At 50.1% G+C, this 60948-nt stretch overlaps 2 protein-coding genes and 1 pseudogene across 8 annotated transcripts; 1 reads left to right on the top strand and 2 right to left on the bottom strand.

Moving 5' to 3' along the window:
- Positions 1 to 2616: 2616 nt before the first annotated feature.
- Positions 2617 to 8222, bottom strand: LOC113890038 (annotated as a pseudogene). The gene has a single exon (XR_003510421.1). The product of XR_003510421.1 is annotated as a protein BEX3-like (transcript).
- Positions 8223 to 8717: 495 nt separating this feature from the next.
- Positions 8718 to 36926, bottom strand: SLC2A1 (solute carrier family 2 member 1). The gene is made up of 10 exons (XM_027537574.1): positions 36715 to 36926; positions 25125 to 25220; positions 14338 to 14498; positions 13921 to 14161; positions 12773 to 12935; positions 12499 to 12686; positions 12120 to 12224; positions 11575 to 11676; positions 10188 to 10391; positions 8718 to 9806 (listed from the first exon to the last, which is right to left on the bottom strand). Exons 1-10 carry the CDS (start codon positions 36730 to 36732, stop codon positions 9606 to 9608), a joined length of 1479 nt encoding a protein of 492 aa, XP_027393375.1. The 5' UTR covers positions 36733 to 36926; the 3' UTR covers positions 8718 to 9605.
- LOC113890036 (cuticle collagen 13-like) lies at positions 35718 to 46725 on the top strand. Of its 6 annotated transcripts, none has more exons than XM_027537575.1 (2): positions 35718 to 36664; positions 45558 to 46008. In XM_027537575.1, exons 1-2 carry the CDS (start codon positions 36367 to 36369, stop codon positions 45662 to 45664), a joined length of 405 nt encoding a protein of 134 aa, XP_027393376.1. In that variant the 5' UTR covers positions 35718 to 36366; the 3' UTR covers positions 45665 to 46008. The 6 variants fall into 6 exon arrangements, 1 of the variants encoding a protein (XP_027393376.1); XR_003510417.1 differs by lacking the exon at positions 35718 to 36664 and adding an exon at positions 37029 to 37301; XR_003510416.1 differs by lacking the exon at positions 35718 to 36664 and adding an exon at positions 37029 to 37407.
- The last annotated feature ends 14223 nt before the right edge of the window (positions 46726 to 60948 follow it).

The raw sequence follows: 60948 nt of genomic DNA, 5'->3' as shown, positions 1-60948 counted from the left end.
GGACAGGGAGGCCTGGCATGGTGCGGTCCATGGGGTCACAAAGAGTCGGACACGACTAAGCGACTGAACTGAACTGAGGTATTCTTTCTGCAGTATGCAGTCACTAAGGTCATCCACCAGGGAGGGGCTTTAATCTCAGACCTGAGTGTGAAGAATGAAATGGGAAGAGCACCGACAAAGTGAATTTGGTTGAGATATTTCAGTTTACTCAGAGAACAATACACCTTTTCCCATAAATATCCTGATATAAAATATTCCTAATAGGGCCTGCCTCTGAAGATATGTCTCAGAGTTAGACATGATTTTTGAAAGTATATGATGAAAGGCTAAAGTTTGCCTAAGTTCCAGAACCTATTGGTCCAAAATAAAAGAAAAAACAAATTTATAGATTTTGACCAAGTTGCTTTGAATCTAATTGGTTTTTAAGAGAACCAGCATAGTTTGGCTGTGTGACAATATAATAATCATAAAACTAATACAACACTATAAATCAACCATACCTCCATTTACAAAAAGAATTAAAAACAAATAAACTGAAAAAGTCATTTAGTCGTGTCTGACTCTTTGCGACCCCATGGACTATACAGTCCATGGAATTCTCCAGGCCAGAATACTGGAGTGGGTAGCCTTTCCCTTCTCCAGGGGATCTTCCCAACTCAGAAATTGAAACCAGGTCTCCCACATTGCAAGCAGATTCTTTACCAGCTGAGCCACAAGGAAAGCAAAAACAGATAAACAACAAAAAATTATAGTAACCACTGAATGAGCGCTTGCTATGAGCCAGGTACCATAAGTCTTTCCTCTTTCAATACTCACAGCAACCCAATGACAAAGATTCGCTTATTATCCTCATTTCATAGATAAGGAAACCAAGTCTAAGATCGGCCTGAGTCAATACACAGCATCGCTTGGATTACATCACATCTTTACCCACTGCAGTTCATGTACCTAAGCACTTGTGCTTGGCAGGAGCATACAGCACTACCCCCAAGGATGATGACGTGACAAAAAAGAACTGCTTGACTTCTCTATGTTTGATTTTTTCAGCAATAAGTGTAAATAATAACTGCCTCTTTATCAGGCAGAGTAATGGGAGATAAGACTGGTTTTCCCTCTTGGTTTGATTGCAAAGAAGGCAGCTAGGCCATGTCAGTTCATAGCTGTGAATGGAAATTAGAGGCCACTTACAGAGTGTGGTTTATGTTGGTGGCCCAACTGAAGTTGCCTCATCTATACAATGGGTATAATAATAATAGTACCTACCTCCTAGGGTGTTGCTAAGGATCTAGTGTACTAATATATGTCATAGATTTAGGACAGTGCTTGACAAATAGCACTCACTATCTAAATATTAGCCATTGTTGGTATTAAAAATAGAAACTTGGCTACCAGGGATCCCTGTGGCCATAAATATAAGTAACCACCAAGCAGAGATAGGGGAGAAGTCCCCTCTCACCCTGGCTTTTTCTCAGTAGGCATTTAGTCAGGATGATTGGCTAGCTATAATCTTGGCCAATGGTAAGCAGAGCTCAAAGAATATGACAAGGAGAAATAAGGTTATCAGAAAATAATAATAGCTCCTAATCTTTACCATTTCTATAATCAAGCATCACATTAAGAGTATCCCAACTTGGGGAAATGGAGAAGGCAATGGCACCCCACTCCAGTACTCTTGCTTGGAAAATCCCATGGGTGGAGCAGCCTGGTAGGCTGCAGGCAATGGGGTCGCTAGGCGTTGGACACGACTGAGTGACTTCACTTTCACTTTTCACTTTCATGCATTGGAGAAGGAAATGGCAACCCACTCCAGTGTTCTTGCCTGGAGAATCCCAGGGACAGGGAAGCCTGGTGGGCTGCCGTCTATGGGGTCGCACAGAGTCGGGCACGACTGAAGCGACTTAGCAGCAGCAGCAGCAACTTGGGGTAAAAAAAAAAAGAGTATCCCAACTTGGTCTTGCCTAATCCTCACAGTTCAGTTAGGGTAGGTTTTAGTAACTTTTCCTTGTCAATTTCTACTTCTACCTCTGTGAAAAGACAATAGGAAATGATGGGAGAGGTGGGGGGTGGGGGGTGGGGTGGGGTTCCTGCAGGGTTCCTGGCTGCACTGCTTTTCTACACTCCCAGGCAGTAAGTGCCTTTTCCAAGGACATCAATGCAAGCCTGAATAAGAAAAATAATTTCTTCCTCCTAAGCCATGGCACATCAGCTGTAGAAAAATACCAGTATGGGAAGCAGTCTTCGGAAGAGCCTCAATGAGCTCATACTGTCTAGACACATTACCCCCCAACTTGCCCTTCAAGGTCTACTTCAGTTTGATAAAGCTGTAAATTCAACACTGGCACAAAAGGTCAGAGTCAAGTTTCAGGCCTATGTATGTTTGGCTACCTTCCCTGAGGAGTTACTGAGATTTCAAACATCTGAGACATTATCTGCAGGACTGAAGGGCTCTCTAAATACACAGAGATTGTGCAATAATGTGTAGACTTTTGAATGAATGATGTTGAATTCAGAGAGGTGACAGAATTTATTAAATTGGATAAAGTGAAAATTGTAGCCTGTAATGGTAAAAACACTGGCTCCAGTACTACAGAATGAATAGGGAGAAATGGCTTTTTAATGACATCCTGTTACCATTCATGGCTTTTTGAAGAAAAGCATAGAAAACATTTTAAAAAATGTATCCTAGCATTGAGGAAATGACTATACTGTGCCGTACTATCAGATAATTCCAGTAGAAAGAAGCTTATCACTCTGTACCCTCTTATATTACCTTTATTATATAGCACGAAGAAGTAGAATTTTTGTTAAAATGACAAATCAAACATTGTTGCCTTCCTAAGACCATTCTTTAATAAATTCATTTTAAAACTCAAAAAAAAAAAAAAAAGAAGTGATGAGGATTCCTGCCTGGGCAATATGACACATCATAATTACATCACAGGTTTGTGGAAATAGATTATAGGCCCCCCAATACTTTGAGTTCACTCCTTTAAAATTAGATTTTAAACCCTAGGCCACAAGAATCAATGGTACTCTGAGAAACTCTGAGTGAAGCCTGTTGACACAAGTGCATTTGAAAGTTCAAACACCAACAGATTTGTACTCTCTGTTTAGAAAGAAAGGAGGGAGGAGGAAAAATATCTACCTCCCAGTTTTTATAAAGTTTAGGTTAAATTTATACTTATTTTTTTGCTGTTGCTATTTTTTAATTGCTTTATTAACTTCACATTTTTCCACGCAAATGGTGAAACTCTACTGTTGACAGAAACTTAATCTCCAATTATAAGCTGGTAACACAGAACCCACCTGACACTTAGAAATTACATAAGGTTCACAGCCAATGTATCAGTAAAGGTGTATCAGGAAAATGCAAGGAAAAAGAGGACAATAGTGGGAATCACATTATTAATCTCATGGAACATGGCAGGAGTCAAGGCATAAGGCAAAATTCCTCATGGTGGTCAGGGTGATTAGAGAGCTTCCCCATAAGAATACGCAGACAATTCCTCAGCTGCAGCTGCCTTAGTTTTCTCATCTCTGCTATGAATATTTCCATATCATCTCTATCTCCATCATCACTGGGTATGGTCTGTTGGAAATTAGGGGCAAGATGGCAAGCCTGTCCTCCTCTATTATTTCCTGCTGGCTGGTGGCCCTAGCCCCTGCCCAAAGGAGAGTCTTCCTCTCCAGTCTGCATGGGCTGTTCCATTCCTTTGTTTTCCTGGGCCTGTCCTCATTGTCTCCTGCTCCTCTGATTCTCACCACAAGTGCGCTGCCACAGCACTTAATCCTGCAGACCTGATCCTCTGCCCCTGGCCTGATGCCAGCCCACCGTGCACAGAGCAGTAGGGAGTTGGTACCCAGGTAGGAGTCTGTGCTTATTTTTTATATTTATTTCTATCTTGGAGAGCTAAGATAAATTAATTGAAATTTCTAACACTTGTTACTGGAAATGCCAATGAATTTTCTGTAAGAGTCAGAGGTCTGTTTTCATAATTATCTTTACGGGTTGTTTTCACCTTACAACTATATTTTTGTTATAGAAAACTAAATGTGTTACAATGTAGGTCCTCTCCAAAGTTGTAAAGTCGGTCATAGGAAGATGGATTTGCCCACTAACCCTATGATAACTAACCAGCTGAGCATAACTGCATATTATAAGGCATGCAAACAAAATATCAAAACTGGGAAGTTTCTTCTTATATTAAAAAAAACCCCAAAGCGAAACCCAAAGTCCCCAAGCGACATATGAGGCCCCACAGGGTCTAGGGCCCTGCCGCGTCTTCGCCCTTATCTCCCTGTTGCCCTGGCCCAGCTGTCCTGGCCTCCCTGCCGGTGCTTTAACACATCAGACACGGTCCTGCCTTTGTACCTTTGGACTTGCTGTTCTATTGGCTTAGAAAAGCCTCTCCCCCAAATTAAGGGTCTGATTTGCTCCCTTACTTCATTCAAGTTTGTTGTCACTTCTTACTTCATTCAAATTTATTATCACTTATCACTCCTTCAGGGTGACCTTCAAATTATCTCATCTAAAATTGACCCACCCACCCCATGCTCACATCTATCATCTTCTATTCTTCGGTTTGCCTTTTCTTCCCCATAACACAAATCACCATCTGATACTTTTTTATATACCTGTGGATTGTTGACTGCTGGTTTTCCCTACCAGAATGTAAGCTCCATGAAAGCAAATCTTGGTTTTGCTTACTGCTGTATCCCCAGCACTAGAACAATGCCCGGTGCCCAGCAGGTACTCAGTAAATGAATGAAGTGAAACCAATCAAAAGATCTGGGTTCCATGACAGGAAAGAGCTTGCTCTGGGAACTCTGCACCAGGTAGTTTAGGAGCTGCAGATCATAGAGCCAGACATGACCTTGAAATCCCTGGGGATTCACAGAAACCTTGGGGTGAGTACCAGACTTTATGAAAGGAGGGGAAGGGGAAATATGGAGTAACTCTAATGGACATCTGTCTCATACATACATCGTCTTATTTCATCTTAGTATCACAACAGATGAGGAAACTGAAGATCAGAAAGGTGAGGTGACTTACCCAAAGATTTTCAGCTAAGTAGCAGGGCTGGAATCTGAAATCAGCTCTATCTGACTCTAGAAACCATGTCCTTTCCAAGACACCACACAAATGAGGAGAAAGTTTGGAAGAGTACTTGTTCAGTTAAGTAACTGTTGAAGGAATGAAAAAACGCTTCATAGAGAAAGTGATTGTTCATTTGGTCTTTTTTGAGATCAAACAAACTTATGGAGAGACCAAAAGCAGACCAAGAGAAAGAAGAAGCTTGGACAGAACGTTTTAAGATCAGGCAGTGAGGTGAGGGGCTGTCCAGGGAACACTGGGTATCTCAGCGTAGCTGGGTCTTAAAGTGTTGAAGGAGCATTTGGGAAGATCAGGTCTCCAAAGACCTGAATGTGAAAGATCTTGACAGCTTGGTTATGGAATTTGAGCTTTACCACAAGACAATAGGGAGCATTAAGCTGTAATGTGGTCAGACACTGCTCTAGGAAGTCACTCTGGGGTGCTGGGGACAGGGTTGAAAAAGCATCTTTTGTAATAGTCCCTGTGAAGGGTTATTGCCAAAGATATCAATTCTCTCAATCCATGAGAAGTTGAGGTTAAAACCAGCCCCCACCTACATATTCACACAATAGCCACTAGTTGGCAGCAATGTTCCAAGAAATCAGTGAGCCAGCCCCTGCAAATAGCAGCTTCCTCAGCCAACTCCTTGGGCTGTCCTGGGTGGAACACAGTTAAGTGGGGGATCAGTCTTTGTGGAGGGAACCCCAAAGGTACATAGGGGAAGGAGTATGTGGAGGTCAGAGGACAGAGTGATCAATGCCTGAAGGATGGTTGCGGTGGGGCGGGGGTAGGGGGTGGGGGCTGGAGGCAGTGGAGAGAGAGGAGGCGACATCTGAGAGCTAGAAACACTGCAAACGGCCTTGAGTTCCCAGGCTAAGAAAGCTGAATGTTACCCTGAGGGAAATGGGAGCCCAGGAAGGGTTTTAAGTAGAAGAGAAACATGCCGAGATTTGCCTTTTAGAAAGATCACAAAGATTGCTATGTGGAGAATGAAGGGAAAGAGACAGAAAGTAAAGAGAGCAGTGAGGAGGTGCCGCAGTGACCTCTGTAGAGAAAAGTGGTCTGAACCAGGGCCAGCAATGGCAGTGGACAGAACAGGTCAGCTTTGTAAGAGACTTACATAAAAACCATAGAATGAGAAAGAGGGCATCAAAATGTAGTTTTCACAGAAAAGAATGAATATTCTCTCCCTATTATTAAGAACACATTATGAATTGTTGGATTTTCTCCCTAAAACTGCTTTGGGAGAACTCAGATCGTGGAACGTCTAAATTCACTCAGCAATCCTGATCAGTCTGTGGTGGGAACTGGCAACAAAGGAATGATTTAGCAGTTGCCTCCCCAGTCTGGGGGAATAAGTCAACTCCTGTACAGCGTGGAGGGGGCTTTGCTAAAAGAAATACAGGACGCTGTGGGGTCCAGTGGGGGAACCTGATACAGGGATCCAGGGAGAATAGACTTTTGAGCCTGAGATATCAGATAAAGGTTCTCACAAAACTGTAAGCTAAGCACTGGAAAAGAAGGCAGTTTGGGAGGAGCCCCGTTACCTATTTACCCCTTTTCGTCACAAGGCGTCACCTCTTGTGCTATAAGGTATCCCAGGTGAGCTACATTCCTCAGGATGCCAGCGCTAACCCAGCCACGGTCGCCAGCTCTTAGAGCAAACGCACCTCCCTGAATACATAGGACCATAGAGTCCCTAACATGGTCCTGGACCACCGCCCGGAGCAGCCAGGCTGTGATTGGAGGGAGCCTGGGGCCCTACCCTCACCAGCCCAACATTGCTGTTCTGATTGGTGAAGACACTGCGTAGCCCCGCCCTCCCCGCGTAGACAATGGAGGCTAACCACGTGGGTGCGCGAGTGCCCAGCCGGCCCTGAAGCACCAGTGTTAGGGGTCTATGGGGAAGATGAAAGATCACCCTGGCACCAAATCTTCTACACTCGCGATGGATTGCGGCCTCTAGAGAACAGGCGTCAAGGGACCGGAAACTGTGCCTCCTTAAGAATTGTGGACCCAGGCTGGGGCGGGCCGGGACTCCAGGCGCCTGCGTGCACCTCGCAGTTTGGGAAATGGTGGCATCCAGCACGTTGGTGCAAGCCTTGTGAAGGGCAGGAACCCGGGAGTGGATTCATGGACCTTTTCAAACCAAGGTCTGGAGCCCTGGGCTGTGGCGGGGCTAGAGTGTTTCCGGGCTCTGCCCTATTTCGGCGCCATCTGCTTTGCATCCCTAAGTTGTGGCCGCTTGTGCCTCTTCGGCCCTAACCCCACCCCTAGTCCGTTTCCTTCCATCCAGTGGGACAGCCATTGTCACTATAGGTTTTTAAGAGCCCTGAGTGCACACCTGGCAGCAGGGGTCTCTGACTCTGCACTAACCCTCGTAGGCCCCCTGCGAACTAACTCCTTTCAACAGAAGACTTTTGAGGACATGAGTATGTGATAAGTCCTCCTTCATGGCACCTGGCCCCTGCCCTTCATCGGTTCACCACCCTGCCCCCCTGCTCAGACAAAGCACACCCCTTCTCTGAACTTCCCTCTTTGTGAGATGATGCCTAACTCTTCAGATTCTTTATACCTAATGATAATACAGATAGGCACTGCCAACTAGTATGCACTTTCTTTCCCTTCTTGCCCTCTCCTTACAACCCCTCTTCATGCCAAGCAGATTTTACAGTTTCACCTGTGTGCAGTTATGAAAGCTTCCACAGCTATAGCCGCCCCCCCCCCAACCCCACCCCCCCCCCCCACAAGATTTTGTCAGATGAACCTCTAGGGACAAATATCTTTGGTGCTTCTATTTCATCAACTGGAGACCCAGAAGAATCAAATTGACTTCTTTCTGTGAAATTGAGGCTAGTGGAAGAAATAGGAACTTGTGATAAAGATATAGTGCCACAGGAGAGAAACAAAGTGTTCTTGAAATTCAGGGATTGGGAGAGGGCATGAGAAATCATTCCAGAGTGTGCAGTAGCCTATAAGCTGTATCATACAGGGCATTCTGAATTAAATAGATGGAAAAAGGCAGCTTAACAGCTCACTTGGCCCATGCAGTGAACATAGTTCATTGAAGGGGATGGGAGTTTGAGGGGAGGACTGAGGTATAGAGTAGGGGGTGTGCAGTATAATTTTTTTTTGGCCACACCATGTGCCTAGCAGGATCTTAGTTCCCCTGACCGAGGACTGAACCTGGGCCCCAACAGTGAAAGCATCAGGGAATTCCTGCAGTATAACTTAAAAGCAGGGGTTTTAGCATATTTGCTGTGAAACTTCAGGCACGTTAACCTCTTTGAGCCTGTCAAACGTACAGAGATAGTACCTACCTCACTTTCAAGATAATGCATATCAAGGCCTGAGCATCAAGGTTAGCACATAGCTGTCATTCTTTTGAATACCAGCTATCATTTGTGAAGAAAAATGGGAATGCCGCAAATGCCACAATTGTTAGGTAATCTCTAGGTAATAGAGATCAAACAGATTTTTAAGCAGTAGAGGTGTTGACCAATGGTGCTTGGAAATAACTGGATCTTGGAGTCAGAAAGTCTGAAGCTGTTCTAAGAGTGGCTTCTCTCCCATTCCCATCCAAATCTGCCTACCCTCAATCCACACGCATTTCAAAACCACGTTTCTAAAAACCAGCCATTTATATCTGCTTAGGTAAGTTACAGAGGGAGTAAGGTGGTATATTTACAAGTTGGTTTGTCCAGATATACTATAACTTAGTGTCTGTATTTAATATTGACAACCAAAAAATATATATAAATATCTTCCAACTATACACAGCAGGGCAGGAGTGTCCAGGTCTTCTTGAATAGTGAGTTCTCGGTTTCCCATGGCCCTCCTCCTCTCATGGTGATCATCTGGCCCTCAGTGCAAAGGAGACTAGCACCTGGCAGCCCAGTATGGCCCTTCCCCTCTCCTCCCTGCACTCCAGTGCTCCCAACTGGTCTCAGGCAAGGAAAGGTTAATTTGAGTGGTTGGATAGGAAGAGACGGGAATAGGCAAAACCTAATGGAGCCTGACCCCTAGGTTTGGGAGACCCAGGCCCATAGAAGGGGTGGCCATAGCCACCTCTTGGGGTAGAAGACTCATAGTTTGCAGTTCGATTAGTGTGTCCTTAGGTCATAGGTCCGGCCCTACAGATTAGCTTGGCAAAGAAGGCAAGTGTCTAGGCAGGGCTTGGTCCCCACCCTCAGGCACTGAGCCATTTAGGGTGAAGCCAGGGATGTGGGTGAAGGAGACTCTGGCTGATAAAAAAATAATAACAAAATCAGTAATAAAAAATTATAAAACCTGTTGCTTGTCTGAATAGATCTGAGCAACAGTCTTTTGTTAAAATCCTGGAGCCGTTAGTGTCCTGAATATTCTTCTGGACATCACTGCTGGCTGAAGGAAAGAGGCCCCAGGCCCGGCTCTGCTGAGATCTATCAGTTTGAGAGTCTCATCCAGCTGCCTGTGCTCTGAGAGATCCTTGGGCCACTGGGAGCAGACCGGGCTGGTGGTGTGGGACACCTCACACTTGGGAGTCAGCTCCCAGGGGGTGGAACAGCTCCTCAGGTGTCTTGTCACTTTGACTTGCTCCTCCCTGCCGGAAGCCAGAAGCAATCTCATCGAAGGTCCGGCCTTTTGTCTCGGGAACTTTGAAGTAGGTGAAGATGAAGAACAGAACCAGGAGCACGGTGAAGATGATGAAGACGTAGGGTCCGCACAGTTGCTGAAAGACACATAGAAACACTTGGTTGGAGACCTGCCCCTACATCCTACCCTTAGGATGGACAGTCACTTTACCTTTGGGTCCTTGATCTGAGAAAGGGAACACCCACCTACAACCCAGGAGCACTACAACCCAGGACTCTGCTGCACCTGGCATGTGATAGAAGCAGATTCTGATGGCAGAACAGAATAGACAATTCAAAGCTAAGGGAAGAACCCTGGAGTGGAGGTCAGGGTTCTGAGCCCATAACCTGGCCTTCTGAGCCTGTTTCCTTCCCAGTGTGATTCCAGTAAGGACAGCAGGGACAGCATTTTGCACAGCACTATGGGGTCCTGTGTGCAGGAGAGAAACGCTGAGGCGTGGGGACTCTGGGGCTCTCACCTCCACATACTGGAAGCACATGCCCACAATGAAATTCGAAGTCCAGTTGGAGAAGCCAGCGACGGCAATGGCAGCAGGGCGAGGGCCCTGGCTGAAGAGTTCAGCCACGATGAACCATGGGATGGGGCCTGGGCCCACTTCAAAAAAGGCCACAAAGCCAAAGATGGCCACAATGCTCAGGTAGGACATCCAGGGCAGCCGCTCCTGAGGAGGATGAGAGGGGAGGAAAGTTAGGCTGGGCTGTGCTGGGTCCTCAGAGGAAACCAACTCCAGGGGCAGCCCAGGGCAGGCAGGAGGCCTCGGGCTGGCCCTGGATTTGCCGTGTGACTTAGGCACCCAGGGCCAGCTCTCAGTGTTCTCATCTGAACAAAACAGCTGAAGCCCCGCATGGTGGTTGTTGGCTTGCATCTGCCTCCAGGAACGTCACGTAGCTGCACACAGGAGGTGCTAAGAAGAGGGCCCTGTGGTCCCCTGGCTCTGGCTGTGGAGTAGTCTGCTTATGGCTGGAAGATGTGGAAGAACATTCCTGGGGGTGGCTGTCAGAGGCTTGTAAGGTACCCAGCTCAGGACCAGCATTGGGCAGGCATGAAGTTCCACAGAGAGCCATTCTCGAGGAGACCACAGTAGAAGAGTTATATGGTTTTGTTCCAGATCCCAGATCCCCTGCTTATCACCTGTGGCATGCTGGGCCTCTCAGTCATCAACGTACTCTCTAAGCCTTGGTGCAGCTGTAAAATGAGTGTCCTGGTGTTTTCCTTGCCCAAACACTGGATAAGTGAGTGGTGTGTGAAGTGCCTGGGATAAGGTTATCATAGAGGTTATAGTCACAGGCTTGGGGCCAGCAGGCCTGAGGTTGATTCCTGGCTTTATCTGCTGCATTACTGACCTCACTGGGAAAGGGGGTAGGGGGACGTTTCCTCACTGGAGAAGTGGAAATATTGACTGAACTACTCCTGTGCATTCTGAGGACTAAGTGAGATAAGGCATGTTTCCACGCCTCTGTGGTAAGGAGACCATTGCTTTCTAGGGCTGTTTACAAGAAGAATTGAGGCTGTGGAGGAAGACTTTGCAGAGCAGCTCCAGGGGCGAGGGAACTGGTGGGGCTGGAGGTGTGGTGGTGAGAAAGCATCAGGCAGGGAGGAGCTGGTTCAAGACCAGGTAAGAGTGGAAAGAGACAGCCCAAGGAAGCCGAAGGTCCGGCCCAAGCCCGGGGCTGTGGGTGGGGCAGAACGAGGGGGAGGGCAGCCCCACCTGGGGTCCGGATGCCATTGGCCAGCTTGGGGCTGAGATGAGCACCTTGGGATGCCCACGTGAGCTCCCCCTTTCCCCCTCCTCTCTCCCTCCCCCCTGCCGCCCCCACCCCCACCCCCAGAGCATGGCAACTCACCAGCAGCGCCAGCGCGATGGTCATGAGCACTGCACAGCCTGCCATGCCGGCCAGGCCTATGAGGTGCAGGGTCCGCCGGCCGGCTCGTTCCACCACAAATAGCTGTGGGCAGAGAGTGTGTCAGTGCCTGATACCCCTCTGAACACACCTCTTCCTCCAGGCGGGTCCCCCCAAGTGCTGGGAAAGCCACAGGACACTGCAGAGATGGAGTGGCAGATGGATCACCTCTTCCCTGGGGCAGGGTTTGGGGACTACATAGGATCCCAAGGGGTGAGAGCTGCCTGCGAGAGCCAGATAGCTGAGCATTCTGGCTGTGGCCTTGGGCCAGCCGTTGCACTTCTCTGAACATCAGTGTCAACTGTTTGATCCCAGTAATGAACTTGACAAGTTGAAGATGAAATGAGAGAGCACTTAGGGAGCACGTGATGCCTCCCTGGCTCGCAGTAAAGACTGCTGTTCAGTCACAAGGCCCCGAGGCCCTGAGACCGACCACAAGCTGGACCCCAGCTGCTGGCTGGCTATAGGCAACAATGTGGAAGACTCACCGACACGACAGTGAAGGCTGTGTTGACGATGCCAGAGCCGATGGTGGCATACACGGGCTGCTGCACCCCCGCCTTCTCGAAGATGCTTGTGGAGTAATAGAAAACCTATGGGACACAGAGGTAGTCGGGGCTCAGCTGGGTGCCATGGCTCTTCCCCGGCCTCTGTCCCAGTGGGTGCAGAACACACGGTCAGTAAAGCATGAAGAAGACACTGCCCCAGGGCCCTTCTGAGTTTGCGTTTTAAAGGAGAGCTACTCCTCTGGCAGAGGTCCGTCTGCTGTTTCAGGTGTGGGATCTGTCCACAGCACACCTTGGGCCCCAGGGATTGGGGGGGGGGGGGGTGGTGGGCCACAGGAGAGGGTGGGTATGGGGCACTCACAGCGTTGATGCCGGACAGCTGCTGGGACAGCTGCAGCACCACGGCAATGAGGATGGGCTGGCGGTAGGCGGCTGAGCGGAACAGCTCCAGGATGGTGACCTTCTTCTCCCGCATCATCTGCCGGCTCTCCTCCTTCATCTCCTGCAGGTCGCGGGTCACGTCCGCGGTCCCACGCAGCTTCTTCAGCACTGAGGGGGCCGGAGGGAAAGCAGGGATGGCTCAGCGCGGGGAGGAGGCGGGGGCCGGGTGCGGGGAGGGGCAGGGCCCGCCGTACCGCTCTTGGCCCGGTTCTCCTCGTTGCGGTTAATGAGCAGGAAGCGGGGGCTCTCGGGGCAGAAGGGCAGCAGGATGCACTGCAACAGGGCTGGGATGAAGATGACGCTCAGCAGCAGGGGCCACAGTTCCTGGTTGCCCATGATGGAGTCCAGGCCGAACACCTGGGGGAGGCAGGGGTGGAGCAGCGGCTGTGAGCCATTGGCTCAGGGCTCGCTCCTGCCCCGCTCAGCCCACTGGCCTTTCCCTGCTTTAGAAAGAGGGCTCTAGTTCTGAGTCTAGTTGTGCCACTAATGTGAGGCTTAATTTCTCTGAGGGGCTTCCCTCATAGCTCAGTTGGTAAAGAATCCGCCTGCAATGCAGAAGACCCCGGTTCGATTCCTGGGTTGAGAAGATCCGCTGGAGAAGGGATAGGCTACCCACTCTAGTATTCTTGGGTTTCCCCTGTGGCTCAGCTGGTAAAGAATCCACCCGCAATGCGGGAGACCTGGGTTCGATCCCTGGGTTGGGAAGATCCCCAGGAGAAGGGAAAGGCTACCCACTCCAGTATTCTGGCCTGGAGAATTCCATGGACTGTATAGTCAGTCCATGGGGTCGCAAAGAGTCGGACCCAACTGAGCAACTTTCAGTTAACATCTCTAAACCTTGGTTTCCTCATCTGTGACAAGGAAGAAGCAGGACCTGCTTAACAGCATTGGTTGGGGGTGGGGGTGCCTGGTGGGATAAGATAGCAGGATGGCAAATGTGTCTGGCAGGGGGCAGGGGGACTGCTACTCTGCCACAAGATGATTTGGGGATGGAGAAGGGAGAGCCCTGAGAGAGGGGAGTGTGTACGTATATACAGGTATTAGGGCCCGGAGGTGTGAGAGAGACGGCATGTTGAGAAACCAGTAGGCTGCCCTGTGCTTGGGTCCCCAGGGTGAGAAGAAAGGATGCAAGGCTGACTGGGCAGGGATGAGAAGGGCCAAGGCAACTGGACTTGCTCTCCCACCAGGAACGGGGAAGCGGGGAGGGTGATGAACGTGGTGTGTTCTTGGGACCTGTACCCTGGATGTGTCCACGAGGCTGTGCTCTGCAGGGCTGGAAGGCTGGGCGAGGAGTCGAATCTGGACACACACCCGGGGGACGGAGCCATGGGTGGGTGCTTACCTGGGCGATGAGGATGCCGACGACGATGCCTAGCTGGTGCAGGGTGCCCAGGGCCCCTCGAAGCTCCGTGGGGGATACCTCCCCCACGTACATGGGCACAAAACCAGTGGTCAGGCCGCAGTACACACCGATGATGAAGCGACCCAGGATCAGCATCTCAAAGGACTTTCCCAGTTTTGAGAAGCCCATGAGCACAGCGGACACGAAGGCCAGCAGGTTCATCATCAGCATTGAATTCCGCCTGGGGGGTGCAGGTGAGGAGTGGAGGAGGTCACAGGTCAGGCAAGTCCCTGGAGACCCCTGGAAACCCCAGGGGCTGGGTCACAGGTAATTCCCTAGGACAGGCAGGGAGGGCCCCCTCACCCCCTGACTCCAAGCTGGGACTCCCTGGGCAGGGCCAGAACCCCTTCTGCTCACCGGCCGAAACGGTTAACAAAAAGGCCCACGGAGAAGGAACCAATCATGCCTCCCACCGAGAAGATGGCCACAGACAGGGACCAGAGCGTGGTCAGCGTGGCGGGCGGGATGGGCTCCCCATAGCGCTGGACCCACGTCTGGTTGTAGAACTCTTCAATCACCTGCAGGAGAAGCAGCAGCCTGGTGGGCGAGGCCAGGACCCAGTCGTCCTCTTCTCTCACACTCCTCCTCAAAGAGGACCACTGTACCCCAGGATGCTGGAGGGGCCCCAGCCCCTGGTCCCTCCCCTTCTGTGGGCTTCAGTCCCCCCACCCCCACCTCCTCATGAGAAACAAGGGGCTGGACTCTGTCTGCGAGGGAGAGTGGTGCCAGCTCTCACACCTCCCCCAGGTGCAGGTTCCAGGGCCCTGTGATTTCTGGTGCTCAACAGGACTTTCTGGGGATGATGGAAGTGACCAGCACTGGGAGTTCAGGCAGTGCAGAGGGGCTCAGAGACAGTGCTTCCGCCTGCATGCCCCCTTTTCCTTCAAGGCGCCTAAGGCCACTGGCCACTCTGGCTCTCTCCCCAACCCCTCTTGCTGGGGAGGAAATACAGCTGAACAGAGGCCCTGGGAGGAAGGGAAGAGCAGGCTCACTTTGCACTCAGGGCCTAGTGTGAGCAACTTGCACCCAAATGCTCGTGACACCAAGCTGCTGCTTTCTATCCACCAAGCCCAGCCCCGCCCCCCGCCCCCCCCGCCCCTCCCGGCTGGCCTGGGAGATCCCCCTTGAAGGACCCACGGCCTCGTCCTCCCTCCCAGCTGGGAGGTTAGGGGAAAACCTACAGACAAGGAAGCAGTTCCAGGAACTGGAGACACCTGTCCTAGAGCAGGCCTGCCCGCTAGCCCTGCCCCCACCAAGGGGAGGGCCTGGCCGCCCAGGCCCAGGACTGTGGCAGGCAGGCAGCGCCGGTTCTGCCTGCGCACACTCAGTCTACTCTCAGGTGGCGCAGATATGTGCCCAGGGCCTCAGGACGGGCCAGACCCACCCAGCCACGTATGGAGCTGGGCACAGGGCCAGTGTACGCAGAAACAACTTCCTGTGTACCCATGCCATCACACACTCACACACACTCGTGCTCACATAATCTGAGTATCTCCGGCTTCAGCAAGTCACAAACCTGCACGCCCCTGCAGCCCTCACCACCTGCAGCTCAAACTCAACTCCACACCAGCCCATCCCAGGCGCACCCCTTGCCACCTCAAGTTTGGGTACACTGGGCAGTATGCAGTCTCTCACACAGTACAATTCCCGTCGACACTGCTCTTTGACTGTCCCTAACCTTCCCAAGCCCCACGGTCCCAGGAATGCCCAGTCAGTGATCTATTCGTCTGCCCAGGGAAGCTGGACTCAACCAAGTTCAGACTCAGCTCTACCCCTCATCTCCAGGGCAAGTATCTGTATCTCGAATGACGACATTAGCAATACCCACTTCATAGCGCTGTGGGGAACTAACGAAACGCACTTGCAGTGCTCACACGGTGCTTGGGACCACCGCTGAGCTGAGGAGCCTGCCACGTTTCGGTTCTGACTCAAGGGTAGCGCAGGCCACCAACAGGCTGGTGGAGCCTGCCCGTGGGTCAAAATCACGGCTCCTGGTGGTATGTCTGCCTTTGGCCTCTGCGCCATTTTCCCACCTTCCGCGGTTACTTCCCCTGAGGGCCCGCCCTGCCTTACCACTCCGAAACCTTTTGAAATCCAGCTCAGAGGGTTCCAGTAGTCTGTCTTCCCTGAGGGCAGGGACCCCAGCGGATTCTCCCCAGGGCCTGTCCCAGGGCTCACGCAGGATGAAGGAAGCCATGAAAGGGCTTAGGCTCTCCTCCCAGCAGCCCTTACTTCTACCAGGGGCACAGAAAGCAGATTTCAACCAAACAAACACAAAGTGCTTGTGTTCTTCAAGGGACAAACCCAACCCCAGAGGAGGACTGCTTGGGCACAGCAGTGCTCCATTTATCAGGCTCTGCAGAGAGCAAGCTGTCCTGGATAAGGGAACTGCCCAGATAAGTGACCCTCACCCCTCGGGGGCCCATTGTCTGGGTGGAAATCTCTCTCCCTCCTGTCCCTTACCCTCTGCTGCCCTAAGCAACTGGACGTACAAGCAGGGCTCGAGGGCACTCCTGACCTTGCGGCTCTGCAGGGCCAAGGTGAGATGTTTGCAGGTGGCATTTAATTTTTGCATTCTGTAGTTTACCCCCACCCTCTGTGGTTCAGATGCTTGTCTCACAGAGCTCTCCACACATCTGTTTTAAAATCTGCCAAGCCAGTTAATGAAGCTCGTTGGAATTGTGTGTAAAGAGTCAATATGTATAGTATTTAAGTACTGAGTGCTTACTGTCTAAATGGGTTTAAGGGCATGAGGCTGAGGTCTTTAACCTTCTCCTTGGGGTTTGGCTGGAGATGTTGAGGACCCATATGTAAGTGAGGTGTCGCCAGAGCCTCCCCAGTTACATCTCCTGAATGTGGTGACAAGTCAGAGGGACCAAACCCTGTCCTGGGCTTGCTCCTTCTTGGCTCTTGAGCCCCTTGCTGCTTTGACCACTGTATGGGGTTGAGGGAGGCTGAGCAGCCAGCCCCCTCTACCCTGGCCCCAGGTTCATCCTCTTCACCCCCAGCAGTACCTCCTGGCCGAGTGGAGGCTGCCTAGCAGGTTCTTGCCTCTGGAACTGGTGCTTGAGATTTGTGGGAAGAAGCCAAGTGAGGTTTTCCTTTCCTGCGTGTGGTGTATAGGCTCTCTGTCCTCCCCTGCTGGGGGTCCATGCCCTATGTGGGGGGTGAAGCTGACCCTTGGCTCAGGAAAGGCAGAGGATCCCTCAAGAACAGAAGAACCCTACACAGGGAGAAGTTCTAGGGTCACCTCTCCCACCCAGCCACTGCCCTCAGCATCATCCAGCAATGGCTGGGTGGCCCTCAGGGAAGAAGAGCCTCCGTAGTGTTAATCGCTCAGTTCTATCTGACTCTGTGCAACCCCATGGACTGTAGCCTACCAGGCTCCTCTGTCCATGGAATTCTCCAGGCAAGAATACTGGAGAGGGTTGCCATTTCCTTCTCCAGGGGATCTTTCCCAACCCAGGGATTGAACCTGGGTCTCCTGCATTGCAGGCAGATTCTTTCCTGTCTGAACACCTCCTTACTGCTTTCTTTAACTGGGTCCCACAGACCCAGTCTCCACATTGAGGCTCCTGGCAGCCTCCTCAGCCCTGGCTCACATGTACATCTTCTGAATGCTCCAGCCTGGTTATGAGTGGTTATGAGTCAGGGAGATACCCTTGGTCCTGCCACTGCCCTGCCTCCCACTCAGCAGGTCCCATCCCTCAAATTCACCTCCTAACCTGTCCTCCTCTCTACCCACGCAGCACCTGTCCTAGGTCTCACCTGGATTCCGCTCCTGACTCCTCCCACCCACTGAAGCCAGATTCCGATTCCCACCATTACTCCCAGACTTGGCAGTCAAGCCCTGGATGTCAAGTGGACCAGGCTCAGCCCTCCTTGTCTCTGCTCCCCGTCCCAGCTTGTTCCCAGTCCTTTCCCGCTGTGTGCTGAGAAGAAAGGGCGGGTCCTGGTCGGCCCTGGTGCCAGACTCTCTGTCCAGGCATCCCCTTATTGGAGCCAGAGGGCAGGGCTCACTCGGCGATACTGTTGGGGCCAGCTTGGAGAAGCAGGATGCCCTGGGCAACTGCCATCCCTTTCCAGTAACAAGCTTTTCCTCATTCCAGCCCTTCTCCTAGGGGTTAGGGTGGGAAGAGGTTTGTATCACGTCTGACACCCCCGTCCCTTCCATGCCTGAGTAACTGTGGGTGAAGGACCACACATCTGCCCGTCTAGAGCGGAAGTTCTGACTTCCTCTGTGTCAGGGCAGTGTCTGTAGTGAGGCTCTGGGCATGAGGCAGAACCCACTGTCTGGCACTTGCAGTAAGCTGTTTCATGCGTCACTGTTGTCTCAAGGAGAGAAGCCACCTCCTTGAGAGGAGCATTAGGGACAGAATTTTCCATTTTAAATTGCTGAAAAACAAAGCATTATCCTAAGGAACGTATAGTATGAGAAAGAACTAGGCACTTGCCTTGGGGAGTAAAGCTCTATCTTCAGACCTTGCTGTCAGCCCCAGGCCGAGGGACCCAGCAGGTCTGCAGAGCCCCAGGGCACAGACTTCATCTGGGGGTGGGCTGGGTGGGTGGTGAGGAGAGCTTTCAGATAAGATTACTCATGTTTACAGGTAGTGAGTCCCCTGTCAGCAGGGAGCATACAAGTCAAAATTTGGATCAGGGATTGGCATAAACAACTCATATAAAAGGCTAGATAGAAAATATTAGGGTCTGCTGACCACATATGGCCTCTCCTCTGTTGCTTATTTTTCTTCCCTTTCTCTTCAAACTTCTAAACATGGGAAAAATCATTCTTAGCTCACAGGCCCTACAAAAACAGGGTGCTGGCTGGATTTGGTCCCCCTGCCAACCTGTGTTCTAGAATTCCAGACTACTGCCAAGAGAAGGGGTGTATGCTTTGGAACTTCTGGCTGGTCTCAACTTCTTCCCTGGAGAGGCCTGGTCTTCTAGATGATTTGGAGAGGGAAATCAATGCTCTCTCAACCCTTTCTTCTCTCTTTTAGACGTACTGTCAGGATGAGGGGGGTTAAATAGCCACTCAGTCTTTGAGCTCCAGTTAGAAGGAAGAAAGGACCGGCTTGTCCAGTTCAGTCCCTATTTCCTATTCCTTCCCCACCTCTCCCCCACATCTGGGGCTGCCCCCACCCCTCAGCCCAGAGGGAATGTCTCCACAGCCAGCTCAGCCATGCTCCAGGGTCAGCTGGGAGTTCAGAGACAGATGCTCCAGATGGGGCTGGACAGATAGCTTCTGGGTCCCCCAGGGCCTCTCCCTGGGGCCTGGGGAAGAGGCCCAGGCAGCCAGATGGAGCTAGAAGCTGGGCTCCACCCCCAGAGCAGATGACTGGACCACCCAGGTTGCTTTTCTGGAAGAGTCCTGACCTGGCTTCTCTCCAAGTCTTCGCTCTGACCTCCTCACGGGTCCATGGCCTCTAGGGTCTCCCCTGCAAACACATCTTCATCTCCCCTGCTCACAGCTCACACCCTCAGGATGAAGTGTCTCTTCCCACCCCATGTGGCCACACCCCCACGTGGCAGTGCCATCTGAGCACCCCACACCTCTGCACCTTCACCTCGCCTCTCTTTTGCCTTCTGCCTGGTAAAGTGTTGGACACTTTCCCTCCTCTGGAGAGCCTTCACAATCACCTCCTCATTACTGCAGTGGTTCCCAAACAGGGGCAACTTGGTCCCCCTCTGCCCTGGGAGGGGGTGATGTTTGGAGGCATTTTGGGTTGTCACCCTGGTGGGGACAGAGGCCAGGGATGCTGCTAACCATCCTACGATGCATGGCACAGCCCCTGTAATGCCAAAGAACGATCTGGCCCCAAATGTCTACGGTATTGAGAAAAACCCTGGTCCAAGGGCTGATACCCTCTCCCTCCCCCTTGTCTGCTTCAACCGTCTGTCTGCATTTCCATTGCTGCCCTGGACAGCTAACTAGGACAGGTAACCGTGAGGCCCTGTGTGCTCCCTCTACACTAAATTTCGACATGGGCGCGGCCTGACTCATCTGGGTCCCAGCGCAGGGCTAGAGGTTGAAAGCACCGTCACTAATTGAAAAATAAGCCATGAATCTGAGGGACTTGAGAGATGACGGAGCTGTGACAGGCTGTCATGGTGTAAGAGGCTGTGCAGCTGTGTGTGGGAAACGGAGACGTCTGTGCGTGACTAAGCTTGACTCGGCCTGAAGTCGGAGCAGGGAGGAGCAGCTGGGTAGCAGTTGTTGGCATGTAAGAGTGTTTAGGCGTCTGTAAGTGCAACTGCCTTTTCTTCTACGGCTGGTCAAGAACACAGGCTGGAGCCAGGCTTCCTGGATTTAAATCCCAGCTTTATCGCCAGCTGTGTGTCCTTGGTTTAATTGCTTAACATCTCTGTTCCTCCGTTTCTTATAAAACAGGGATTACTGTGTCTACCTAATGGAGTTAATGTAAGTAACAATTAAATCACTATTTCTAATGCATTTGGAACAACAGCTGGCGCATGGTAAGTGAGCTGTAAGCTGTCAGAGTCTGTGTAAGTGGAGACGAGCGGAGGGGAGAGGGGCCCAGAGCTCTTTGGATCCAGGAGGAGATGCTGCCTGGGGCCTGGGCTGGAAAGCCCGTCTTGCCTCCAAGTACTTTCACTCACCAAGCTGGGCTGTCCTGGGCAGACCTCGCCTGCTCTCTAGACCAAGTTCCTCCTTTGGCAAACAAGGAACGTTGAGCCAACGGCCCGTCAGGCCCCTTCCAGCCCAAACGGTCTGGTTTCTGAGGGTGCCTCAGACTGCCTGACACTGTCCCCTGGCCAGGAACTCAAGGTTCCTCAATGGCCTTTAGTCATCCCTGTTGGCAGCTCGGCCATGTGGGGAGGTGAGGCGGTCCTCTCCACCCAGTGCGGTGGTCAGGATGCCCTTGCTCGTTTGTTTGCTCTCTGTGTGGCTGCGCTCCCCTCCGCCCCAGGAGAGACAGGAGGCCTGGAGTCCATCTGTAGCTCAGCCTCTCACTCCCTGGGTGCCTTCAACTCAGCCTCCAGGCCTCCTTTATGAGCAGGAAGATAACCTTGGCCCTACCCACCGTGTGGGTCTTCTGTGGGGAGATAATTTATGAGAAGGTGCTTTGTAAACATTTAAGATAATGTTATGATTAATTAACCACTTCCAGGAGGAAGCCCTCTGGGGCCTCTTTTATGGGGGAGACCGAGCTCCTGGTAATTAACAGCAGCACTGGCATTCTCGGCTCTGGTGGGGCAAGGTCTCCTCTGCTGAGCAGGCCACCCCAGCCAGCGCAGCAGTTTCCCAAGAGAAGCGCTTCTACGAGTGGCCAGCCTTGTGGCATGGGCTGTCGGCGGGACACCACGCCACCGCATCTCTGCACAGGCCTGCGATTCCGCCCATCTGTCCCCTGGGGCTGGTTTGCCCTCCAAGGTCTAGCACAGCTGCCAACTCCTTCGCTAAGCCCTTCTTGTCTCTCCCGTCGGCCCTACCCCCAGCATTAGTCATTCCTTTCTCTGTTCCCATAGCACCGAGGAGCCCTCCACTATTAATACTCTCGCTGTTCCCAAGGAGTCTCCCCTCCCCACCCTACCCCCGCCCTCTGGATGGTTCTGGAGGGCAGGACAGGGCTCAGCTCTGACCGTGTGTCAGGCAGCTTCCTGAGGGCTGGGAGGTCTCTGCTGTGTTCACAGCTCATCCTGCCTCAAGTCTAGAACGCTGCTGGTTCGTCCCTGTGGAATGAAGGTGTTGGCAGAAGCACTGTGCCATCCTAGAATGATGGCTTTGGCGCCTCCCGAGGCAGGACCGTTGCCTCTGAGCCCCGCTGTCATCTCTCACTCTGGTGTCATCCTCTCCCCGCTCTTCACTTGTTAAGTTTATCACATTTGCTCCTGGTTGAGAAAATCTATGGCCAGGCTTATGAGAAGTTGTTTGTAAGGCGCATGAGTAAACAGGCAGAATGCCCAAGAGCACGGCCCCTGGAAACACCACGCAGGTCTCTCGCCTGGGTCCCCAGAGGTCGGCTGCCCAAGTAACCTTTGGACAGGTGCCCGCAAATGCTCCCGTGAACATTTACAACTGGGCCTCTGTGCTTCCCATTAGGCTTCCAGATTCCCTGCCCACCTGCCACTGAAATTCTCACCTTTCACCGGTAGCTGATTAGATGGGAGGCCCCGAGAACTGGAGGACGTCACTCTGGGTTTGTCCACGCCTGTGCCCTTGAAGTGTCTTAGTCCCTTCAGGCCAAGTGCAACCCCCACAGCCTCTGCTCCACCACTGCCTGCCTCCTTAAGGACCCCCTACCCCCCGCCCCAGCTTCACCCTCTCCTCTGCCGGTTCCTGACAACCCCTTTAAAAATGAAGTTTTTGTATTAAAAAAGAAAAATCCTAGCCCCACAACCCCTCTGGCGACCACTCCTTTCCTCCTCCTCCACCAGTCCCTGGGAAGGGCTGTCTCTGCTCTTCCCACCTCCCTTCTCCCTCTTCAGCCCACCGCAGGGGGCTTCTACCCATGGGACTCCGCTCCATCAGCCTTGGCAATGCAAGGTCACCATCGGGTCTTCTACATTCAGCCACACTGGGCTGCTGTGCCTGGGTCAGCCTCTGGAGCTCGACAGCATTCCCTCAGTTGTCCACATCCGAGTGCCTGTTCTTACTGACGGGTACTGCTCTAGGGTCTGTGGACCCTCGTCCTCAGGCGCTTCCATTCTTTCTCTGGCTCAGGAGGATCTTGTCTCCCAGCTCAGAGGGGCCTGCTCTCTTCCTCCTCCTTCCCAGGACCTTCTAGCAGTGGGGGTGTGATCCAGGGCTTGACCTTCACTTCTCTTTTTCACTCACAGTCTTTCCAGGAGATCCTTCTCTACCACTAGTTGGATACCAGTGACCCAGCTGTTGGCTTTCTTCCCCTGGCTACCCTCCGAAGAAACAGACCCCTGTGTCCAAGTGTTTGTATGCTGTGTCACCAAACCTCAGTTCCTGCGTGTCCCACAGCCCTACCTTCTCTTTCTCCAGCCCCAATGTCAGTCAAAACTAGAAGCCAGTTTTAAACCCCACTCTCTCATCCTCAGGCTGAACCGATGACCAGCTCCTACTCAGTGTTTGTTTTTCTAACCCTCTTACAACAGTTGCCTTCTCACTGTTGCCTCGTCTCCAGTCTCACATTCTCAGACCCAGCCCACTGCACCAGACGCCTGAATCATTTCCCTAAAATGCAAATCTGACCCCCTCTGTCCTCTTCAATGGGACCCTATTGTTCCCACCCTGAAGGCCTTCCTCCCCAGCTCGGCCTCCGCGCTGGTGCCCGCGTGCCCATTCTCACTGTGCCCTGCCCTGCCGGGGGCTGGAGACTCTGCATATGAAACTGCCGACCACAAGGGCCCTCTGTGGTCTGCTTCTGGCTCACCTCGTCAGCCTCCCATCCTTCTGCCTCCTCCCATTCTACCCTAGTGACACACAGACTTTCTCTCCTCTGGGCACTTTCTTCCCACCTTTGTGGGCCCCTGCTTACTACAACCCTGTTCCGTTTCTGGAAAACTCCTCTATCCCGCTGCCAGAGTTCTAGTTCTGTCACTCCGTGTAACTCCCTGTGTGATCACAGTCAAGTGATCACTCCTGACATAGTGTCATCACTTAACCCAGTACTGCTCATCTCTGACTGTACACGAGAACCAGCTGGGGAGCTTTAAAACTTTGATGCCCAGACAACATCCCAGACCAGTGAGATCAGATGGTTAGTGTCAGGGGACTCCGGTGTGCAGTCAAGTGGAGAACTCAACCTCCCTCTTAAGACAGTACACACTTTGTATCTGAAAGGATTCCCAAAGGGAGCCGACTCTGGGGCACACACCTCAGCATTCTGCTCAGAGCACTTAGCAAAAGCAGGCTTGGGACTGTTCCAAGCATGGGCCCAAGGTTGCCCATGGAAAAGCCCCATCACTTCCACTGCAGCTGAGCATGACTCAGCAGGCCCAGACTTCCTGGTGACCTGCTCCCCAGCTTTGGGCATGGCTCCCACTGCCACCCTCCACCTCTTTGGAGGAGGCCCCACTCTGACTCCTGATTGCCACCCCACTCCCCCAAACAGGCCCGGATCCTCGGAAGCCAGCCACACTCACTTTCTGGCCTCACCCGTCTGGACGTGAACGTGTTCATAGGACTTGTCCACTCTCACTTTGTCCTGCCCAGGGAAGGTGTGGACTTTTAAACTGACAAGGTGGTTGGTCAGGAAGACGGCCAGAGATTGTGTAAACAAGAAAGTTTGGCTTCTGACTCCACATCCCCTAGCTATGTGACCTTGAGCCCGCTGGTCATTTCGTCTCCCCTGAGCCGTGATTTTCAGGTCTATAAAGTGGAAATCACAGCCCGATGTTATGAATGTACACAGCAGGCCTGGTATAGAGGAGGGCCTTGTCACAGTCTCCTCTCCTGCCCCCTTCCTCTCCCCTCCTTCCTAAAGCAGTGGGCTGGCTAGGCTGGAGGTGCTCACTGGGGTCCCTCCCTGTCCGGACACTCAGGTGAATAAGTGAGAACAGATCTGGGTGTGTTGTGGGGAGAAGGGAGTAAACAGATATGTACCCCACCCTGGTTTCTAGGACAAGAAGCCATTTTTGCTTTGCCTGGCCCTGGGGCCTGCAAAGAGACAGGCGGTTTCAGCCTAGAGTGGGCTCCCTTACAAGGGAGCGTGCCACGTGTGGATGAGTGAGGGCACGGGTTCAGGGACCACCTGGCGAGGAGGTCACCGAGGCAGACTGATGTTGCTTCCTGGCTCCATCTCTTACTAGCTGGTGATGCCGGGCAGGCTCTGGCCATTCCCCACACCTGCAGGGTAGGAGTGGGAGTGGCTACCTGCCTGCCTGCCTTACAGTGCGGTGTGAGCAGCAGGTGAGAGAATCACCAAGGCAGCCTCTGTAACCCAAGGGCCACGTGAATGCAGCACTACACGGAGCATGGCTGTGTTAGGTGGGAGGTTGGTCGAGATGATCTGTAAAGATCCCGCAACTCTGTGGGCCTTAAGATTCCAAGGCCAAAGCTACGAGTCTGTAACCCGTTCAGGGTCAGAATACTCGCTGGTGATGTCTCCAACATCCAAGAGGCAGGGTGAGCGTGCATGTGGGTGGGGTGTGGCGAGGGTGCACAGCAGAGCCTGCTGGTGCTGAGAAGCTAAGGGCGGGACAGCACTCACCTTCTGGGGGGCGTTGATGACTCCAGTGTTGTAGCCAAACTGCAGGGAGCCGAGCACTGCCCCTCCCACGGCCAGCATGAGGCGGCCTGTCAGCTTCTACAGAGGAAAAAAAAAAACCCACACTGTTACAGGCATGTTGGGGCCCAGGTTACTAGAGGGCAGGGCTTGGCTGGCAGGTTCCCATTCAGATATCTTGCCTGATTCCTGGCACCACACCAGCCCTTCTCCCAAGAAACTTGGCCACTTCCTGACCTCAGGTGCCCAAACCAGCCCTGCCAACTTCTAGACATGGGGCTGGCCAGACTCATTCCTGGGGAGAGGGGAATTAGGGTCTTCTCTCTCTCTGTAGTCAGGGCCTGGCATTCACCTCATTGCCCTGGTGAATCCTGGGGTTGAGGTGGCCCCAGATTCTGATTAAGAGGTCCAGGAACCACTGCAAGGGGGTGCCGAATGATGTGGGAAGAGCAGCATAGATGGGTGGGGGAAGTACCCTGGATTTGGGGATGAGGATGCAGGTTTCCAATTCCAGCCCACTGACTTCCTTGCGCTGTGAATTCCACCAGGTAGATCCCTGTCCCTACTCCTCCAGGGCCCTTTTTGCTGCAAACCCTTGCCTCTAGTCACAGGGCAGATACCAAGGTGGAGACCAGTTCCAACTCACTCAGCGGGTTGCAGAGAACCAGGCTGAAGCTCAGGACAACCATCCCGAGACCACGAGCTTCCCGGGTTGTTTGAACACAGATGACATACCAGCCAGGAATGTGTTGCTAAAGTAACACAAGGTGAGTAAGAGTGCTGGGTCAAGGTGTTTCCAATGGGCAAAGGGCTGGGGCAGAAAAAGGGTGGGGGTTTGTGTCTCGCGGAAGTCAAGGGCAGGAAGGCGGCAGGCAGGGAGGAGGCCAGCCGGCAGGAGGGCCTGGGTGAGTGAGGTGCCTTGCTAGAGAAAGGGAGAGAACTTTTTTTTACCCCTTGTAAAATGAAGAAGCCAGGTAAGGCAGGCTCTTAACTAACCGAAAGAACGGAGCCTGGGGGTGGGACGCCAAAGAAACAACGGGTATTCACCAGGTGCATCACACACCAAACTTGGCACTGGAGGGGAGGGGTGGAGGCACAGGTCTGGAGCCACGCCTACCTGTGGAGGGGACAGCCTCAGCTCGGCCACGGCCTTGCTATGGGCCTCGGCCTCCCCCGCCAGAACACAGAAGCAGCCCTGACTTCAAGATCCTCACAGATACTGCTGGGTTTAGGTGTTAATTAGACAAGTTCCTAGTATGGTCTTTTCATTCTCTAGAAACCGTCAGACCAACGATTGCAAAAGCCAAGGTTCTCACGTCAGAGGCTGAAAAAGAGGAAGGAGGTTTCGGCCAGCTGGAGTTCAGAGCCCATTTCTTGTTGAGGCGGCAGGGGAGAAGCTGGGTCCTTCCTTCCCACGGCCCCTTTCTGGCCAAACTCTGGTCACTCATCCTAGACGGTGGGGCTTTCCTCCTGGCAGGCTGCACTCCTTTTCAATCCGGCCCCTCACAGCCCACCCTAGCACTCCCAGAGCTTCCTCGCAACTGCCTAGGGAGTCTTCAGACCCCGGACTGTTGGTTCCAAGTGGGTGGTGAACACCAGACAGACCTCCTCTGGGAAGGGGCCCGGCTGAGCCCAACTCCCAGAGTGACCAATGGGACTAAGTAAGAGGAAGATATCCCAAGGACAGGAGGGCTTGACAGTGGCTATTGAACCCCACACATGGGAGCTTTCTGCCTGTGAGTCACAGGCGTCAGCTTGGGGCTGGCCTTGGGGTTGGCCATCATCTGATACTAATGGTATTCAAGATATGTATTTTCCTGGTACACACAAGAATAAACAGGAACTAGCAATGCAAACCTATGATTTGAAGAAATGTGGCATGGCTATTAAATAGGGTACCTAAAAAAGAAAGCTCTTTAGGTAGAGATTTGGGATATTCCTCTTGTTATAATTAAGTAAGAAGCAAGGCTTCAGAACGGTGTGTTGTATGGTATGCTACCTTTTGTGTGGAGGAAAAAAAGGCCGGGGTTGGGGAGAATATACATACCTCTTTACTTAAAAGAATGTACAAGAAAGGTAGCAGTGTACCTTGGGGATCTGGGTGGCAGAGGCAGGGTAGAAGGAACATTTTCATTTTCCATCCTTTTGTACATTTTGTCATTTTGTAGCACATGAATGTATCACCTATTCAAAAATATTTTTTACAAGTCTTGTGGTTTCATATTATTTAGAACACAGCAATTGAAACAAACCTAAGTGAAAAATGATACAGATGATATGCAGATCTGGTAAAAATCGAGCCCTTGCCTGAATGACACCCTAGGAGGGGCTCTGTGGGGGATCAGTACTATTACTACAGGCCCTGTCTCAGTCTGGCTCTGATGTGCCAGGGGTCTCTGGGCCTCTGAAGTCAGTCTTGGGGGCCCCACTGAGCAGCTGTGGCTCTGGGAGTGGGGGCTGCCACCTGTCAAGGTCAAACTCTGCTTTAGAAAACCTGCCCACCCAACAACGGGGTTATATGCACTCTACCCAGGCAGGCTGTTGCATCAGGACCTACTAAAAGGCTCAGTGATTCGTGCTCCCAGCCCTTTCCTGACATCAAGGAAAAGCATTAGGTCCATTGGGAAGGGGGAAACTGGTATGATCTGAGCTTCATCCAGGGCACTACGGGAGCCCTGCAGGGACAAACTTCTAGTTTCACCTGGGATGATCAATCAAAGGTGGGTTCCTGGGAGGTGACACTGGAGTTGGGCCGTGAAGGACATGCAGGGAGTCTGCCAAGGGGAGAAGCCGTGGCAAGACTGCATTCCAGGTAGACAGGACAGTATGTGCAGCGGGAAGCGGGGGGCCCGGCACAGTTGGATCCATGCTCAGTGTGGCTGGATGCTTGATGCAGGGGAGGAGCATGGCCCTGCTCCTGGGTAGGCACACAGTGCCCATCTCTGCCCCTGCTGCTCCCACCATGCCCAGCATGATCACTACTGGACTAGGAACCAGGAGACCCAGGCTGAAAGGCAGAGTGCTGTTTCCCTTCACCTTGACATTGGTCTTTGTGGTAGCTTTGACTCTGGGTCTCAGTTTCCTCACATGGGAAATGGGGTAAGAGTGCCTTCCCTAAAGGCTTGCTGTTGAGATCTGGGTCAATGCCCATCATGGAGCCGGCAGAGTTCACTTGACAGGTGTCTGCTGAATCAGGGAGGGATGGGAAGCCATCTGCCTCCACCAGCCCTGTGGCTGGAACTGAAAGGCAGAGATGCAGTCCATTCATTCAGCGTGTATTTATTTAGGTGCCAAGCTGATGGACTAGTTGATGAGAAGGGTTCCAAGTTCCACAGCTCATGGCTTGCTCATGGAAGCCTTTTATAGAGGTGGAGGAGCAACGCAGAGCCCAGAATCTGAGAGCCCTGGCCACCTATGACCACCTCTGGGGATGGGGCTACCTTCTAGAACACCCCTTGCCATTGCAGACCTTTGCCCTTGCTGTGTCCTCTATAGTCTCCAGCTTCTGCTCCAAGCAGTTGGGGAATACCCAACTGCTGTTCCCCCACGACACTGGGAACTGAATGGGACCTAGAGTGCCCAGAGTAGGATGCAGAGCTGAATGTTTGTACAAAGGTAACCGGTCACTTTTGAAATGTTTTGGGCAAAACTGGCTCTGTGAGTATTTATTCCCCCCCAGCACAGCATTCATCCTAACAGATTCCAACTTGATCATGTAGCAAACCCCTGATGAGGACTGGAACATCAGCTCTGAGGGGTGGAAAAAGCCTAATAGTAGCTCTCCAGCCTCCACCCCACCCCACCCCACAGGGAGGTAAAGGCCTCTGAGTTCAAACCCTGATTCTCTGAGGGGTGCCCCAGGCAAATGCCTGGGCTCAGGGCCCTGCACAGAGGCGGCTCTCACGCCCCCATCCCTCGCCATCCCCACCCCAATTCTGGGGGTCCTGAGGCCCACTGAGAGCTCTCCTTCTCCCAGGAAGCCACCCATGAGGTGCCTGCCAGCTTTGGGACCTCTCCTCCCACACACGGAGATGCCGGGGCGGGGGGCCTGGCCAGGTCACATAATTTGCTGAACATCATGCGTGGCCTTTTGACCTGCACCTGTGGGCCGGGCCTTTCCCTGGCACATGCTCCAGCCCTGGGCTCTCCTGGTCAGTACTGGCAGAGGGAGGGCATGTGGCCACGCCATTGAGGTAGGTCATTCCCTGTGGGAGGAGGGTCTGTGGGGAGGGTCCCGGAGCCGGGATGAGCCACGGGTGGCTCGTATCCCTTCCTCCTCCCACAGCTCCCACATCGGGTGCACTAGAGCAAGGAACAATGACTGTATGGCCCTCAGTTCTAAGGAGGGTGGGGCAGGGGCTTATTGGATCCATGACAGCTCCTTTTTAATTTATTTTGTGTACATTTCTTTTCTAAGATTTCATTTGAACAAAATTCTGGTCAATACAAAAAGAAGCCCAAGAAACTGCAGAATTGCTGTAATGCTCTCCCATGATAGATGGGGAGCCTAAGGCCAGAAGGTAGGGGCCAGGATACTCAGCAAACAGAAGCCAGTCCTGGGACTTGAGTTCTTTGGATTCCTGGACAGAAATTTTACTCTTTGAACTCTTCCAGCCTTCCAGGTCTTTTTAAGAAGAAGTGTGATAACCCTGGGAAGCATGACCTTCAGGTGACCTGAGGCATTTATTTACTCCTCTCCAAACCCTTTTCTTCAAACCTTCCAGGGATGTCAGGACTTCTGCACGGCTGAGCCACCCCTGCACACTGCGGTGGCCCTAGAGGCAAGAAGGTGCTCATCAATCTTTAAAGCAGAGAGTAGAGGAGGGAGCTGCCGCTTTTATCAGCACCGGCAGCACCAGCCAGGCCCCAGGCAGCATGCCAGGGCTGCTTCCACATCCTGATTTAACCACCACCACCAGGCTCTGGGGGAGAGATTGCTCTCGCTTCACAGAGGAGAGCACTGGAGGCTCAGAGAGGGAAAAATGGATGGCCAGAAGGCCTTTGGCTGCTGCGAAGCCTCATTTCGAGGGGTCTCTGCTGCCAAATCCTTCCTGCTCACGTCCTCCCTCTGCTTCCGGGTACTGGTGCCCGAAAGGAAACAAGGTTTCTACCTGGTGCTTCCTTCCTATGTAGGTCACATTTCATCCCAGCAACTTGCTGTGCCTTGCCCTGTCTGAGCCAGGACAGCCCAGACCCACACTCAGAAACCTCTTGGCCACTTGGGTTGATTTTGCTCTAAGCCCGGGTTAGTCAACTACGGCCCGTGGTCATGGTCAAATCCAGCCTGCCAGCTAAGAATGGGTTTTACGTTTTTAAGTGGCTGGGGGTGGGGGGCGGGGAGAGAAGACCAAAAGTTTGCAATACATGAAAATTATATTAAATTCAAATTTCAGGGGAGTTCTCTGGTGGTCCAGTGGTTAGGACTCAGCACTTTCACTGCTGTGCACCTGGGGTTCAATCCCTGGCCGGGGAACTAAGATTCTGCAAGCCACACGGTACAACCAAATAAAAAAAAAGGTTCAAATTTCAGTTACCATTAATAACATTTGATTGTAACACAGCCATACTTGTTTGTGAAGACTGTATTGTTTATGGCTCCCTTTGTGCCACAACAGCAGACCATGCGGCCCACAGAACTGACAATATTTACTTACTATTTGGCCCATTACAGAAAAAATTTGCCAATCTCTACTTTAAGTCCCAGGTGCTCTGAATGGCTGTGTGCAAACCCAACATATGATAGCTGCACAGGATTTTTCAAAGCCTTCCAGGCAAAACCAGATCACCTTTCAAAAAGATGTTAAGTGCAAACAAACAACTGACTCCTTGAGCCAGCACCTGGGCATGTAGAGAAGCCAACACCCCAGAGAGGGACCTGTTCAGTGGGGAGGTGTGCCCCTATTTGACTATGAAAAGATTAACTTGATAAGACTATGGGAATATGCAACCCCAACACTCTCAGCTGACAAGGTTAAGTCCCAGCTCCCCTACTTGTATGACCTTGAAAAAGTTCCTTCTCCTAAGATCTCCTGTTCTTCATAAAAGAGGCTTCCTAAGAATAAGAAGTTATATTACTAAGGAAAGGCAGTACTTGAGGGCAGGTCCCCTACACCGTTCTGGTCAATGGAGATTCAGCAACAAACTAAACTGAATCCCTGCTTCATGGAAATTGATATTTTAGATGGGGCAGCAGTGGGTGGAGTGGAAGGCAGAATATAAATACCTAAAATATATCAGGTAGTGAGTGGCATGAAGAAAGAAAATGATGGGGACAATCACTTAATTCTTAATTAGGCAGGACATCTTATAGTGGAATATTATGCAGCTGTTGGAAAGAATAAAACACACCTATAGGTACTTGATATGAAAAGAGTGCCAGGGAAGAAAGAAAAGTAGTAAGCAAGTATAGAACGAACACTGTGTGTAAGGAAGGAGGAGATAATCACTTTATATCACGGCAAGTGCTGAAATGTGCAGAGACAAACACCATAGGTATTGGTGGGTGAACAGGATGGAATGCACAGGGCTACACTGAACTATGTACTAGTGAACTAGTGATCAAGTACACTAAATTCCATTTATAGGCACATATATACACATGCACAAAAAGAGGTCTGGGAGGGGTAAATACCCAATGATTACAACTGGGAGAAGATGTTCACTCTTACTTTGCATGCTTCTCTATACTTGGCTCCATTACTTCTGTAACTTAAAAAAAACTTGCAACCTGACCTAGAGAGGTAGGTATTATTTCTGTTGTTGTTTAGTCGCCAAATTGTGTTCAATTCTTTGAGACCCCACGAATTGTAGCCCACCAGGCTCCTCTGTCCATGGGATTTCCCAGGCAAGAATATGGCAGTGGGTTGCCATATCCTTCTCCAGGGGATCTTCCTGACCCAGGGATTGAATGTATGAGTCCTGGATTGGCAGGCAGATTCTTTACCACTGAGCCAGTTACAGTTGGGGAAAAAAGCTCCAGCAGGAGGTATGGCTGGCTTGGGGTGAAATGGTAGAGCTGTTTCCAGTGGAGCCCTTTCCTCCTCACTCCCCAGTGAGCTCTGGGCTAGGTGATTTGGGCAGATGTCCTGTCCAGCATAGGCCTCAGTAGCCAAAGGTTCTCTAAGCTGGGGTCTGGCAAGAGCTCTCTCCCCTTCCAGGGTGCCAAGGCCCTAGGGAAGCAAAAGCCAGCAAAGTGTTCGTGCTGAAGTCTTAGAAAGGGTCAACTGTCCTCAGTCTACCAGAGTTCAAGGTGTGGGAGCCCTGCTCAGTTACTGCAAAACCCCAATGTCTACGCATTACCCACTCCCTCCCTGGCCTGGAGGTTGGACAGTAGAGCCTTAGGCTCCACTCCACTCCTCCCATGGATGAGGCGGATAACAGCTGGAGGTTTGTTGTGGTGGCCAGGCCTAGACACAGCCTCTCTGAGCACAGGAGTCCAACCAGGAGGCTTCTCAGCCTCCACTATCCTGGGGACGCTGAGTGACTTTGTTACCTCTCTGCCCAGGAGTGAGGTGGGGGAAGGGTGAGGTTGCAGGTCCCAAGCGAATGCTGCACAGTTCTCCTTTGTCCTAGGCCTCCCCAGCTCTGCCAGCTAGGGTCAGGTGGGTTGGGAGTTGGGGGAGAACTGGATGACTGTATCCCTGGAGCTGGAGCAGAGCTCTAGGCCCTGACATCCTGTGATCAGGAGGCGCTGGGTAAAGCTGAGCTCCTTGAAGTCACAAGCTGATTATGGGAGGATTTGGGGTTGACCCAGCTCCAGGCCAGTTAGGGTTGGTCCCGAAACAGCTCAGCATGGGACAAGGATCATCATAGAGATGTTTACAATGTCTGCACACCCAAACTGGACGTGCAAAGGGTCCTTCCATTTAAAATAGCCACCACCCTGGTTTAGGGCACTGGACCAGTCTCACCACAAGCACCATGGGGAGTGAACCTCCATTTTATGGGGAGGAAACCCAAGGCTGAGGAGAGTCACATCCCCAAGGTCATAGTGTTGTGAGGATGTCTTGCTTCCTTTCACAGAAGGCTTTCAGCTGTCAAATTATATCTAACCCAACTATTAGACTGCACCCAGAAAGAGCCTGGAAAGTCCTGGAGTCTGAGAAGTCCTGCTCATTTGGGGTGAACAGAGGGTGACACAGAAAAGATGGGTGTGGAAGAGGAAGTATTTAAAAAAAAAATTAGCGAAGAACATCTCAAATTTTTGGACAGCTGTATCTTGGTTAAGCTTCTTTCCTTCTCTGGCCTCCGTTCTCATCTGTCAAACAGAGGGTTGGGCCATGCACTGGAAGGTCCCTGCTGGGGACTTTCCTTTATCTTCTTGGGCCATCCTAGAAAGGCTGGCAGTGTGTTTTGTGGTGAGAGGCTAGTTTACGACCTTGGAAAAGTCATTTTCCACTGAACCATGATGTCATCATGTCTTGGTATCACCCTCACAGGGAAGGCAGGGCAGCCCCATCAGTGGACCCATCTCGGGGCTTGGCACTCTCACCCATGTTCTGCTCTGCAAACCAGCTTCCTGACAAACCCCAAGTGGAGAAGAACTGGCCAGTTGGAACTTTAAGGATTTGCCTGAACAAGTGATACAGCCCTGGTATGCTGGGGCTCTCCAAAGGCTCCAATTGCCAGAATGCCAGACTTCTGGACAGAGGCTGCAACCTAGGTAACCCCAGGTCACCTAGGGCCCAGGTAAGTGCAATGCATCATGGGAGTCCAGAGAAGCAAGGGATATTTATGGAGCATCCATGGGGACAGACAGACACATTTATTTCTGAGTTCTTGCAGACACTCTAATGATGAAAATGACATCATTCTGTGGACGCGGTAATTGAGCTAAAGCTGGAATTCAAAACCACAAATGCAGGACTTCAAAAGCCTATGCTCTTTGTACCTCTGAAGGGTTGAGGAACCCCGCAGATTTCTCATTTCTCCTTTGTATGGAGGGTGGAGTCGGCAGAGGTCCTGGCGTGTGATTAGGGTGCCAGGAAGGACTAGTTGAGGGGTCGTCACAAAGGGTTGGGCGAGACATCTGGGGGCAGCCCAGTAGGGAGTGTGAGCAAACTCCCGGCTGGAACAAGAGGGTCTTCAACTTGTCTCCTCCCTACTTTTCACTCAGGTAAACATTACAATGAGCCACAGAGAAGTACCACAAAGTGCAGGGAAGTCAGATGAGTCAGTTCCCAGTTCTAAGGAGATGAGGAGGAACATAGCAAAGCGAACTTCAGAATCAGACACCCCTGGATTTAAGACCTTGGGCGAGAGATATATATATAACCTCTCCAGGCCTCAGTTTAACCTCCTGCACAAAAGGACTGGGTGTGCTGATTGAGTCAGCAAATCCAAAGGGAAGGGCTCTTTTCTAGAATGTATACAGGATGGTCTGTAGAAGGTTTAGCAAAAAAAAAAAACATTTTTTTTTTTACTATAATTGCTATCTGTATTTGCTTTTTGAAATTTCTACTTTATGTACTCATATAATCAATTAGTATAACAGTGCACGTATATGAATTTATGTGTGCATGCTCAGTCGCCTCTGACTCTTTGTGACCCCACGGTCTATAGCCCGCCAAGATCCTCTGTCCATGGGATTTCCCAGGCAAGAATAAATGCAGATAAACCACTGGAAAGGAGGCACTCCAAAATTATTTATTGATGGAGCAGGTAATCAAGAGTTTGGAGGGTACTGCATGAAAAACACCCATCTGCTACAGCATTTAGAACTGGCTGGCACATGGGCAGCCCTGGAAGTCAGGCAAACTCTCTCCCCTCCATTAAAAATTCAAGAAAGGCTCATGGTGAAAAGGGACAGTGTAGACTGAAAGCCCTTTCTGATTAGCTGGGGTTCAAATCCAGTTCAGCCATTTACTAGCTGTTTGACTTCAGGAAAGTTACTTCTCTTCTCTGAACTCCCTCCCTGAACCATATGGAGGGTCAGTGATACTGAAAAGCATTTGAGCCCAGAGCCTAGTAAACTATTAAGCAGCTGTTGAATTTCTCCTCCACTTTTTTCTCCACTCAGAATATTCACTTATCCACTCAACAAATAAACACCCAGGTCCGGCATCATATACTGAACAGACATTTCTTTCCCTTGAAGGAGTGAAAAAGTTATCCTTCTCTTACAGACAGTGAAACTGAAGCCCAGAGAGGTTAAGTGACCTGCTAGAGCCCTGAGCTAACACAGCAAGCAAGTATTTAAACTTTGCAGTGGTAAGTTCTTACCATTAGCTAAAAGAGCTTCTCATTTTATTTGTATTTTGTTATACCCCAGCATAACGGCTCACCTATGACTGTCGGGAAATGTGTTCTGGGTCTCCCTTCAGGCCAGGGTGGGCTGGTGAAGCAAGTTGTCTGGATTCCTCAGGCACAAAGGAGCCTTTTCCCGCTGAGGGTATAGCTTGGCCACACTGTCACGCACCTCTCTGCCCAGTCAAAACCTTGCTCAGTTCCACCGGACACCTCCACCGCCCATAGGAAGGGTAGTGCGCAATTCAGTGCTAACCCATACCAGGTGAAAAAACGTACACCCTCGCGCCTTCCCTGCCGAGTTTCAAAAAAGAAAAGTGACTTGAAATATTCTATAGAAGGGGGAAGGAGGGAGGAAAGAAATAAAGCCCTACACAAAAGGTGGGGCCCAGGAAATGTTGGAAAGGAGTCATTCTGGGAAAGTCACAAAGAGAGAAAAAAAGAGATCGTATCGAGGCAGTTTGCTCCCGCGGGAAGAGTCCTCATCTATTCACTGTCCGTGTCCCCCAGCTCCCTGGCGCGAGCTCCTTGCACTCAAGCCCGGGGCCCCTTCCCGAACCCCTGTCCCCCCCCGGGATCGCGGCGGCGGCCCATGGTGTACACTCTCCACGCGGCCCTCATCAGCCCCGCCTGAACAGGGAAACGTGCCACCTCGGAGCACATCACCCCACTTGGCTACAGCTCTGGGGCCTGCCCTACGCGGAAAGAAGGGCCTCGTACGCGGGTTTTTCGCCTCAGCCCTGCAGCCAGACATCCTGGGGTTAAAGCCCGGGCCTTAACAGACTGCCTTCCACCTCGGAGCCCCAGAGGGCTGGCGCGGGGACCACGCGGGGAGGCGAAAAACGCCCAAAACCAGGCCGCGCGCCCAGTGTGGCGCCCGGGAAATGAGAGCAGCGGTTCCCAGCCCGCCGAGCGGGGGCGGGTCCCTCCTCCTCCGCGCTCAAGGGCCGGGGCCCGACCGGGGGCTCGGCCGGCTCAGCCAATGGGTGCCGCGCTCGGACCCCTCCCCCGCCCCGGGAGGAGCCGGCGCGGGGCCGCAGCCGGGGAGGATCGTGAGCGACGTGCCGCGCCCGGCCCTGGGTCCCCGGGCCCCGCCGGGCCGCGTGGACCTCGCGGCTCCCCGGAAGGAAGCCAATTACTCAGTGGGGGCGCCACCTACGCACGCGGCGCCCTGGCGCCCGCCAGATCCCGAGCCCATCCTTGTCACCGTCCCCCGGCCCGGCAGGGCGCTGCGCTGCCGGCCGGGGTAGAGGCCCAGGCCGGCGGAGCGATCAGCGGAGGTCCGCGCCTTTGTTCCCGGCAGGGAGGGCCCGCGGGCGCGCGGACTCACCTTGCTGGTGGGCTCCATGGCCGCGCTGCGCTGGAGGCTTTCGCGGCACCGGGTGCGCGGGCAGGCTGCGCTCTGTGGATCCCGCTTCGGCTTCGGTCTCGAGACTCCGTCTGCGACTCTCTTGGCCTCCCTCTGCCTAGCGAGCTAGTTGCTGAGACCGGCGGCCCACTGTCTGAATTCTCGCTTTGGTTACCTTTGAGCACTCCGACTGTCGCCTTTATAGGACCCCAGCCATTGGCTAGCGAAGCTGGGGGGCGGGGCGGAGGGGGTGGGTAGAGCCTGGGGGCGGGGACTGGGGCACGTCCGGGGCGGGGCTCCGCGAGGAGGGGGCCCGGTCGCGGTCCAGGCGAGTGAGGGGGTTGGGGAAGGAGGGCTCCCGCTGGGTACCTTGTTCTGGCTGCGGATCTCCACTTCTCCCTGAGTCCTGAGAATTCTCTGGCTGTGTGACTCTCTGCAAGTGTGCGCACCTCTCTGGGCTTCAGGGCCAGAAGCAAAATGGAGGAGCTCATACCGGCTGTGAGACCAAACTCGGAGCCGCACATGGTAGCGCGTGAGAGTGAGGACTGGAGTCCTCACTTCGCCAAGGGGTAACTTCGGGAAACTAGCTGTAATGATTGTACCACCTCATAGGTTTGTTATGAAGATTAAGTGAGTTAATATTTGAAAAGTGTTTAGAGCAGCCTCTGTTATGTGGTAAGTGGTATTTAAGCATTTGTTAGACTACGGGAGGTCTCGCTCCGTGATTTTCTCCCTTACCCTCTCCAACCCCACATTCCTGTTTGTAAACCAAGCCTGGCTTTAGCACAGGCTGGGCCCTCTGCCTGAAAATCTATGCCCACCTCTTCTTAGGACTTTAATATCACCTCCTCTGTGAAGCTTTTCTCTACTCCTGAGAGTACATGTGACTCTATGGTGACAGGTAAGTGTGAAAAATATGAATGATAAGAACATAGAAGAACTTGGATTTGAACCAACTCCGCTGTAGACCAGCCCTGGTATGATCCTAGGCAAGGTGCTAGCCTATGAGGCTCTGCTTTCTTCTGGTTAACCGGGAATGAACATGCCCACCAACTTCAGGTGCTAACATGAGAGATACAATGTCGAGATCAGCCTATGAAGTACTTAGCGCATGTTGACTTGCATGTGAGGCCTCCTTTAGTGGCAATGGTATTTTTTCACCTTATTTCATCTGATTTCACCTTATTTCTTCTTCTGGAGTCGTGTCTTACTTGAGACACAGTGAAGGGAAAGACCCCTAGTCCAAAGGTCTGGACAAGGTCTGGACAAAATCCTGAGGTTAACCTGAAGGTCCCTTTCTCTATGGAAGGGGTCAGGAGGGGCTATTTTCTGTTGGGAAGGAGGAGCCTGGGCATGACCCCTGGAGCCCTCTGTCTGGCCTGTGGGTCCATTGCTGGCCAAGGGAGGGGGCTCCCTGTCTGGGCAAGAAGCCCTGGCAGGAAAGGCAGGCCCCTTCTTGGTGCACTTCTGCCCATGGCTCCTATTTCTATGGTCTCCCAGTTGCTCAGCCTGGAAAGGTTGGGGCCACTTCTCTCTTCATCTGGTGCCCAAGCCCCTAAGTCCCGTCGATTTCACCTTTCTGTACCGCCTCGTCCTCCTTCTCTTCTGCGGCCTGCAGGGCCTCCAGCACCTCTGGCCCTCGTCATCTAGTGCTGACCCTCATTCTTCTGTTTGTATGTCCCATGTTGCCATAGAGGCAGCAAGGTCCAGCCTGGCTAGCAAGGCTTTCAGGGCATTCGTTTACAGGCTTAGCCTCACCCCTCACACTTGCACTTGCCACATCTGTACCTTTGTTCAGATTGTTTCCTCTGCCTGACTCCCTCCACTCCCACCTCATCAAGCCAAAGTGGTTCTGATGGCACAAAGCAGCTCTAGAAGGGGCCCCTTCCAGGAGGCGTGCCTGAGTCCTCCACGAGGGAGTTGTTCTCCCTTTTACCTTTTGATGTTTCTTAATGTGCTGCTGTGCTTTCTCTCTTTTTCCAAGCTGAGCACTTTGAGGATGGCTTCTATAGCTGAGACACAGAGGTGAAGGAAGAAGGCAGAAATGAATGAACACATGAGCAGTTAGTCTGCTTGTTTCTTGCCAACACAAGTGTTCCCTGAAATACCTTTTGGGTTTTGCCACTTCCCTGCTCCAAGTCTCTCCATTGCTCCCTGTTGCCGAATCATTCAGTCGACTGTGTATACCTCTTCCCAGCTGTGGCTATGCCCCACCTAGCTCACGGGGTACCCTCACTATCAAGCTCTCTTTCCTTCTCCAGGCCAGCCCTGTCTGTGCTGGCTGCTTCTCCAGGGACAGAGGCAACCAAGCCTGTTGCTAACCTTACGGATTCCCCAGACTGGAGAGAATGAAGAGGGGAGGTGCACAGCAACAATACTGAGTTGGGTGTGCATGGTTAAGAATGTGTATTGGAGCAGATCTTGTACTACAAAGGAAGGAGAGGGAGTAGAGAGAGCTTCAGGATAGGGAGAAGGCAGGCTGAGCAGGGTTTAGTAGGCTAAATATGAGTTCAGCAAGTGGGTCAGAGGGAAGGCAATTTTTGGCAAGGGGAAGATCACCTGCAAAGACAGGAGACAGACAGAGAGTAACTGCTGAAGGGAAGAAAGAGTCTCTTGACCACATGCCTGGTGGTGGAGTCCTGGATTCGGTTTCCTGAGTCCCAGTTCTGCTGTTTCCCTGCCAAACATAGCTGAACAAATCCCTTCTCTCTCTAACCTCAAGACCTACATCTGTAAAATGGGCATAACAGTCCCCTCCTGAGTTGGCCAGAGGAAAAACAGATTATGTACAAACGTTTATGCGAATAATGTATGACTTCCCTGTAGCTCAAATGATAAAGAATCTGCCTGCGAGGCAGGAGACCAGGGTTTGATCCCTGGGTTGGGAAGTTTCTCTGGAGAAGGAAATGGCAATCCACTCCAATATTCTTCCCTGGAGAATTCCATGGAGAGAGAAGCCTGGCGGGCTACAGTTCATGGGGTCGCAAAGAGTTGGACACGACTGAGTGACTAACACACACACACATAATTTGTGATGTCAGAAATTCAGTCAAACTGCCTTGCAATGGTCAGGGTGGAACTTGAAGACAGAGGAGAGTAGCTAGAAAAACAGCTTTGCCTTCACCTTACCCCATCATACTTGCCCCAATAGACCCCTATCATTTGCTTGAAATTCCATTTCTAAATATTCTCATTGTAAAAGCTTTATGATCCCTAGAAGGTACTGTGTAGAGGTAAACTCATCAGACACTATTGACACTGGCCAGATATTAGATTCGCTGGTTGACTAGTTTAGTTTTTGGATGGCTGAGTCCTCTGCGACCAAATTTAACTCCAGCCAGGGAGGGAACATCAGAGAAAGCCTAAGGAAGTGAGCCTGGAAGGTTGGGTTGCCTGGGGAGACAGAGCAAATGCCCATCACCAGGTCATGGAGGTGCAGCTTACGGCAGAGGGAGCCAGGCTAAGTAGCCCCTGTGGCGGGAGTGCAGAGGGTTGGGAGCGAGAAGGGGATGAAGTTCGAGGAATCTGAGTGGGAGAAGAAGCTGAAGAGGCGGGGTCAAATGCTAGGTATAGGAGTTAGGGCTTTATTCAGTGGGCAATGGGGAGCCATCGAGGGTTTTTGAGCAGGGAAGGACCTGAGGAGGTCTCGGCCCTTTCTCAAGGCTACCCTACTCCAAAGATTTAAAGGGGAGTGTAAGGAGGCGGTGAAGCCCTAAGGCTCCAATTGGAAGGACCAAGTAACCCCTCCCCAAGCTACTTTCACACTGGCAGCTTTGTTCGCAGGAGGCTGCATTTAGCCTTGGAAGGAACTCGAACTTTTGGATTCCAGGCAGTTCTAGTCCTAGCCAGACGGAGGAGAAAAGCTCCCCGGGACTGGCGGGGCGGCCTGGTGCGTGCCTGCGAGCACGCTAGCACGCTCCGGGTCCACAGCCGCTCTGACCGCTGTGCGGGGGCGGTCTTAGCAACTCCGGAGTCAGGAGTGAGTAAGGCTGCCCGGGGAAAGACGCTTCTTTTTTTTTTTTTTTTTGCCTTTAAAGGCAAGCGTCCTTGGCGGCCAGGAGAAAAGGCTTTGCTGAGTCAGCTGCCGCTGACGCAAGTGGGTCCGACAGGGGCTGAGACGGGAGAGCCCCCAATCCGCGGGATGTCCTGCAACCCCGATCCTCCCAGGCTGCAGGTAAACACTGTGTTGGACTCCTGGAAGGCCCGATGCGCCAGGCAGGACAGTCTGGTGTGTTTACTACTTTCATTCTGACTTGCGCACCTGTTCACACCCCCTGCTCACAGAGTACTTTTCAGCTCCTTCTTTATCCTTTCACCTGCCTCTCCCCAGCCCTCTACTCTCAACAGGGCCACCACCTGCTCGCCAATGCTGAGGGATATTGAGGGGACACTTCCCCCGTTGTTTCCCGCACCAGGCTTGTCTGTCCAGGTGCCTCCAAGACAGCCGTTTGAATACCCCGCAGGTCCCTAGCCACAGGTAACTAGCCTTCACCATGATTAAGTCTAAAATCATCACCCTCTCCCATCTCTCCTGGTCCCCACCTCAGAGACGTTTCCTCTATCCACCAAATAGCCCAAACCAGAGATCTGACATCTTCCTCGATACTTCTTTCTCCCTCCTCCTCAATACCCAGTCAACCCTGTGGACTCTACCCTTCCAAAACAGGCACTGGACTCCATCCCCTTCTTTCATCCCACTGGCCCAGCTATAGCTCTGCTTGTTCGTCCTCCCACCTGCCGCCTCTCTGGTCTCTCAAACACTCAGCCAGCACATCATCATTTCCCTTTTTAAGCATCTTTCCCTGGCATGCAAGAATGTGGCTACAGCTTACAGATGTGAAAGAAGCCAAATGCAAAGGCGTGCGATTTCATGCATGCAAAGCTCAAAAACAGGCAAAAGTTATCTATGGATTAGAAGTCTGGATAATAGTTACCCTTGAAGGGATGGTAGTGACCATGGGCGGGGCTGGGTCTATGGTGAGGCAAATGAGGCAGGATCAGATATTACAGATATTTCCCTTTGCCCTAAGCTTTCATGTGACTCATCACGGCATTGTTACTAATCCTGTCTTTACCTAACATTTTGATACTCTGTCATCATGAATTTTTTTTGCATTAGTTTTGCTTTTTAAAAAATATTGCATTAAAACGTTATTTGTCTTGATGACTGAGCTTTTTGGCACCCCCTTACATTTTACTCAGGAGGTGAGCGTCTCTCTTGCCCTGGTCCTGACCCTGCCAGTGGAGTTTTGCAATGAGTGCTGGTTCCATGTGTGTGTTCAGTTTGTGACAACTCATCAGGTTGGACAGTTCCAATTTTTATAATTTTTACATTATGCTTCAATTAAAAAAAATTTTTTTAACTTAAAAAAACCTTTCCGTGATTCCAAGGAAATGATTGTTTTCTGCTTCTTCCAGCATCCCCAGGACCCAAGATGGTACCTGACACACTCTGGGATGTGATACATAGTTGTTGAATGAATGAATACAATATTCTTCCAGTTAATTTAATCCCAACAAGAATTCAGTGAAAGGAGTCTTTTTTTCACTCCATTTTCTAAAGGAGAAAACTGAGATTTAAGGGAAGTGAAATGATTTGCTCAAGTTGACATAGGTAGTAGTGTGAGTTCTACCGCCTCGATTAAAAAAAAAGTCAACAAAAACTCCGACCTGTAGCACCTGCTCGGGCACCTGATCCAGCACTGGCGCAAGTGGTGCACCAGCCTGGCTTTTATCCCTGAGATTACAATTCTTTGAGCCGTATCTCTCTGCAGATGATCTCCTTGGGATAGGGGCTCAGGCATACCTGTCTTCTCTCTGTCCAGCTAGTACTTAGGACAGGGAAGAGGCTCTGAATATTTAATAAGTGAACAAAGCAAAGAATGAATGAGTGAGGAGACGGACAGTGATAGGCAGTGAATGGAGCACAGGTTGGGGAGGAAGATCTGCTAGCTGTGTGTCTTTGGGCTTGTTACTCAGTCTTTCTCAGCACCAGTTGCCCCAACTGTAAAAATGGGAATAATATCAGTACTTACCTCAAAAATGTAATGAAAATATGAAGTGAGGAAATGATCGTTGGGGTGACTGGTATATAACACATGGAAAATGTAATTGCAGTAGTATTCTTTCCAGTGGTTCACATTCTCAAAGTCTGGTTTACTGCAGGGTGTCAGGGATCTACCTCTTTCGATTTCCATGTATTACTTTCTTGGAGGTCTCTGGAGTTGGAAGGAGGGGGCCTGATATGGTTCCCCAGGAGCTTTCCTCCTTGAGCCCACAGAGAAGACCAGTGCTGAAATTGTCCAGAAGTCTGGTAGCCCAACTCCATCCTGCTGGTGGTGTCATCTGTGATGAGTTGCTTCTTTGTGAGCCTCACTTTCCTCTCTGTAAAATGGGACTCAGAGTAATCTTTACCTTGTGGGGCTCTGGGGAGGATTCCCCAGAGTCTCTAAGTCTAGCCCACAGTACATGTTCCTTTAAGGTTGGCACCCTGGGGAAGAGCCAGGAGACTGGAGGCTCTTAGAGACTGTGGGAACTCTAAGGACTGATGGGAAAAACAAATAAATAGCCTGGCTGGGCTCTGTTTTGGTCTTAGAACCTTATTACTCCCGGTGAAATAATACTATTTATGCTGGTGCAACTTTTTAACTGTGCTAAACACCTTCTCGCATGTCATTCCTCGGGTCCTCCTCACACCTCATGAGGAGGTCAAGACCAGATTTATTCATGTACCCATGGCACAGGTGAATAGACTGAGGCATACCAAGGTTAAAGCCATTTGCTTGAAATTACACCAAAGGAGGAATTGGGTAGCAAATGGAAGGTGTGAGACCTGGACCTCTTAACCACCACCATGCAGCAATTTGGAGTCAAAAGAAAGCAGAGAGCTCACCTCCTGAATGAGCAGCTATGGCCCGACCGACGTATGGCTGTGCCCGCTTCCCCCACCCCCAGCCCCACCTGGATGCCACCTGGCAGTCACACGTACATTCATCACCGAGGAGCTGGCTGACTCATCCTATTATACCTGAGCTGACTCACACTTTAGAAGATGGAAAGTGAGAACCTGAAAACCTGGAGAAGCTCTCCCTTCCTCATTAGGCTTTAAATTAATGTCCCAAACCCACGGCAGTTTAGCTCTTAAGAAAGAGAAAGCACTGTGGTCTGCCTGGAGGCGGACATCCCTGAACTCAGAGGGCAGTGGTTCACGCCACTCTGGGAGGTTACAGGCTTGCTGGGTGACTTCAGGCAAGTCATTGTCCTTTTCTAAGCCTCAGTCTTATTGGTTTCATAATGAAGGGGTTGCAACAGGTGACTTCCAAGGCCCTTCTAGCTCTGGGTTGACAAGCCTTATCATGAGAAGTGGTGTGTGTCAATAGTTTGCTGCATGCCAGGGGCAAAGCTGAGTGACTGATGTAAAATTGTCACTTTTAACCCTCATCACAAGTCCTAGAAATACTGCCTCTGTCCCACTTCATAAAGGAGGAAACCAAGGCACAGTTTCAGGGGAATTTGCCTCAGGTCAAGCAAGTAAGCCAATAGCAGATCTGAGAATTTAACCCCGTCTGTCCACAGAACTCGCATAAGTGGGTTTATTCTTACTCCTTTTATCCTGCTAGAGCTCGGTTTCTTCATTTAAAAAATTGTGGCGAAGTATACATAACACAAAATCTACCATTTTAACCATTTTTAAGCATACAGTAATTCAGTGGCATTAGATCCATTCACACTGTTGTGTAACCATCACCACCATCGATCTATGAAACTTTTTCATCTTTCCAAGCTCAAATTCCTTACTCATTAAGCAATAACTCTCCACTGTCCATCTCCCCAGCCCTCTAGCAAACACCATTCTACTTTCTGTCACTATGAATTTGACTACTCTAGGTACCTAATATAAGCTTTAACAACAAAACTATGACAGCAGAGGTCAAATAATCCTTCAGTTGTGGGCAATTGGTTTTGAATTGGATTTTAAGTTCCAGTTCTTCCATTCAACAGCTGTATATCCGCAGGCAGATTGCTTAACCTCTCTGCCTCTTCATTTCCACATCCCTATAAGTGGCCTATTGAGTCCAGCCCTGTAGGGCTGTTGGCAGGCTCACAGAAGACAATGGATAGGGAGAAGTTTAGAAAGTCTAATGCCACTTCTGCAGCTTGTTATATATGCCCTCTTCCTGGAGTGCTGGGATGGGTTTAGATCAGTAGATGTGACAGCTGGAGAGATTTTAGAGTTGTGCTGTTCAACCCTTTTACAGATGAGAAGACTGAAGCCTGGAGAGGTGGATATGACTTGCCTAAAGCCACCTATGGAACTTTATACATCCACGTGCATCTATGTCCCATGCGCACATGCCCTGCATATGGAAGGTGCCCAACAGATGTTAGCTGCTGAGGCTGGAAGGTGGGGGCCGTGGTCTCAAAAGGAGGCCCTGACTGCTTGGCTACGGAGCCCTCCCCTCGAGCAGTTGGCATTCCAGTCTGTATCCCCCAACTTGTAAAGTGGCTTATAGAAGGTGCTGGGGCAATAGTCTTCTATCTTGTCTATTCTTTTTATTGGTTTCCAGAGACCTGGTCTTGTGGCTGAGAGTCTCATCTTCCTTATTTCTTTAGAGTAATGATTGCTAGGAATTTTTTGGTTGCCAGAGTCAATATATTTAAGGCAACTTCAGCTAATAAAGGAGACTTTATTAAGGGATACAGAGGTGTCCCACAAACAGTGGTGGGGTGCAGTCAGATGCTGACTAAGCTTGGGACTCAGAGTACACTGCTGCCAGGACGGTCGGCATCCCTCCTTATTGCTTTATTTCTCTTTCTCTTCACAGACAGGCATGTCTTGTTCCACGTGGCAGAATATGACCACCACACAGTGCCAGGATTTACCTGGGACCATTTCAAGATCTTTCTGTGTTGTTGGGTGTTGTCCTTATAGACACACCTGAACTGGCTAAGTCTGCTCCTGCCCCTAAAAAGGGCTCTAAAAAAGCTGTGACCAAGGCCCAGAAGAAGGACGGCAAGAAGCACAAGCGCAGCTGCAGGGGGAGCTACTCCGTGTACGTGTACAAGGTGCTGAAGCAGGTCCATCCGGACACCAGCTTCTCGTCCATGGCCATGGGAATCATGAACTCCTTCCTCAACGACATTTTCCAGTGCATCGCTGGCGAGACATCGCGCCTGGCACATTACAACAAGCCCTCGACTATCACATCCAGGGAGATCCAGACCGCCATGCGCTTGCTGCTACCTGGGGAGCTGGCCAAGCATGCCGTGTCCAAGGGCACTAAGGCTGTCACCAAGTATACCAGCTCCAAGTAAAGATAATATGCCTAGCCGCTGTTAACGGAGAAGGCAATGGCACCCCACTCCAGTACTCTTGCCTGGAAAATCCCATGGACGGAAGGCCTGGTGGGCTGTAGTCCATGGGGTTGCTAAGAGTCGGACACGACTGAGCGACTTCACTTTCACTTTCACTATTTCAAGGCTGGCTCAACTCTCTCCTGGTCTTGATTCTAAGTTTCTAGACAAGGAAAGTAGACTGGGCCAGTTTGGATGAGGTGTTTGTCCCGGGTCCTGTTGGCTATGGTTAGGTGATGGTGTCATAGGGAATGTACGAGGCTGGCAGGACTCAGATCTGTGTGAGGGTGGGGCAGAGGAAGGGTGTGTGACTCCCTAATGGAGTCACACAGGCAAACACATGCATCTGTTAAAAATGCTGTGAAACAGGGATATATGTTCATTGACATGGAAAGACAGTCAAGATATTTTTGAATGGAAAAAGTGGGTTACAAAACAGTATGTGTATCACAGTTTAAAAAGTAAATATGCATATGTAATGTGACTCTCCTACAGAGATGATAAATGTTCATTGAAATTATGGGTAGTAGAATTAGGGGTAATTTTTCATTTCTTCTTTTGTAATATCTGCGTTTTTCTGATTTTTCTCTCATGAATGAGTATCAGTTGAGTAATAATAAAATGATCATTCTTACCACACTTGGCTGCAGTGTGTGTTAACTAAGACATTTATTCGCTTATTTAATAAATATTTATTAAGCACCTAGTACATGACAATGCTTGTGAAAGTTGCACAGTGACCGGCCAGCAGTAGAGGCTCAGTCGTTGGGGCCCCCAAGGCTTTCAAAGTTTCAACAATAGTCTGGGTGCTCAGACACAGGTGCTTCTGTGCTAATGATCTGTACACATTTTGAAAATCTAGGAAATGGAAGGCAGGGTGTTTCAGCTATCTGCTGCTATAGAATTAGCACTCCAAAACACAGGGGCATAAAACAGCAATGATGTGTTCTCTCTCTTGATATAGGGGGTTGGGCGCTTCTGGTCCCCGTGATCAGCCGAGGTTACTTATGCAGTTGCGTTCAGTGGGGTCCTTGGCTAGGGCCATTCTTTGCACACAGTGTTGCATCCTCCTCTGTATCCAGCAGGATAACCTGGCTTCCTTTACAGTGTGATGGCTGGAGCCAAGAGGGAGCATTTTGAAAGAGCAAGTCCAGGTGTAGAAAATTTTACCATGACTGCTCATATCAGTGCAAATCATTCTGGATATGACTTGCTTTGTCTCTAAATCTGTAATGAGCATTTTCTCTACGAGTAAATATTCTCCCCAGCGTGATTTTTAATGACTCACTGATAGCCCATCATTGATTTAACCAATCCCCAACTGATGAATATTTAGTTGCTTTCATTTTGGGAGCAGTTATAAACATCTCTGTGAAGGTCGACTTTGTACCAAAAACTAGGTACAAATCCTTGGAGGAAGGGGATTACAGGGTTAAAAGAGGGGGGGATTTTTCAAGTTTTGCCAAACTGCCCTTCAAAAACGTAGTACATGTTGCATTTCCATTGACTTTAAAGTAACCAGTCTCTTCACCATGCTCTGGTCAGTCCTGGGTGTGGTTTATCTTTCTAATCTCTGTCAGCTAGATGGGTGAGAAATGGTATCTCATCATTGTCTTCAAAGTGAAAATTAAAAGTAAGTTGCCCAGAGCCAGATCCTTAGGAAGAGTTCTTATCTTTCTCTGGGAAGCAGCACTAATAAATCCGCAGGCTCGAAGGCAGTGCCACGAGGTGTGTCTCTGCCTGCTGACTCAGGCTGTAAAAAGGAACACAGGGCTGACAGCTGAGCTTCCGACTGTGGAGGTGAGTTTGCTGCGTCCTCATGGGGCAGAGCACTTGCAACAAGCCTGCTGCTTTCCCTTCCTGTGTCTGCAGGGTTTCCGGTGCACACAGGGCACATGCCCCACCCGCTGCACCTGCCTAGCCCATCTTGACTCTGACCCTGTCCACTCTGACCCGCTCTGGAGGACCTGAAGCTGAGACCTGGGACCTGGCCAGCTATGACTAAGGAGGGTTGTAAGGAAAGGTGTATAAAGAGATCAGTCCTTGGCCTGGAGCATCCAGAGCCTTACCTCCTGGCCTCAAAAATTCATGAACGGAGGTACACCTTCCTGTGTGGAAACAGGGGTCCTGGACTCTAAGGCAGCCCTGCTTCTTACTAGCTGTGGAGCAAGTAATAGGGCTTCTGAGCCTCAGTTTCTTCATCTAGAACATGAGGGTAATAGAGCTTTAAGGATTATAATTTACTTCCTCTATGTCTGATCCTTGTAACTCTCATGGAACCCTCAAAGGTTATTATGTATATTATGTATTATGCCCACTTTGCAGTATTATGAGTATTATTAAATAAATATAAATGAGTATTCTGCCCACTTTGCAGATGTGAGTGGGGCAGAGAGGAAAGAAATAAGTTGCCCAAGATCATGCAGCAAATAAGTGGCAGAGTTGGAAATGAGCTCAAGCCAGCCTGAAAACAAAGCCCATATCAGCAACTTTTATAGATTTTGTAAACGACTGGAGGAAAAACATGCATGTGAAAGAGTTTTGCAACATGTGTCCAGAATAGCTACAATCACAACCTGCAGTGGCCCTCTAGATGGTTTGAGTCCTTCTCAGTGGGTGGGATGGCTATGCTGGAGACCTACCTGAGAGAGCCAAGTTTCCCACCAGAAAGGTGCCTGATTGTACAGCTCCCCGTCGGCTTTAGTCTGCTTTCTCCACGGAGGGAGGCAGGGCCCTTCATTTTATAACTGCTATTATTTACTTATGGAGTATTAACTCTGCAGAGTATGTTTTATGTATATGCTTTGGTTGTGACCCTGTTTGTTACGTGGGCTGCGGGGACGTTAGGTGGGCAGGTAACAGCCAGCCAGGGCGGCAGAGTTGGGTTCCAGGCAGACTGAGGATCCCATCCTCCTGACCAGGCCCTGGGAGTGAGATGCTCAGGCCTGGACCACCAGAGTTTACAATGCCTTTTACCCCGTGATCATCAGAGTCTCCTTTTAGCCCTGCCATTATCTACCCGACAGATGGAGAAACTGAGGCCCAGGGAGAGGAGGATGCTTACTCCCCACACCTGCCTCAGCCTTCCCCAGCTGGAATGTGGAGGGGGAAGTGACGGGGAAAAGCTTGCTAGCAGCACTGGACTTGTGCCTGCCAGCTGAGCTGTGGCCTTTGCAAGGGCTGGGTGTTCCTTCCAGGGAACTCGAGGTGGGGCAGGCTGGCTAGAAATGAGATCAGAGGGCAGATTGGGCCGGGAAGAGGAGAGGGCAGGTCTCAAGGGATGGAAGGTTGTGGAAAGAGGAAGGGAGCCTGGAAAACGCCAAGAATAGGGTTGATCTGGGGATGGCTTAGCAGAGTTTAAACTGGGGCCACATGGGAGTGTGGAGCTCTGGGATCAGAGGCTACTGGGTGCAAATTATGACTGTGCAGGAGGCGCTAGTGGTAAATAACCCACCTGCTAATGCAGGAGATGCTTAAGCATCACGGGTTTGATCCCTGGGTTGGGAAGATCCCCTGGAGGAAGATACGGCAACCCACTCTGGTATTCTTGCCTGGAGAATCTCATGGACAGAGCTACAGTCCGTGGGGTCGCAAAGAGTTGGACATGACTGAAGCAACTTGGTAGCACTTATGAGAATGGTGTGTTTGGGCAAATAGTTCTCTGAGCGCCAGTGTCCTCATATGTAAAAGGGTTGGAGCATTTCCTGGGTTAGATCCTGGTTCCACCAGGGCAAGTGAATTCACCTCTCTGGGCCTCTGTTCTCCGATCTGTAAGAGGGGCCTGATAATAATGGTAGCTGCTCACCCAGTTGTTGTGAAACTTCAAAGGTCTAGCAGCATATGTAGAAGGCGCCAAGCATTTCACAAAATCAGTTTCTGCTGCCATCGTCATTGTCATCATCTACCTCAAAGGATTCCTGGGAGGCTGCATCAAGGCTATAGATGCAAACTGTTTTCCAGGGGCATTGCTGGATACAACGTCCCTCAGTATCCACAGGGGATTGGTTCCAGGATCCCTGTGGATTTCAAAATCGGAGGATGCTCAAGTACCTTATATAAACTGGCATAGTATTTGCATATGACTTACACACGTCTTCCCAGAGGTAGTAAATCATCTCTACATTACTTATAATACCTAATACAATGTAAATGCTATGCAAATAGTTGCTAGCATGTGGCAAATTCAGACTTTGCTTTTTGGAACTTTCTGCCATTTTCTTTTTTTTTTTTCCCCTGAAATACATTGGTTGAGCCATGGATGTGTAACCCATGGATTGGAGGGTTGACTATAATTACGGGGCAGAGTGACAGTGCTTTGATGGTGTGGGTGGTGTTGTGAGACTCAGGAAGAAGATGAAAGTTCTGCCTGGCTGGAAAATAGGTGTGGAAGGCTTCCTGGGAGAAGTGGCATTTTCTGAACCTTGAAGGAAGGATGTGTAGAAGTTCTCAGGTGGAGGAAGGGAAATGCAGAGAGATGAACTTGAGTGAAAGCTTGGTGGTGAGAGAACCTGAGTATGCCTGGGAAGGTGAAGCCTTTCCATTAGGCTGCATGTCTGGGGTGGAGGGCAAGGCATGAGGCTGCCCTGGGGGGAGAGGAGGTGCCAGGTGCAGGATGCCTTGCCTGGAGTTTAAACTCACACCAGTAGCTGGGAAGTTCCTATACCTGTCTACCTGGCAGAATCACCTGAGATGTTTTAAAAGCACAGAATCCAGAATTCCCTGGCTGCCCAGTGGCTAGGGCTCTGTACTTTCACCGCCAAAGGGCCAGGTTCAATCTCTGTTTGGGGAACTAAGATCCTGCAAGTCTTGAGGCATGGCCTAACAAGCAAACAAACAAAAACCAAACAAACAGACTCCTGGTCCCACCAGGCAATATTCTAAATGGTAGGTTTCAGGTGGGACTCAGGAATCTATACTGTTTAAAGCTCCTCAGGAAATTCTAATGCCCACCCAGTTATGGGAATCCCAGCCAAGGGAAAGGGGTGTCTCCAAGCATGTAAAGGCACTATTGGAATGCTAGATTTGAGCAGAGAAATTGAGAGGATTGGGGTGTGTGTGTGTGCAAGCGACCCCTGACTTTGATCCCCAGCCTCCCACCCCTTTCCAAGGACATCCATGCTCTGATAGTCACATTTGCAACCAGAGATGGACCTTGGAGATACCACTGCCCCATTGCCCTCTGGCTTCAGGAAAGACAACCTTCTTTCTCTCTGTCCATTCATATATCTGTCCATCCATCCATCCGTTCAACACAGTGTTTGAGCTTCCCACCCTACAATTGCACTCATCTCACACGCTAGTAAAGTAATGCTTAAAATTCTCCAAGCCAGGCTTCAGCAATACATGAACCGTGAACTTCCAGATGTTTAAGCTGGTTTTAGAAAAGGCAGAGGAACCAGAGATCAAATTGCCAACATCCGCTGGATCATGGAAAAAGCAAGAGAGTTCCAGAGAAACATCTATTTCTGCTTTATTGACTATGCCAAAGACTTTGTGTGGATCACAACAAACTGGAAAATTCTGAAAGAGATGGGAAGACCAGACCACCTGACCTGCCTCTTGAGAAACCTATATGCAGGTCAGGAAGCAACAGTTAGAACTGGATATGGAACAACAGACTGGTTCCAAATAGGAAAAGGAGTACATCAAGGATGTATATTGTCACCCTGCTTATTTAACTTCTATGCAGAGTACATCATGAGAAATGCTGGGCTGGAAAAAGCACAAGCTAGAATCAAGATTGCCGGGAGAAATATCAATAACCTCAGATATGCAGATGACACCACCCTTATGGCAGAAAGTGAAGAGGAACTAAAGAGCCTCTTGATGAAAGTAAAAGAGGAGAGTGAAAAAGTTGGCTTAAAGCTCAACATTCAGAAAACAAAGATCATGGCATCTGGTCCCATCACTTCATGGGAAATAGATGGGGAAACAGTGGAAACAGTGTCAGACTTTATTTTTCTGGGCTCCAAAATCACTGCAGATGGTGATTGCAGCCATGAAATTAAAAGACACTTACTCCTTGGAAGGAAAGTTATGACCAACCTAGACAGCATATTAAAAAGCAGAGACATTACTTGGCCCACAAAGGTCCGTCTAGTCAAGGCTATGGTTTTTCCAGTGGTCATGTATGAATGTGAGAGTTGGACTATAAAGAAAGCTGAGTGCCAAAGAATTGATGCTTTTGAACTGTGGTGTTGGAGAAGACTCTTGAGAGTCCCTTGGACTGCAAGGAGATCCAACCAGTCCATGCTAAAGGAGATCAGTCCTGGGTGTTCATTGGAAGGACTAATGTTGAAGCTGAAACTGCAATACTTTGGCCACCTGATGTGAAGAGCTGACTCATTGAAAAAGACCCTGATCCTGGGAAAGATTGAGGGCAGGAGGAGAAGGGGATGACAGAGGAAATGGTTGGGTGGCATCACTGACTCAATGGACATGGATTTGCATGGACTCCGGGAGTTGGCAATGGACAGGGAGGCCTGGCATGCTGCGGTTCATGGGGTCGCAAAGAGTCAGACACGACCGAGAGACTGACCTGACCTGAACTGAACTGAACCCTACCATTTGCCAGGCATAATGCTGGGTCCTGGAGATATAGGGGGAATAAAGTGGACACTCTGTGTCCTCCTGGAGAACTTTCCATCTGTCCTGACTCCCTCAGCTGACTGAGCTTAGAGAGCATTGGGAATGTGGCTAACTACAAGAGAGCTTGGACAGGGGACCCACCCATGGGCTCCGACAGAAACAGCAATGGTTCCATCTTCCAAATCCCACAGCTTCCTGGTTCCCCCTGTCCCACAGGGCCAGTCTCCTCTCCCATGTGGCTCAGACCTTGCTTGCCCACCTCCCAGCCATCCCTGGGTGCCCCCTGCTAGGAGGGTCCTGGTGCCCAGGAGAGGGGCAATCTATGTGATGTCTCCCTGTGCCCCACCCTGCTGCCCACAAAGAAGGCAACAGCCTTGGGTAAGGCCTGAGCATTTCCTCACAGTGGCAGCAGAAATAACAAACAGGAGGAAATTACAGGGATTCCCGGGATTTCAGAGCTCACAGCTACCCATACAGGATGGACCCATGCAGAGAGATGAATTTAGAACGGTGTTGGTGTTGCCACAACTTCCCTGGCTTCATGCTTTGGTTCTGTTCTTTTGTTTCATCACTCTCCCTTGCTCACTCCATCCCACCCACACCATCACCAGGGTGGGTGCTGCGGATGTCACTGTCACTCACTGCCATCCATTCATTCCTTCCCTCATTCATTCAGCATGTGCATACCAGGTGCCAGACAATAAGGGTGAAGCTGTTGGCAAAACAGGGCTTCCTATAGAACTCCCAGTGGTTGGCGAAGTAAACACAGTGAAACAGCTCTAATACAATGTGATTATGGCCATTGTGGAGTTGTGTGCAGGGTGTTGTGAACTCAGGGGGGAACCAGAGTAGGACTGAAGCTTGAATGAGTAGGAACTTAAGGAAAATGTGCCAGGCAGTGAGAACAAGTGTAAAGAAGGCGTGAAAAGATGTTCGCAATGGCTCTAGCACAGAGAAGCGTCAAGGGGCAGACAGAGTGGAGGGCCCTGAATGCTGGGCTAAGGAATTAGAACTTTCTGTGATAGGTAATGGGGAGCCATTGGAAAATTGTGAGCAGGAGAGGGACATGGTCAGATTTGCCTCTGAGTACGTGGTGTGGAAGCTGGTTTGGGGGAATGGGCTGGTGTCAGAGAGGCTAGGCAGAACATCCAGTGAAGAGGACCAGAAGTAGTCCAGGGAGGAGTAGCCAAGGCCTAACCTAGGGCAAGAGCATGTGGCTCAGCAGGTGTGAGCATCTTTGGGTAGAAGAACTGAGGTGGGCACAGGGCAGATGGACTGCAGAGCTGGCTCCACTCAGGGCAGCTGGGCATTTCCAGGACTCAAGGTCAGAGAAGCTGAGGCAGGCAGGAACTTCAGGAGCTCCTGGATTTTGATCTTGAGCAGGCTGAAGTTCAGCAGATGCAACTAGGGTGTGTCTAGAGACTTAGGAGGTCCATGGCAGGACCCCAGTCCACACAGAGGAGTCAGGGCCAGTCCAGCCCTAGAGAAGAGTTCCCATGAGCCAGGCTGGGTGTTAGATGGTCCCCTGGCCCAAAAGGGAGAAGAAGCTACGGGCAAGGAAAAGAGGACAACTGGCTCCGGCACCTTCACATTCTGGAAACCTCCTTTCTCTGGCTATCTGTAAAGATGGGCTATGGGGGCACTTGGGGCTGTTTCCTTGCCCACCCCCTCACATGAGGCTCCCCTCAGGCTCCTTGTCACACCATCTGGCACAAGGGATCTTAGTTCCTCAACCAGATATGCAACCCGTACCCACTGTGGTGGAAACATGGAGCCCAGACCACTGGACTGCCAGGGAAGGCTCAGCGAGCTCCCTCCTCATCTTGATTCCAGTTACCCTCTATCTACTCCTGACCTGGAAACGCGAAGTCCTCAAGGGTCTGTCCTGCCTCTTTTTCCAAGGTCCTTTGAGGATGAATTCTGGCTTGGCTTCACCCATTCATGTGCCTTTGGGAGTTCACCCACCTCGCCAGCCCCTGTCTGGATACACTCACAGGACGATGATCTCAGGGTAATTGGCAGGAAGCATTCACTCCCAGAGCTACTGAGCTAATTAGTCACTCGTATTATAGACATTTACCTAAGCACCCACAGGGTGCCAGTCCCCAAAATGAATCAGATTCAGTCTTTATCCTGGAGGGTTCAAAGTCCAATGGGGACAAACACATTCAATGCAACACCACCTATTATAACACAAACACAACTCAATAGGACTCAGCTCAACACAACACACTTCAGACCTCAGGTCTGTGTTCCAGATCTCTTGGGCAAGATCTGGAACAAAACTCACCTCACAGACAAAAGGGTTGTGGGGGACAAAAGGTGCTTGTGGTAATGCTAGCAGTAGAGGGCAGAGAGGTAAGAAGGCTCCATGGTCAGAATACCTGGCTTCAGTCCTGCCACTGTGGTCCAGGACTGATGACTTAACTCTGTGCTTCAGTTTCCACATCTGCAAAATGGAGACCACAGCCTTTGACTGTGTGGATCACAACAAACTGTGGAAAATTCTGAAAGAGATGGGAATACCAGACCTGCCTCTTGAGAAATCTGTATGCAGGTCAGGAAGCAACAGTTAGAACTGGACATGGAACAACAGACTGGTTCCAAATAGGAAAAGGAGTGCGTCAAGGCTGTATATTGTCACCCTGCTTATTTAACTTATATGCAGAGTACATCATGAGAAACGCTGGACTAGAAGAAACACAAGCTGGAATCAAGATTGCCGGAGAAATATCCATAACCTCAGATATGCAGATGACACCACCCTTATGGCAGAAAGTGAAGAGGAACTCAAAAGCCTCTTGATGAAAGTGAAAGAGGAGAGTGAAAAAGTTGGCTTCAAGCTCAACATTCAGAAAACAAAGATCATGGCATCCGGTCCCATCACTTCATGGGAAATAGATGGGGAAACAGTGGAAACAGTGTCAGACTTTATTTTTTTGGGCTCCAAAATCACTGCAGATGGTGACTGCAGCCATGAAATTAAAAGACACTCCTTGGAAGGAAAGTAATGACCAACCTAGATAGCATATTCAAAAGCAGAGACATTACTTTGCCCACAAAGGTCCATCTAGTCAAGGCTATGGTTTTTCCTGTGGTCATGTATGGATGTGAGAGTTGGACTGTGAAGAAGGCTGAGTGCTGAAGAATTGATGCTTTTGAACTGTGGTGTTGGAAAAGACTCTTGAGAGTCCCTTGGACTGCAAGGAGATCCAACCAGTCCATTCTGAAGGAGATCAGCCCTGGAATTTCCTTGGAAGGAATGATGCTAAAGCTGAAACTCCAGTACTTTGGCCACCTTGTGGGAAGAGTTGACTCATTGGAAAAGACTCTGATGCTGGGAGGGATTGGGGACAAGAGGAGAAGGGGATGACAGAGGATGAGATGGCTGGATGGCATCACTGACTCGATGGACGTGAGTCTGAGTGAACTCCGGGTGTTGGTGATGGACAGGGAGGCCTGGCATGCTGCGATTCATGGGGTTGCAAAGAGTCGGACACGACTGAGTGACTGAACTGAACTGAATGTGTATCTCATAGGGTTTGAGGATTAATTGAGATAATACGGATTAAGTGCCTGGCACACTGTCTGGAGAAGACTCTTAAGAGTCCCTTGTACTGCAAGGAAACCAAACCAGTCAATCCTAAAGGATAATGATTGGAATAACTTGAATAATGATCGGAAGGACTCATGCTGAAGCTGAAACTCTACTACTTTGGCCACCTGATGCAAAGAGCCGACTCATTGGAAAAGACCCTGACGCTGGGAAAGATCGAAGGCAGGAGGAGAAAGAGACGACAGGGAATGAGATGGTTGGATGGCATCACCAATTCAATGAACATGAATTTGAGCAAAGAAGGACAGGGAAGCCTGGAGTGCTGTAGTCCATGGGATCGCAAAGAGTCAGACACGTCTGAGTGACAGAACAACAGCATGGTAGCCGTGGCTGTGGTGGTAAGTAGCTGTTGCCTTAGAATTGTAAACTGTATTGTATTAGATTCTTGGAGTCATAGAACCATAGGATCTTACAACCTTAGAAATAGAGCCTAAAGAAAACATCCTGGTAGTGGTGGTGGTGTTTAGTTGCTAAGTCCCCTCCAACTGTTTTAAAATCCTATGGACTGTAGCCCTCCAGGCTCCTCTGTCCATGTGATTTCCCAGGCCAGAATACTGGAGTGGGTTGCCACTTCCTTCTCCAGGGATCTGTCAGACCCAGGAATCAAATCCAGGTCTCCTGCATTGCAGGTGGATTCTTTACTGCTGAGCCACCAGGAAAGTTCCTGAATATTATCTGGGCCAGTCTCCTTGTTTCTTTAGATGGAGGTGAAATTTCCTTTAATGTCTCCGGCCAGGGCCGTCACATTCAGTTGTTGAGGTTGTGCACTCTGTGCTTCTAGAGAGAGCTGTCCACGTAAACTTTGATAGGAACGGAGTCCCCTAGATGACTACCCCACCACACAGAGAGGCCCCACCTTCTCTAGAGAAGCCTGCTAAACTCCAGGGGGTTCACACTCACCCCTGTTATCTCTGCCTCCAGCAAAGCATGCTGGCTTTGTCCCGGACAACACTGACTGGAATGTGATGAGACCCAGAATTTTATTTACGTTTCTTATGAAAAATAAAATCACTCCTCCCAAGTACAGAGGATTTGGAATCTTCCACATTGTGTGGAGCTCAGCCCATTGGCGTCTAGAGAGTACTATGGGTTTTGTGCTTCCCCACCCACCTGACATCTCTCTCCCCCACCCTCTCTCCCTCCCTTGCTTCCTTTCAGCTCATTCCTCAGAAGTCCAGGCTCTCTATGGGGTCTCTCCTCAAAGCCCTTATTAAATCATTTCCCCCGAAACATAGTTCCTTCACTTCCCAAGAAGAATCCTGGGCCATGTGTTAAGTAATAATTTTTGTATACCTTATTACATTTAGTACCGCTTATGAAACCAGAGACTCAAAGAACATTAAAAGCTAATAATCTTAGAAGATTCTTGGAATAATCTAGTGTAAGGATGGTAAATTCTAAGAATCATGGAGAATTTTAGAACCCCCCACTTCTTACAATTGGAAGGAAAGCCATAGAGGATCACGGAGTCCACACCTTATTCAATCCAGCATCTCCTCCTTAACTGACTGGCTGGTAGCTGTTCAGACTGCTCTGCCACCTCTATTAGAACACAGCGCTCACACTCTGGACCAGGTGGCCCATTCCATTGTTAGATTACGACATCAACTGTCTGTAGAAATGCTTGCAGTAAGGAGGTCCTTAACTAACTTTCTTCTCTACCTGTGATAACACAGGTGGACTCCAGCCCAAGGTGTGCTGAGTTTTGAGAGCAATGACGATTGAGAAGACCAAGGTGCAGTAAACTAGCTCGACCTGGGAGCTGGGACCTGAGTGATCCATGACAGTCATGGTGAGCTCAGCTGTGACCGGTGCAGGGCTGCAGCCAGAGAATGACATAGTGGTGATGACTATCATGTATTGATGAGTGGTATTTTCATTTATTTCAAAATATTTTAAAGTTTTGCTTAAGATTTCTTGTTTGACCCATGTGTTGTTTAGAAGTGTTGTTTAATATCCAAGTAATTTGGGATTTTCCAGCTACCTTTCTGTTATTGATGCTAGTTTAATCCCATTGTTGTCTGAGAGTGGATCTTAAATGACTTCTATTGCTCTAAATTTGTGGTGGTGTGTTTCATGGGGGCAGGGTGTGGACTATCTTGGTGAATGCTCCATGTGAGTTTTGGGAGGATGTGTATTCTACTCTTGTTGGATGAAGTGGTTGATAGATACCAATTATATTCAGCTGATTGATGATGTTTTGCAGTTCAGTTTTGTCCTTACTGGTGCTCTGCGTATTGGATGCATCCATTTCTGATGGAGGTATGCTGAGTCGTCATTTGTAATAGCGGAGTTATCTATTCCTCTTTGCAGTTCTTTCAGTTTTTGCCTCGTGTATTTTGATGCCCTGTTGTTATTAAGTATGTACACATTAAAGATTATTATGTTTTCCTGGAGAATGGACTCCTTTATCAAATGTAATGCCCCTCTTCATCCCTGATAACTTTTCCTGCTCTAAAATCACCTCTGGCTGAAATCAATATAACTGCTCAAGCTTGCTTTTGATTCGTGTGAGCATGGAATATCTTTCTCTAACCTTTACTTTTTATTTATCCATATCTTTATATTTAAAGTGGGTTTCTTGAAGGCAGCGTGTAGTTGGGTCTTCTTTTTTGATCTACTCTCACAATCTGTCTTTCAACTGATATATTTAGACTTTTAATATTAAGGTTATTATTGATATAGTTGGATTAATATCTACCATATTTGTTACTTTTATTTATTTCCTGTCTTTCGTTCCTATTTTTGCCTTCCGCTCTTTTTCTGCCATTTCCTTTCTTAGCATATCGATTATAATTTTTAAAAATATTCTTAGTGGTTGCCCTAGAGCTTGCAATATACATTTACAATTAATCCAAGACTACTTTCACATAACGCTTTTCAGTACTGCAAGTACCTCGTAACAGCAAATATTCCTAATTCTTCCTTACCATCCCTTGTATCATTGCTGTCACTCATTTCACTTATACATGTTATGACCATCAAATACATTGTTGCTGTTTTTATTTTGAAACTGTTATCTGTTAAGATCAATTAAAAAGAAACAAATTTACATTTAATTAAATGTTCACTTATTCCTTCTCTGATACTCTTCCTTTTTTAATGCAGGTCCGAATTTCTGACCTGTATCATTTTCCTTTTCTCTGAAGTTCTTTTAACATTTTTTGCAGGGCAGGTCTACCGGCAACAAAGACTGAGTGTGTTTGTTTGTCTAAGAAAGTCATTATTTCTCCTTTACTTTGAAGGAAATTTCACAGGATACAGATTCTAGTGTGTGGGTTTTTTTCCCCCAGCCCTCTGTTTCACCTCATTCTCTGCTTCCTTGCCTGGTTTCTGAGGAGAATTTGGGTGTAATTCTTATCTTTGCTCCCCCACAGATAAGGTGTTGTTTTCCTTTGGCTTCTTTCAAGATTTTTTTCTTTCTTTTTGATTTTCTGTAGTTTGAATACAATAGGTGCAGGCTTTTTTTTGGAGGGGGGACAGGGGGCGGGGTGGGGGGCGAGTTATTGGGCTTGGTGTTCTCTGAGCTTTCTGGATCTGTGGTTTGGTGTCTGACATTAATTTGGGAAAATTCTCAATCCTTATTCCTTCACTTATGGCTTCTTTTTCTTTCTCTTCTTCTCCCTCAGGTATTCCTAGTACATGTATGTTACACTTTTTGTAGTTGTCTCTTAGTTCTTGGCTATTCTGCCCCATTTTTTCCCAGTCTCTTTTCATTTTGCCTTTCAGTTTTTAAAGTTTCTATGGAAATATTCTCAGGCTCAGAGATTCTTTCCTCAGCTATGCCGAGTCTACTAATGAGCTCATCAAAGGCATTCTTCATTTTCGTTATAGTGGTTTTGATTCTAGCATTACTTTTTTGGTTCCTAGGAATTCCAACTCTGCAGATATTGCACGTGTTTTTTTTTTTTTTTGGCCTGTGGCTTTCAGGATCTCAGTTCCTAACCAGGGATTGAACCTGGGCCATGGCAGTGAAAGTGCCAAATCTTAACCACTAGGTCACCAGGGAAATCCAGTAAGTATTTTTTGGATATGATCTCATTTAATCTTTACCTCAACACTGTGAAGTAATACCATTATTTGATTCTGTAGAAGCCGTTATTGTGGTTTAGCAAGAGTACGTGACTCCCTTAAGTTCACTAGAAAGTATGATTTGAACTTGGGTATGTCTGATTACAAAGCCAGTATGTATCCAGTTCCCTTCCCCCCATGTCATCTTCCATAACTAAGCAGATTTCAGATAGGGCTTCAGGACCAGAGGCAGACACAAGTCAGAACTGGACACAGGAGCCCAAGCCAAAGTGGAGTAGGAGACCCAGAGGCTAAGAAAGTTCTCAGGGCTCATTCCTAGCAGGAAAGACATCAGGTCTCTAGAGGCAAATGCTAAACCCCAATTCTGTCCCTTCCAGCTCTGGGGCCTTAGGGGAGTCACTTTACCCCCTCCAGCCACACATTCTTACTAAGCAGCCCCGGATCAGGAAAATGGCAGCTGCTCTAAAAAGGAAGTTCTTCCTGTTGTTGCTAGGTAGTAGTTAATGTTGCCAGCTGGGAGGCTGCAGGTGCCAATCCCTTCCTGCCCTGGCCAGGTGAGGCCAGTAACCAGAGAAGAGGTCAGAGTTGCCAGAGACTACAGTTGGGATGGTGAGAGGAAGGGAAGG

The sequence above is a fragment of the Bos indicus x Bos taurus genome, chromosome 3 (genome assembly GCF_003369695.1).
Source record: "Bos indicus x Bos taurus breed Angus x Brahman F1 hybrid chromosome 3, Bos_hybrid_MaternalHap_v2.0, whole genome shotgun sequence".
Classification (NCBI taxonomy): domain Eukaryota; kingdom Metazoa; phylum Chordata; class Mammalia; order Artiodactyla; family Bovidae; genus Bos; species Bos indicus x Bos taurus.
Note: the sequence above shows the minus strand (reverse complement) of the source record. Positions and strands in the feature narration are given on the sequence as shown.

Bases quoted from the DNA above. Each gene is read 5' to 3' on its own strand.
- LOC113890036 (XM_027537575.1), top strand. From the start codon at position 36,367: ATGGGTGCCGCGCTCGGACCCCTCCCCCGCCCCGGGAGGAGCCGGCGC. The intron at 36,665-45,557 runs GTCCGCGCCTTT...TTCTCTTCACAG, and splicing joins CGGCGGAGCGATCAGCGGAG to ACAGGCATGTCTTGTTCCAC.
- SLC2A1 (XM_027537574.1), bottom strand. The intron at 11,677-12,119 runs GTGAGTCTTCCA...CTCTGCCCACAG, and splicing joins CAGCCTTCACTGTCGTGTCG to CTATTTGTGGTGGAACGAGC. The intron at 9,807-10,187 runs GTGAGAGCCCCA...TGTGTCTTTCAG, and splicing joins TGTGCTTCCAGTATGTGGAG to CAACTGTGCGGACCCTACGT.